Source organism: Hirundo rustica, chromosome 16, assembly GCF_015227805.2.
Source record: "Hirundo rustica isolate bHirRus1 chromosome 16, bHirRus1.pri.v3, whole genome shotgun sequence".
NCBI lineage: Eukaryota > Metazoa > Chordata > Aves > Passeriformes > Hirundinidae > Hirundo > Hirundo rustica.
The window spans coordinates 726,537-796,779 of NC_053465.1; the positions used below are offsets into that span (position 1 = coordinate 726,537).

At 50.9% G+C, this 70,243-nt stretch overlaps 3 protein-coding genes across 3 annotated transcripts; 1 reads left to right on the forward strand and 2 right to left on the reverse strand.

Annotated features, from left to right (window-relative positions):
• Nucleotides 1-4,554: 4,554 nt before the first annotated feature.
• Nucleotides 4,555-17,050, reverse strand: UBE2V1 (ubiquitin conjugating enzyme E2 V1). Its single transcript, XM_040079728.1, has 4 exons — nt 16,981-17,050; nt 8,823-8,971; nt 6,682-6,807; nt 4,555-6,390 (listed from the first exon to the last, which is right to left on the reverse strand). The coding sequence occupies exons 1-4, from the start codon at nt 17,000-17,002 to the stop codon at nt 6,244-6,246; spliced, it is 444 nt and encodes a 147-aa protein (XP_039935662.1). The 5' UTR covers nt 17,003-17,050; the 3' UTR covers nt 4,555-6,243.
• A 2,558-nt stretch (nt 17,051-19,608) lies between these two features.
• On the reverse strand, nt 19,609-34,453 carry PEDS1 (plasmanylethanolamine desaturase 1). Its single transcript, XM_040079727.1, has 6 exons — nt 34,228-34,453; nt 31,040-31,159; nt 23,994-24,085; nt 22,405-22,549; nt 21,539-21,751; nt 19,609-20,777 (listed from the first exon to the last, which is right to left on the reverse strand). The coding sequence occupies exons 1-6, from the start codon at nt 34,352-34,354 to the stop codon at nt 20,656-20,658; spliced, it is 819 nt and encodes a 272-aa protein (XP_039935661.1). The 5' UTR covers nt 34,355-34,453; the 3' UTR covers nt 19,609-20,655.
• A 6,626-nt stretch (nt 34,454-41,079) lies between these two features.
• On the forward strand, nt 41,080-42,876 carry CEBPB (CCAAT enhancer binding protein beta). The gene has a single exon (XM_040080378.1). It carries the CDS (start codon nt 41,331-41,333, stop codon nt 42,306-42,308), a length of 978 nt encoding a protein of 325 aa, XP_039936312.1. The 5' UTR covers nt 41,080-41,330; the 3' UTR covers nt 42,309-42,876.
• Nucleotides 42,877-70,243: the final 27,367 nt, after the last annotated feature.

Below are 70,243 nucleotides of genomic sequence, written 5' to 3' on the forward strand. Positions count from 1 at the left end.
ATCAAAAACCAACTCTTTTTTTAATGCACGTAATAATTTAAAACATGGCTCTGCACGGTGGAGTTAATTAAATCCTCTCCTTCTGTCGGCCTGCACAGACCAAAACCAAGCTTAAAACGAGTGGACAGTGACCCTGCACAAGAAGAGACATTGAAAGGGTTTTTGTTGTACTTTTGGGGCACGGGGTGGGCAAGGGACACAGGACCCGGGACTGTGTTTTGCTGGGAAGCATGACGACATCCAGGGAAGGAAGGGAACGCTCTCAGCCTTCTGGCCTAAATTATCTGCTAACACAAATAATCAAATTCCAGGGACCACACTGCTCTGGCGCCACTGAAGCGAGGGGGAGGCGCGGCCCCAGCTCTGAGTGAGCAGGTGGCAGCCGAGCCTGACCCGCTCGGGACGCTCGAGCGCGAGATACAAAATTCTGGTGCTCTCCAAGGAAGCAGCACCGCTCACAGGATCGTGGGAAGTTTTTAATGGCTCGCTCAAGGCAAGGCCTCTAAAATGTTTATATTAATACGTACTTGTTGGACAGCCACTCATTTGGTCTCAGCTGGAAACCAGTCCAAACAGCTGAGAAACATCTGGCCGCTAACCTTGGACAGCATCTAATCTGGTAGCCCAGGGATTTGAGAGGTCTCCTCGGAGGGACAGAAGTTTGGCAGATCCTCGCTGAGATCTCCGTCCTGCTGCGGCTGCTCCTCACTCCCGCTCCCTGCTCCAGGCTGACACCTACAGACCCCGCCGAGGGCATCCAGAGCGTCTGCACACAGCTGCGGCGGGGCACCAGCCCCGGCGGCCAGCAGCACTCCCCAGGGGTGCGACTGCGTCCCCCTGGCTCGCTGCCCTCCCACCGAGCCCCGCACTGCTCCACCTCTGTGCCCCAGCCCGAGTGCCCAGGGCAGCCCTGCAGCCTGCATTGCCTTCCCCCCGCCTCGCTTTCAGCAGATCAGCCCCAGAAAGCCTCCAGCAGCAGGCAAACAAAAATCCTCCTCTCTACAGATCTGCAGACCACGGTGGAGGCAATCACAGCAAGGTTCTGAAGCACAGCAAGGAGGAAGGGAAACAGCCCCGTTGATCCTGATGAAAACGGCTCAAAATTTGCATCGCTTTTCTTTTGAAAACTCCTGCTTGGTTGGTTTTCCCTCCCAAAGAATCTTCAGCTTTGGCTATCCTGAAACATCCTTTGGCCAAGTGAAAAGGTAAAAAGTAAGACAAAATAAAAGAGCAGATGCTGAGCAATAGAGAAGGGGAAGAGACTTTTAGACCGTCTGACATTCACTCTCCCCTCCTATCACCCCAAGGTTCTGCAGGGCTTTCCAGACGTGTCAGGGCAAAGCCACCAGAACAAGGCTCAAGAGGCAGAAAAACAGGACAGGACCCACATTTCTGAAAACCCTTTGAAGGCTTTCTTTAAAAGGAGATAAGGATGAAAAAAGGTGAGAAGGTGCTTGACAGATACAAAATGATGAGCACCCAGCTTATCTCCCTATCCTCAACATCGTCTTCTGCTCTTTACTTTTCTGCGACAACAAACGTGGGAGACATCAGGGAAAATGTGAAGGCACAAGCACCAGGGATGTAGCACCAAGAAGGGAGGACAAGGAAGAAGATGCTCAACAAGGGCTAAAAAAGCCTCTTTCCTCGCAGAGGCTGAGCATGCTGGCTCTGGTCCAACAAAGCACTTAAGCATGTGCCTAAATTAAATTTGCCTTTACTGGGGCTCTTCGCAGGCTTCGGCACATTCTCCAGCAATCTGCTACAGCACGAGCAGGGAAAACGAGGAGCTATTAAGGGAGCTGAATCTCCGTCAGCAGCCAGGTTAGTGAGCTTTGGGAGAGCACATCAGCCAAGATTAATGCAACATGGCAAGTCACTGACAGGAAAACCCTTAGCCATCAGAAAAACTTCTTAAACAGAAAATATTAAGTAAAAAAGTTTAGATATTATCAGCATCAATTTCTCTTCAGCTTCTTTCAGCTCAAGGTAGGTAGGGCCTGATGCAGACATATTTACGGGTACCTGCAGAACTGGAACTCCCTTACTGCAGAGCAGGTCGGTGCCAGCTTGAAAAAACACAATGAGCCCCCCGTGCTGTTCCTTGGCGCAGCAAACACTGACCTGTGGGCAAAGCACCGACCTCAGAGCCCGAATGGCCAATTCCCACAAACACCAACAGCTCCCACAGCCCCGGCAATGCTCTGCAAAGCACCTGGCCAAGGAGCAGGAGCACATCCTGCACATCCTGCACACATCCCTGCACATCCTGCACACCCTGCACATCCTGCACATAACCTTGCACATCCCTGCACATATCCCTGCACATCCTGCACATATCCCTGCACATATCCCTGCACATCCTGCACATCCCTGCACACCCTGCACATCCCTGCGGGGTTTGGTTCACAGCTCAGCGCTTTCCTCTGCTCACACGCAGCCTGCAGGGCCAGGGGGGTCAGGGCTCTGGGCTCTGGGTCTGCCTAGGGCTGACGGGCACAGACAGTGTTCCAGCTCCGTGTCCTTGTCCCTCCTGCTCTGTGTCCCTGTCCCACGCCGGGATGAGCCACAGATAACACGGGTGTCTCACGGCGTGGCTGACGACATGCCCCGGCTTCAAAATTATGACCATAATGATAGCGGGAGGAACTCAAATTTTAAATATAAAGCACTGCATGGGGTTGTAAGAGAGCAGAAAGGGCACACACTTTATTAACCGTGAAGGTCTCCCTGTGGTGCTGGTGTTCCCCCAGCACGTTAATGCCTGTACAGCGGGACAGGCACGGTACACAGGCTTCTCGAACCGAGAGCGATCCCGGGTGAACACGAAAAGCCGTTCCCACACGAGCACGGAGCGTTTCCCCGAGCAGCGGCGGCGGCCTTGGGAAGCTTTCGGGCTCCCTCTGCCGACACCGCGGCCGATGCTGCCGCAGCCCCGGGCAGCACGGGCAGAGCGGGCACAGGGACCCTCAGAGGGCACAGGGATCCTCTGTGGGCTCAGGGACCCTCAGAGGGCACAGGGACCCTCTATGGGCACAGGGACCTTCTGAGGGCACAGGGACCCTCCGTGGGCACAGGGACCCTCTATGGGCACAGGGACCCTCCGTGGGCACAGGGACCCTCTGCAGGTTCAGGGCAGGGGGGGTCCAGCTCGCAGCAGCCTCCTCCGAGCGCTGCTCAGCCACCTCTGGCAGCACCTGCTCCAAGAACATTATTTCTCTCATGGCCACTGCCCTTATTTCATTTATTATCCCCTGACAGCTTTCTCTGGAGGCTGGCTCGGGACAGACTGAAGGCTGGCAGGGATCACCTGAACACTGTGCTGGGCGCTGCCAGAGCCTGGATAAGCACGGCTGTGACACGGCTTTGTTTCCACTCCTCATTTCTGAAGCAGCACCAAGCACCAGCCCGGGGGTGATCGGTCCCTGCCCCTGCACGGTGACACTGACAGAGCCACCATGCAGCTCCAACGGCAGCTGACTCCCAAGGAGCTCCTTTTTCCTTTTCCACGCTGCCCTCGGCTGTGGGAACAGCGGCGGAGCCCTGAGGTGTCCAGAGAGTTCAACTCCAGGGGGAGAACAGTCACAGCGAACCCTTCTTTTAAAGCAGCACCCAACTTTGTCTGGCAGATGCTGCGAGGCGGCGGCTCCTGCCAGCACAGCTCCCAGCCAGGCTGGGACGCTCTCACCTGAACAACTCGCAAAGCAAACCGGACGCTTTCACGGCTTTAAAGGCATTACTTGAAGCAGGAAGGTTCAGAGAGGTCCCAAACATTCACCAACCAAAACCTCCCGAAGAGGGCAAGGGCACTCTGAAAAAGAGACAATCAAGCAGCCCACTATAATTATCACGCTGTTCCAATGCCCGTTTACCACCTGTGACACTGAGCTATTTTAAATAAACACACACACACGGTATTAGTCCCATTGTCTCCACAGACACCCTCGGGGCTGCCCCAGTTTCCATTCCAGCCCAGAGACCAGCAGCAGGTGTCACAAAGCCTCACAAGGTCATTCCCTGTTCCATTCCCAGCACAGGAAGAACCTTGTTTCACTGCAGTGAATGCACCAGGACCTTCCAGGAATCCTCTGCACTGGAGACGCTTTACACCGGGAAAAGGCCAACATTTCGCAGCCTTGTTTTCACCCAGACTGGGAGGAAAGCTCAGCAGGGCCTGCTGTAGGCAGATACTCTTCACAATCTGAGGAAAACACGTAAAACTTCAGGTTGTGAAACACTCCTTGACCTTGACAGTGTAACACGCAGCTGCACAGGGATTCCATTTCTTGGGACTCCAGCACAGGGATCCAGGAATCCCTTGGCAGCTCCTGGGCCTCACCTGATGCTACCAAGGGCCAAGCCTGGCACAGCCTGAGGCTCAGACCAAAACTACAGATGCTCCTTGGCACAGCAGCAGCAGCTGGATAGAGACAATTGCCTTTCGCCACCACTGATTAGTTGTCAGCTAAATGTGATCTGTAGGAAGATACTTCCAACAAATCAGGAATTCCACAAGGGATCAAAATTCTAAACATAAATACAATTAAAGCCTTCTAATATTAATGCACACTTTTTATTATATTAAAATCAGGCAATGGTCTGATACAATAAAAAGGCTGCTTATGGAATACTGTTATGTTAAACTTTCAGTACAGAGGACGTTAAATCCTTACAACTAATATTTTCCTCAGAAGTTAATGGAAACATCAATTGTTCATTGACTTGACAGCTGCTGCTTTAAAATGTGTTTATTTTTACTCTTTTCCTTTTTTCCTTATTTTTTTCTTTTTTTTTTTTTTTTACACAAACACTGAATTTTTCATAAAACTTAGGACACGCTAGGTTGGTTTCCTGTAAGCTCGCATCCACATTGCAGCAGTTAGTGGTCCGGAACAGTAAACCAGAAAAGGCAGTGATTTGCCAGGATGCAAAGCCAATCAAGGTCCTTAATCTGCCGTGCCACCGCTTCCCCAAAATCTTCACTGAAGAGATTTCTAAGGCTTACAGAACCCCATTAAAATCTACCACCCGGATTTGATTTGTCTGCGGTTGTCGCATCTTTAGAAGGGGCAAACGCGAGCGCAACGTTTTGTTAATGAACATTCTTGGGTCAGTCCAAAGCACCAAAACACAGCCATCTGAGGGTACCTGGAGCAACGTGTTCAGAACCTCTACGTGCAGAGCCTCCCCCACTGAAGTCTGGCAGCGGAAGGTTTGGGCAATCCTGGTAAATTACTGCTCTTTTCCCCACGTCAAAGCCTATCTAAGAGCACGGCCGTGGCCAGCTCGGCGGTGTGGCAGCAGCGCCGGAGGGAAGGGAAAACCCACGTTCGCCAGCAGAACAGATACTCTTGTTTCCCAGGCTGGTGAAGACTACATTTGTTGCAAAACCGAAAAGCGGGAGGGAACAGGTCAAGTCATTGCCCCGACGCTCACCCCAGGGCCAGGGGTGAGAAGAGTCACCAGGAGGGGCAAAAAGAAAGCAGCACCCCCACTAAAAAGAGGGGAAGAGGGAAGAGATTAAAAGAACCCTGAATCCCTCACCCAAAGCTCACATCACCGGTGAGGGGGACCAGGAAGAGAAATACAATCTATGCCTTGGCCAAAGGAAAGAAGGAAAGCTTGCCCCAGATTATCAGGGCATAAAAAAAAATTAATAAAAACCCCAAAACGACCACAGTCACATTCAGCCTTTACTAGAGCGAGCACAAAGGGAGGGATGACTGAGGTTAGCACACATCCCCAGTAGTAGTCCATACAGCCCAGTGTAGTACTGGAAGCAAAAACCTTTGTGTCTACTCTAATAAATAGCCCTGAGCTTCGACTCTATTGCAAAAGACAGAGAAAGAAAAAAAAAAAAAATAAACCCAGGCCAGACACACAGCAAGGTGATTGTGGGATGGATCCTTTCACAGTTAAGTTGGATGTGCCACACTGGTCTTGACAGTAATAAATTTAAATAGACTTTTCCTGATACCAGAAGTTCAGCTATGTGGACAGTGGTTACACGACAGGATTATTTGTTATAGCACAACTTATATTTCAAATGAAAAAAAAAAAAAATTAGTATCATTTACAGTATCTCAAGAAAAACTTCCTTTGAATGGGAACTTCCTTTCCAGTATTTCGAGGTCTACAAGATGCATCTAGAAAATTTACTACTGTGGAAAATGAAGACAGCTTAAATTGAATAAGGGGGGCATGTTGGTTTGTTTTTGTTTTTTTTTTTTCTTTTTTTTTTAATTAATTGCTGTAACATTGTCCTTCAGGTGGCTGAGGAAGTTTCATATTTTCTTTAGACATCATTAGACGCCGAAGCTCTTGCAGAACAACTTTGATACTATAAGAATTCTGCCATTTTGCTAGGACTGATATGGCTCTGGGGTCCACCTAAAACAGACAAAAAGACCATTCCTGTCAGAACTGGTGCACTGGTTACACTTAACTCCCCTCCACCCCCAGCTAAAGACCCCACACGAAATCTGAGTGGGAGAAATCAAAAACAAGTGTTTTCCTAAAAGCATAATAAATCTCCACTTGTCCACTTCCCTCCTACCCCCTTTCCTCCTCCAACAAACAGCACCACAAGCAATGAGTAGCCAAGCAAGCTACAACTATAAACTAAGCATTGAAGCTGCACAAAAAATACAACATTAAAATGAATAAAAGCAAAAAACTTACCACTCCATTAGAACTATTTACTCCATTCATATTAATTTTTGTTACAAATCTTACAAATGGAGGTGCTTCTGGATACTTAGGCCCACATTCTATTTTAAGGCTGTATATTCTGTTTTCATAAATTGTCTGAGGGGAAGAGAAAGGGGGAAAACAATTACATCAGGCAGTTCATTAAGCATTTGGTTAAAGCAGTGGCTACTTCAGGAACACGGGAACTCCCAAAAGTGAGGGCAGCCACGTAGACACTATGCTGGCTGCGTGTTTTCAGTCCCTTTTATAACAGCCAGAGTATCCAGCATTTCTCCAGGGTAAGAAACTCAGCTGGTCTTTGTGCCTGGAGCAGGGAGCAGCTCCAAGCAGGCTCCGGGGTCTCTGGAGCAGCTGCCCCCCACGGGGCAGGCAGTGGGGAGCCCTGGCAGCGCACAGAACACGTGCACATCACGCCAGAGCTCCGACAGCGCCTCTGGTTTTGAACAGCCTGTGCCAGTGGGGTGATTGCTGTGTGGGACAGCACACACCCCTGTGCGGGACAGCTCAGGGCAGCTGCACACAGAGCTCCAGCTCTGCACAGCTGCTCGTTTTTCCCACTGGAATCCAGCAGAACATCCTCCCACCTGCTACAAGCGTGGCTGCTTTCCACCCAGAGGGAAACAGGACCGAGCTTTTGTCCCCAGCCAGTGTTTCCACATCCCACCAAGAACCAAAGTGGTAATGACTGAAGGTGAGCAGTGTCGAAAGGAGGACAGCAAACAAGAATGGCTGCAAGCCCCCAGGATCTCTCTCAATACAGCTGCTGCCTTCGAGCAAGAAGCTCAAAAGAAGTCACAACGCTTTTGGCAAGAAGATCTATATTCCTAAGTGTGAGAAAGCAGGAGAGGCAGAGCTGACTCCTCGGCTGTGGTGGCCCTGTAGCCTTGGTTTGCAGCACAAGAACTGCAAACTTCCGTCACTGCTGGCAAGGCTGCACGCTCCTGTTTGCACATTTCAATTCCTATTTAATTTTCTAAATTAGATTTCAAGGTTGTTTAAATTTTCCATAAAGCCCATGCACACGGTGAGCTTTCTTCACAGCCTTAATGCAGGCTCATTAGCACTCCCCTAATGTTCTAAAAGTGAACGCTGCTCTAGAAAACAATTTGGGTACATCATAAACAAATGAAATGCTCGTGACTGGGGAGAGATTAGCAAAGGCAGACAACAAGTAAACAACACTTCTGGGTGAGACAGAAAACACTGCATTTATAATGCCTTCATGATGCACGTTCTGGTACAACCTCACTGCACGTCAAAAAAGGCAACTGACAGAATGGGAGCAGAGACCTGCAACATGATTAAAGGTCTGTAAAGATTTTCGTATAATGACCCCTGGAATTACTGAGAGATGATACTGAGGCCAGAGGCAGAAGACATCTACTACTGCAGGAAGGAGCATTGCCTACTTGCACTCCACCAAAGGATATTAAGGGAACAGAACAGTGAAACTGGAGGCAGCAGACAAGTTCTGGTTTTAGAACACATGCACACATTCAACACACAATTAAGTCCTCAAGTTCACTACTAGAGTGCAAACGCACAGTTTGGTAGGGCTGGGGGGAAAAGAGAGCACAACAGTACCCCCACAAAGACCAGCTGCATTGTAAGATGCTGCTTTGGGAGAGGACATTCAGAGGAGAGAGTGGAATCACTAAAATTTGAGTTTCCTCAGTCAGCTGAAATTCTACGAGAGCTCGCCAGTACTGCTGCAATAAACAGCACCCCAGAAACCGAGCAGGAAGAGCAGAAAATCCAGCACAGAGCATCCCCAGGCACCTGCAGCAGCTCCAGCTGTGACCTCACCACCTGAGGGGTTTAAACCTTGCTGGATTCAAGGGTACAGGACGCTGGAATTCTGAGTTCTCAAAAGTTGCCTTATTGAATTTGCAAATATAAAGCAGACAAGTAACACCAAAAATGTTTCAAATTATAAGCAAAAAGCCATATAGATACATGGAACCCATTATTATGAAGAACTTCAACATAAATCACTTCCTAAAGTGTTTCCTCACTTATGTGGCTTTGTTTGTTTCCTGTTTCAATGGTTAGGTTAGGAGAAAGGGGAAAAAATGTAACAGTACTGTTTCAGTATTTAAGTGGATACTTACTCTTGGAGGCCCAATAATCATTCCTGTCCATCTTGTAAGTGTCATATCTTCATCGTCTTCAAGGCCCCAGCTAACTGTTCCATCCCCTACTCCCTTCTGACCTTCTTCAAGTTCTTCCAAAAGACGAAAATTACGAGGAACTTTTACTCCTGAAACAATCAAAAAACATTTTCAGTTGAGAAATCTAGTAAAGAAAAAAAGCTGGAGTAATTTCCCTGATACTTTTGGTTATTCTACAGATGACATTTTGGGCAAAAAACATGAAAATACCACTTTCTGAATGACAATTATTTCAACATTACAGAAAAGCTATCCCCATATTTAGCTTGGATTTTACAATCAAAATCAAGGTATCCCCAAATAAACATTCTAGAAGGCTGACAAGCCACATGCTACAGCAGGCAATAAAATGAAAGGAAATCTCTGTTCCCTCAAAGGTACACCCAGTATTATGGAGCTCTAATTAGCACTTGTCTATATGATTTATAGTATAAAAATTTAGAAGTTTCTACAAAATGACACCATGGGAGGCTTGACAGCAGTCAACTCAGAGCTTTAAAAATACCTTTCAAAGCAAATAAAACTCTTTCATAACATTAGTAGGTTAATCTGAAGTTAATTGAAGTGGGCTTTGTCGGCAGCAATAGCATCCTTTGTACTTGTGACCTCCACCACCAAGGAATTTCAGCACTTTGTAATTGCTGGCACGTTTCTCCTCAAAACAAGACGGCAAAACCAGGGAGATTTCCTTCTCCCTGTTACATTAATGGGAAACAATGGCACAGAGAGCCCAGCAGACACAGCCAAGGTCACACACCGAGCCCGTGGTGAAGGAGGATCGTGAACTCAGGCCACAGAGGGTTTCACTGCAGGACTGCTCTGGAGCCCACTGCTGCTCCCCTGCCCGGGGTCTGCGGGCCAGGTTTCGGTGGTGGGGGGCTACAGGGCTGGTTCCTGTCAGGGGCTGCTGGCAGCTCCCCCCTTGTGTGTCAGAGCCAATCCTGGGCAGCTCCAGGACAGACCCGCTGCCAGCCACGGCCCAGCCCATCAGCACTGCTGGGATCAAGTGCTTGGAAGGGACAAAGCTACTGCACAGCAGCAGCTGGATGGAGGAGTGACAACATGCCAGAGGAAGAGCTGTGCAGACACCAAGGTCAGTGATGGAGGGGCAGAGATGTCCCTGCAGGTCCCTGGGGCAGCAGAGATCCACCTGCAGCCCACGGAGCACTCCCTGGCCATGGGCAAAATACAGAGGATCTGGTAGTATTCAACTCTCGTTTAAATATATTTATGATGTAAGGAAACTAAAGGGCAGAGATGATTTTGCTGCACAGTCAGAGGTGTCCAAATTCCATTCACTACAAAGCACGCATCAAAGAAACCAAACCAGCAAACGGCTAAAGAAAGTATTCTGCTGACCAGCTGGACACACGTGTAACGTGACCATGCGTAGGAACATCCTGGGCAGCAGATTCAGTCACAGCTGCAGCAGCAGCACAGAACTCAGACCCAGCAGAGCGGTGCCAGCAGACAGCAGCACTGTGCTGGCAGAACCACACCTCCCACACGGGGGCTGCTGAGCACAGCTCCCTGCCAAATCCCCTCCCAGCCACACCGTGCCGCTTCCAGGGCTGCTGAGCAACACAAACCTTCGGCTCTGAAGGGAAATGAGTCAGCTGGGGCTGGCAAAGCCATTGCCACGAGACTGCCCGAGCCCCAGACCCTGGGTGGCCACAGCACCTCCTGGGCCCTCCGTCACATCCCCTGCACGACGAACTCCAGCACTTACTCTCCCACAAAATCTTTAAATGATGAAGTGTGTATCCTGTGTGCCTCAGACACGTGAGGGTTCAAGTCTGCTGACACCTGAGCCGTGACAGACGAGCCACCCCGTTTTTAATGCTATTCCCAGAGCTCTCCATGCCGTAGTTCGGGGAGACAGAGCAGCGCAGCTCCAGCACCCGGGATAAGAGAGCTGAGGAACACGAGACACAGTTGAAGGACAAGGTGCAACCTTTGCCTGCACACACCCCACCTATTTCCCTGTTTGCTGCAGTGGATGCAGGGCACAGCTGCTGATGGGAATGACTCAAATGACTCATGGCTAAGCTGCTGTCTGGGCTCCAGCCCTGCCTGCTGGTGCCCTGGGAAAATAAGGGCCAAGGGAGAAGGGCAAACAGAATGTCCTTCTGGAGGGGGCCAGCAGCTCTTCCCCAGGCCAGGGGATGCCCCAGAGGAAACCCTGTGGCTGTGAACAGAACCCCAGCCCGAGTCAGTGGAAGACCTGCCTGGAATGAGGCACATGAATGCCCAAAAATGCTCTCACTTCCACACCACAACATCACAATGCTCAACAAGCACCATCTCTGTGTCTGTGCCTCGCTCCTTAATAACATCACTCCATAGTTACCAGTGGTGCAAAGACAATGTACTGGTATTTACTTAGACCAAACTAAATAACCCAGGAGGAATGAGCTTTATGGCAGGCACGGACCACACACCAAAGAAGAAAACCCAAAATATTGCCAGTCCACCCTTTGTCTGAGCATCAGCTCTGAGTGATCCCTCTGAGCATCACACCCCGTTCACTGAGCCGAGCAGGAATCTAAGTGAGCATGTAATTAAAAATGACATCATCACGTAGGTATTCGAGCAGGCCACAACCAAGACTGAAAGGCAGCCTTAGATCTGACATTTGCTACCCAGAGCTGGGCTTGGCTTTACAACCTTACGGGAAGAGAAGGCAACTTAATTGCTGAGCTCTCCCCAGATACAGCTGCTCTGATTCAGCAGGAATCCAGCATGAATCAGAGCCATAAAAGAGTCACACAGGATTTCAGAGTTCTTTGGCAAGTGTGAGGTCTCCAGAGAGCTGGCGAGTCATTCTGAGCACTGACTCCTGTCACACGGAAATCCTTAACAGGAACGAGAGCTCATTCCACAGGAACTGCTCCCTGTGAGCTCTGCAGGGGCATTGGGCAAGGGGGTGCCCAAAGGAAAGGACACAGATTTGAGTTTATGCACATCACAGGAAATAAAATGATCATGGGAGATAACTGGTGATTTTACAAGAGATCACCCTGTCCAAGATCATTGCTGCTTTCTAAACATGTTTTACCCCTATTCTAAAACTCAGGGTGTAACATGAAGGACCATCACCTCAGCTACCACACATTCAGCTCCCACCCTGACACCTTCTCAGGAAACTCATTCAATACAAAGAGAATCACACATATTAATCTAAAAGATTATGCCTACATGACCATAAATGATTTATATAAATAAACTTCCCTTAAGCAAGGCAGAATAAAACCCAGATTTGTCCTTCTGGTCAGTCTGGAAAGATGCACAAGGCCATTAAGCCACCCATCTCCTCATGTGAAAGGGCCTGGAGCACTCACGGTCTGCCACCACATCCTGCTGGGACCCAAACCTCAGAAGCCACATGGAAATTTATCACTTTTGATCATACACAAGCACATCACCATCGTGTTTGCTGTCCACCAAGATTCCTAGAAAGCGGCCAGATGTGTCCTAGGCATACATGGGATTTGCCAAATAATGTCCACGCCGCAGCATGACAGCTGCAGAGTCAGGAGATGTCCCCTGAGAGCACCAGGAGTCCCTGGTGTTTCCTGCTCCCACCCCCAATAAATACCCTGCACAACCCTCTCAGTGGAGTGATGGAGACTTCCATGGCAGTAACCAAACCAACCTGTTTTTTTTAAGAGCCCTCCATTTAACACAAGAAAGCCTAAATAAAGTGAGAGGCAATTAAAAAGCAATCAGCTTGTCTAAAGTACTTTCAGTTATGCATTTTAATTTAGCCTTCACTATGGCTCAAGATGACTCTCAAGTAGCAGCTTCATTTGAAACATAAATAATATCTCAGTAACTGTTTCACTTACAGCCTGCCTCACCTCGCAGAAATACTCCCAGAAATGGAACTGAAAATGTATTTCAGAGCAAAAGGAGATATTCACTAATAATCACAATGCAAACTGCTGAAAGCTAAATCCTAACTGTGTTGACTAGGTGAGATCTCCAGTGACAGACTGGAACAATCCTTCTCAAAGAACACCTTTCAGCAATGCGTATTTGTGAAGCCTTGACCCCACACACGAGTTCACAAGCTACAAAATGTTAAGGAAAGAACTTTATGGCAAACAGAGAGGAGAACTGAACCACAGACTGTACTTCATGGAGCTCAGAGTCACAGTTAAGAAGCTGGATGAAGAGCCAGCACACTGAATGGGGACAAAAGGAGTCTGACCTGGTCAGAATCTTTCTAAAGGAGGGACAGAATCATCCTGACAGTTAAATGTCAGCTTGGACTTCTAAAGATCTTACTTAAAGCACTCTCAGATTTACCTTTTAACGCAGCACTACTAAAGATACAGATACACAACGGAATGTGTCCTGCAGGAACTTTAAGAGTGATCTTATCAGGCTGAGATTTTTCTCATCTTACTCAGACTACACTTTCCCATCTCCATCCTCCTCAGTTATGGAGCCAAAGCAACTTCACATCCAGACCCCTTGTGAAGCTGACAACACCCTGTGCAACCAGGCAGGCCATGTGCCTTTGGGGGCAGATCCTCTCCTCCAGTCCTTCTGATCAGTGGCAGCAGAACAAAAAATACACCTCTCAACAACACGTTTCTCTCTCCTCTCTAAAGTGAGATCGAATTAAAGCGTTTCTCTTCAGGACTAAAGCACAGGCACTGGGAAAAACACACCTCAGCAAAGCACCCAGAAAATGGGGCTCCGAGGAGAGGAACTGCCTCCTGCTGAAGGCTTTTCCACATCTTCACTGGTAACAAGCAACTTATCACACTGGCCTCTCTGGACAATTTAAACTCTGCTTTCTGTACTAGTTTCTGATTTATAGTAACTCAAGAGAGCTGAAATCCAACAGCTTTAAACACCTCTGTTGCTCAATACATTCAAATGCTTTCTGTTGCTTGTTTCTGTGTATTTGATATTCAGCCTTAATTACATCCTTTCCAGTCTGTGTTTCATGTCTTTGCACTGACTGCAGATAATGAATTGGACAGCTTATCCTTGCAGCACTGGGACTGTAAAAAATACACAAGCCACTCCTTGTCACAAAGTTGCTGAAGTGATGGACTACTCAAAACCAAACAAAAGGCTCTCAGCAATTGTCTGTCACAAAAGCTTTCACGAGACACTAACTTTGGATTTCTGGCATCGTCTTTACAGTCACAGTTTCCACTCTGATGATGCAGACAGGTACTGAGATATTTTGCAGACACAAAAATAACTTCCTGTGCACTTCAACAATCTGAAGTGTTTTCTGTTCTGTGGAACCTTCAGCACCGGTTCTGCCTTTCAATGCTTTAGGCAGGTTCCTTGGAAAGAGGTCACTAAAACATCAGTCTGAGGCACCAGGTGAAGGCAGAGCCAGGGTCACACAGCCCCAGGTGAAGGCACAGGTGTCACACACACACAGAGCCCCAGGTGAAGGCACAGGTAAGGACACACACACACACACACACAGCCCCAGGTGAAGGCACAGGTAAGGACACACACACACACACACAGAGCTCCAGGTGAAGGCACAGGTGTCACACACACACACACACACACACACACAGCCCCAGGTGAAGGCACAGGTGTCACACACACACACACAGAGCCCCAGGTGAAGGCACAGGTAAGGACACACACACACACACACACAGCCCCAGGTGAAGGCACAGGTGTCACACACACACACAGAGCCCCAGGTGAAGGCACAGGTAAGGACACAAACACACACACACAGAGCCCCAGGTGAAGGCACAGGTAAGGACACACACACACAGAGCCCCAGGTGAAGGCACAGGCCCAGCTCACACCCAGGGGGATGGGGCACAAACCATCACTAACTGCAGCTCCACTTGCAGGAGCTGGATCAGCACCCTCACAATCTGAAAATCCCAATTTTCATACCCTCACCTTCCTCAGACTTGGAAAAACTTAAATCTGGGCAGACCATTTTACTGCTCAGGACTTCCAGGCTGTTGGTAAACACAGTGCCTCACAGCCCTGAAACAGACCCACTAAACTGAACTGTGAAAGATCATCTCTGGTAGCTGAGCATTCCTGCAGGATGGACACACACAGAGTGGAATCCCCTAGGAACAGCCTTATTCAAATCAGCCCTGTGACTTTTTTAGGTTACAGAGACATTTGTTACCACTTCTTCCTCTGGGTCAGTAGCTGCTTTTGAAGACAGATGAGCATTTTTCACCTTCAGTGTGTGTCTAGGCTCCACTGCTAAACCACCAGGAGCCCAAGACATCACACACATTCCAGTGTTCTACAGACAAATATGAACACACTAAGATTCCATGAAACAAGTTTTAGCAAACTGTGATTCCCAGATGAGTGAAGGCAGCACTGAGGCACTTTCCCAAGCCTCCAGCGAGGGGTCAGCAGGGGAGAGTGAGGAGGTGCCACCTCCAGCCACCCGTGCCAGGCCGTGCCCTCCCTGCAGAGCAGTGCCACTGCCAGCAGCACAGGAAAATCCCCGTCCTTCCCCAGCACTACAGAACTGTGAGGGCAGCCTGGGAGTTACAGCTAAAACTCCCATCCACGGAGCCCCCCAGACTAAATTTTGGGTTGGCTGCAGACATGCAGTGCTCCTGCAGGTTTGTAAGTCACCCCCGGAGCAGCTGGAGAGCCGTGTGCCCACGCTGCACACAGGACACTGCTCCCAGCACCGGGGACACCGGAGAGCTGTCACAGACCCAGGGGACAACGGGGACAGTGCAGCAGACACTACGTGGCCAGCACAAGCCGGGTAACGACAGCCTGTCCCAAAGTGCTGGGGCTGTCACTGCAGCCCAGCCCCTCCACGGGCACCTAACGATTCATTCCCAGAGCTGCACCGGCTGGAGAAGGAAAGGGTTTGCCTTGTTCCTCCAGCCAAGCACAAAACACAAAGTCAGCAGCTTGAAAGGATCACTGCGGATGCAGAGCAGGCAGGAGAATGTGACCTAACAGGGGAAGAAGGCTCCCTTCTCCCAGGTTACAGCTTTTGTGTCTTCAGTCAACACCTCGGCACCCTCAAACACAGACCCATAACACAGCTCTCAGGACAGTGACCACTGCACTTTGAAAGTGTTTTTATTATCTTGATTAATATGAATTATGTGCATTGTGGTGCTTAGCCTTAAAATCTGAGCAGTCTTTGATAGAGAACTATTCATAAAAAAAGAACTCCAAAATAGTTCTGTTATATCCCCAGCAGCCACGCTGCAGTGAGAACACAGGCAAACTTCAGAGGGTGCAATTGGAACACAAGCACTACAGGGGCACATGTGAGACCCTGCATGGACTCAGAAAAACAGGAAAATGAAACTGCCTCGACAGAAGTGACTCTGATTTACTCGATCTCTTGAAGTTCATTAGAGGATGTCAACAGGAAAAACCCCTCACTTCAAATCCAGTTGCAGTATTTTTGTTTCATGTGCAATGATAAATGCAAAGGCAGAGTGTGTGTAACTGCTTAGAGCCGGTGTGGAGCAGGTGTGAAGGAAATAAAAAATTCACCGCCTTCTCGGAGCACACGCGTCCTGACAGGGAGTTACACACTTCCCATGGAGCGGAGAGGGGGTATTACCCAAAAAGGCCTTTAAAGCAGCTGATTTCACTCACGTAGCCACAGCTTGGGGGCTACCGAGAGGAGAGCACCGGGGCCAGCCCTGGCCACGCTGAAAGGGCCAGGAGAGGAGCGGGGCAGGAAAAGCTCCGGGAGCCCCGGGCCCAGCACGGGCTGCGGGCCCGCCCGGCGCCCCGGCCCAGCGCCCGGCCCGGTTCCGGCACCGGGACACGCGTCCCGCAGGGCCCGAGCGGCCCCGCTCGCCTCCGGCCCCGCACTGGGGCCGCTCCCACCGCCAGGCCTCGGCGGCCCCCGGGGAGACGCGGACGGGCCCGCCGGGACCCGCGGACGGCAGCGGGGACGGCTCCGGCTCCACCCCCGCCCCACCGGGCCCCGCTCGAGCCGCGCCGCCGCCCCGTCCCCCCGGCCGCGGCCACCCCTCCGCCGGGCGCCTGCCGCCCCGCCGTGCCGGGCCGCGGCCCCGCGGCTGTCCGGGGCTCGGCGGCCCCGGCGCGGCCCCGCCGCACGGCCCGGCCCGGCCCCGCTCACCCGCGCCCGTGGTCGCCGCCATCTTGCGCCGCCGCCGCCGGCCCCGCCCCCGCCTGACGTCACCGCAACGCGGGAACTGCGGGCGCGGCGCGGCGCGGGCGGGCGCGCTGAGGGGAGTTCTGTGGTGCACGCGCAGCGCTCCGCAGCTCCGCGGCGCGGGCGGGCGTTATCGCCGCTCGGTGCGGCCCCGGACACGGCGACACCGTGACACCGCGACACCGCCGCCATGTCGGGCGTGTATCACTCCTTACGCTCCGGCCCAGCTTCCCTCGGCCCGCTCCGCTTCGTGCATAATACGAAAAAAAGTTGAAAGAAATAGGAAGGAAATGAGTTCTGCCTCACTTCGCTTTGCGACGCGTGCTCCAAAAACTGAGCCCCAAAACATCCTACGGAAATACCCAGAAACAATGACGAAGCAAAACGCTTTGGAGACACAGGGCAGCTTAAGCCCTGTTCTGCAGTGAGCCCTCCCAGACTCAGCTTTCGCTACGGGAGCCGTCACTGTTCTTGGAATCCGCTTTAAAACAGCAGTGCTGGCCTTGCTGGGTGGCTTTTATTTCACCCAGTGACATTTCATTTTAGCCGCGGCTGAACACGGCAGCAGCAAAAAGCAGCAGGAAGGAAAGAGGACCAGGCGGCAGGAGAAGGCAGGAGAAGGCAGCTAGATGGCACAAGAGCCCAGCGTGGGCAGCGCTCCCGTGCCCGGCACGCAGAGCCCGGCCGGAGCAGCAGGACGCTGTCCCGGGCGCTTCGGGTGCGTGGTGGGTGAGCCATTGCACACCCTCCCCACCGGCCTCCCCCTCCACCCTCTAGGGTGCTGAGCCAAGTCCCAGGAGCATCACAGAGACGGGCACCACGCCTGAGCCGAAACCTCCCAGTGGGATTTTGAGGCACTTCGCAGGAACTTTCCCCAGTTTACTTCAGAACACCACTTCCCTGTGCAGCCGTGTCCCCACACAGCTCTGTCTGAGGGGCTCCTGCAGTGCCACGGCTGCACGTAAGGGATCACCCCTGCTCCTGGGATGGACACAAGGGATCACCCCTGCTCCTGGGATGGACACAAGGAATCACCCCTGCTCCTCCAAGGCTCTCCTGACCTCAAGATCCATTTACAGAGGGCAACTGCAGCCCTTGGCAAAAGGTGGAGGCCTGAGAGTCCTTCTGAGGGTCCAGAGAGCAGAAGCCTGACCAGAGCTCTCCATGGAGGTGAGAATGAAATCAGAGAGCTTTTAAAAGCATTTTAAAGCATTGAACTGAAATGCAGGCCATCCACCCCTGAGGAGTTTAACAGGAGTGCCTTATTCTGCTTCAGCTCTAATCTGTTCCTAATCAACTTTAGACGAATTTTCTTAAGCCAGATTTACAGCTGGTAAGAAGGATCCAGGCAGCCTTTTGCTCCAGAATTGCCACGTTGATTTTGTGGGAGCATCCAGGTCTTTGAGCAGGTGGAACAGGGAGCTTGGGAGGCGCAGCCACGTCACGAGTGGGGAGTCACAGAGCCAGGGCTGCCCCTGGAGCCCAGCACAGCGTCCGTGTGGAACATGCATCTGGAGATTAGCTCTGTCCCAGTTTCTCATAATTAAGCAAGATTAACAGATAAACAGTCCCAGCAGCCACCAGTATGAGTAGCTCAGATTTGTTTCCAGTAAGGCGACAGCGGCCAAGAAAGGTTTGGGCGGCAGCAACGCCTTAAACAGCACTTTGGAAGTACAAACTCTGGTGATTTCTGTGTCCCAAATCCATTCGTTCTGTCCACTGCACCACTGCTGCTCACTTGGCATTTAAACCTGCAGTGAAAAGAGCTCTCAGAGGACCCAGTGCTTCAGGCTGATTTACACAGGAGCCCTGAACAAGCACCCAGTTCTGTCCAGAGCTCTCCAGAATCAATTGAAGGCATTTTGGGACTTCTACTGAAGCCGAAGAATTCTTTAATGCCAAAGCTGCACGGAGACCTGGTGTTGACTCTGGCAATGGGAACAAAGTTTCATGTATTGGCATGAAGTTCTCCAAGGGTCTGAATGCTTACATGAAATATTTTGTGACCAAGGTACCAACTGTGATTTTAATCTGCAGAACGCAGCTCGGAGGCATCTGCATTCAGCATTTCCCACTGAAGGAGAGTTGTCAGGTCCCAACTCATTCAGAATCCATCCACCATATCTGAAGAAGTGGAGATCAAGGTCAGTCTAAACCAATGACTCAGAACCATCTTACCCTGCTCTTCAGGAAGAGGCAGTCTGAATTTAACACAATTTGCAGCTAGAGGATGGAACATGCCTTACATCTGATCATCAGTAAGCTTTCACTCAGGCAAGAATTAAACAAGATCCAAATCACATTAACTTGATAAAAGTGCCTGTTGGATGTTTTTGGAGCAACTTCTTCACCCCAATTCAGTTGGGGTTATGCCTCTGCATCCAGAGCAGAATGAATTACTTACACGTCCTGAAAGGTGTAGAAGTCTGGTATAACATAGTGCCAGGCTCCTAAAAGGCTGGGAGGTGATCACTCCAACCCAAACAAGCTGTGCCAGGCTGCCAGGTGTCCCAGGCGTTGCGCAGGCACTGATGCAGCTCTCGCACTAAGTGCTGCCAGTGCAGCAATGAAAAACACCAACAAGACTTGAACGTGATTAGTATTATCCAACTGCTTTGTTATAAATATATTATATACATTCAAACATCACATTAAAATATTATTCCATTACACCAGAAGAGATTAAGGCTTTATATTATTTACAGAAATAAGCAAGCACCTTAAAAAAAATAAAAAGAACAAAACACCAGTCATCGACATTTCCCTTCTAACATTACGAGTTTGATACCTTGAGCTCTTGAATACAGCTATTTGCAGTGTGCCCAACGCTAGAACTATTTCAAACATTTATTGTCAGGGTAGGAAACACTTAATAGAAGACTCAGCAGTGAGCACTCCACACGAACAGACACACGTGTTTGTAGGGTGCCCTCCCTCTCCTCCAGAGGCTCCTGGAGCTGAAGGCTTATGCAGAAACTGCTCAATTCCACGTGGAGAGTAGAAGAATTCTGATTTAAGGGAAACTGAAGACACTTGAGGATTGGTGGCCCCCCGGAGGAGCGGGATTCTCCAAGTCTGTTCCACAGGACACCAACCGGGTTGAACATGATCGCGAAGCCAGAGCTGCACGTCCATGGATCACTGAGTGCATTGAACATGATTTTATAGGCTTCCACTGCTCCCCGCACTGCTCTCATGCAGCGCCCCTGCACTCCAACACCAAGTGACAAACCTGTCACCGCTCTCCCTGTAGGTCTTAGGCAACGAGCTGTTTTGGAAGTGTTCAGTAATGTTGATACAACACACGTTTCCTACGCCCCCACGTCCCCCTGGAGTGCCCGTGCTGCCTCTGGCGTGCCCGGTACCTCACGGATACAGCGACGAAGCAAGTTCTAGGGTGTAAGCAGACATGGCTACACAAAAAGGTGCTCAGTGAGAGTAATCATCTTCATTTCAAGTATTGTTTTAAGAATTAGTTCTTTTCATTGCAGTCTGTGTTTGTTAGCACTTTTTAGTTTGTGCTTTAGAGTCTGTTATTTCTTTGCAGGTCTTGAATTTGGCTGATGGCTTTATTATTTTTTTTTTTCTTTTAAAAACAACATTGGCAACAAGTTAAGGATTGCAGAAGGCTGGCAAAAGTTATTTGATTTTCTGAGCCCATTTCATGTCATCTGCTCTCGGCTTCTCCCCAGTAAGTCCTTGGATGATGTTCTCCAAGCATCTCCAAAATCTTATCTTCTCTAACGGATAATTCAGCCAACCTAAGGGATTGCAAAGGAAAAAGAGGATTACTTTGTCATAGCATCCAAAGTTCAACGTTTTTTTAACAAGAAAAAAAGCAACCAGCCCAATACTGCTAATAATGGCCAGGATTAAACTCTCAGGACATAGTAGGATGTAAAAATAGCTTCTTGGGTGGCAAGATTTTTGCCACCATCTGTCAAGTCAGGCTTCTTAATTGTACCATGTTTCTACATGACATTCTGCTAATGAGAATTAGCTTTTTTCTTGGCAGAGGTTTCGAAACCCACATGAACCGTTTGTCAAAGCAAATGACACAATAAAGAACCAGAGTGATTTATTTCCAGCTGTCTAATTAACTTGATAACTTATTTAGGATCGTGCAACACTGGTGACTGAGCGTTCCCACCTGTACAGATATAAAAGGAAGCTAAAGCTTTCTGCAAAGCTGTCCACTCCTCTGAGACAGGATGAGTGGATGTTGAAAATCCAGGAGCCTGGCTTTTAGAAATGAGCATTCCAGACCAGCTGCAGACATCCTGCTCTTTTGAAGGAACAGCAGCTTTAGTGAACAAGCCCCAGTAGCGGCCTGAGCTCACCAAGGCCCCACGCAATCGGATCTCAGCACCACCCACTGCTCCCTCAGGCTCCGAGCTCCCTGCAGCTCATCACCAGCCCTCCCCACGCTTTTCATGCAAAACCCAAGTGCATTTTCCCAGGAGCTGGCTGCAGGGCCCCGCAGGGGTGTGCGGGGCGGCGTGGCCCTGCAGCGGGGCAGTACCCGTGGTGATGCAGAAGTAGGTCTCGTGTGGGGACACGTGGTGGATCCTGTGGTGCTTCCGGGGCAGGATGATGTGCCAGTCCTGGAGGAACACGACCCAGCGTGGAAGGCCAAAGTAGGTGTGGGACCACTTGTGGATCTGGTTCGTCATGGTTATGAAGATGATGAGGGCAAAGACGTAACACTCCCAGGGACAGGTCTCACACAGCGCCTCTGCAAAACACCACGGGCAGCTGGGAGCACCAGCTCGGGAAAGGCACATTCCTGCAGGACAGCGTCCTGCCCAGCCAGAGCTGCCTGCCGCTGCAGGAACTGACAAAGGGCTCGCCAAAGCTGCTTTGGCACAAGTGTCACAAGAGCCAGCGAGCCATAAGCAATTCCCAAATGTCACAAGACAGGCTGGGAAGTGCCAGAGTCTGTCAACACACCATGAACAGAAAGTCAAACTGAGTTTACGGTAAAATTAGTTTGATTCTTTAGTTCTTGACTTCTGGTTTGCACATAAAGTACTTGTGCACAGAGATGAATCATTGTTTTGTGTTACATACTTTGGAACAATGAGTCCCCAAATGTTCTCAGCTTGGTCCCTCTTATAAAAAGAGTTTTTTAGCATAACTTCTAATCTTTCTTGCACAACTCTCCAGCACCAGATTCTCTGCTGAACCAGAGAACCTCACTGTGCCACCTTCTGCCACCACACCTCAAAGGAAAGAAAGTTTCCCTCCTTCCTGCCAGGAGCACCATGCTTCCAACAGCAGTTTCCTGTCATATCACATCCATGGATTTCTCCAAACTTCACACAGACAAATGTTCATTCAATAGCAACAAGAACACTAAATCCCCAGCAGTCAGAAGTGACAGCTTACCTGGGGAAAAAGAAACAAATTTGTACGCCATGTTTGCCAAGGGGACCAGGGTCATGAAGCAGTTGTCTCCATTGGTCTCTATGAAATCGTGTCTGGTGATTGCTGTGGGGTCAATATGGTGTTCCCTAAAGGGTCTGATGAAAGCCTGGGGAAATAAATGGATAAACACAATACCACACTGAATAATGGTATTGGAAAAGAAAAATATTACAAAAAAATAACCCAACAAACCCAAACCCCCTTTCATACACCCAAATCTGCTGAGGGAGTTGAAGAGAATTCCATAGCACAAAGCACTATGCAGGATTCAAAATTTGTCATGACAACACTTCAGATAATTTGATTTACATTTGCAAAGCAATTCAGTTCCCACACCCAAATCCAGCTTTTCTTTGCTTTTCAGTTTTCTTCTTCTGAATTGTCACTGAGGACCTTTACTGGGTAATCTTAAAAACAAAGCGTCAGCACCCCAATTCCACGGGCAAAATAAGCCTTGAAATTCACTTGCTAAGCAGAATCAACCAAGGGGAAAAAAAAGCCACTAAAAAAATTAGAATTCAGCCTACCATATTTATGGGCTACAGATGCCAGCACTAACAGATTAAATGCAAATTAAGTGACTGTGCAAAGCAGTGGGAGACAAGCAGACCGTACAGAAGTCACCTCTAGGAGCAGAAATCACATCTGAACACACAGAGCAATTGTTTTTCTGTGTGGGACAGTCAAACCAATTACTGATTTGCCTTTAACACTTCCAGCATGTCCAGTCTGTGCAAAGGTGTCCTACGCAGCCTCAGCTCGTGGTTATTTAGTGCAGAATCTCTAGCAGTGGGGTTCTTTAAAATTAATTTAACTGTGGCCCAGAGACACAGGGGTTCGAGACTACCAAATCTGTTGAAGGTAAACAAAACCAAGCCAAACTCAACAGTTTGAATTCTGCTCTTGTAGTTCGTGTTAAGTCTGGATAATGACAAGGAGTAGCCCACTTTATTTATTTTTTAAAAATAATTATCCTTCTAATATTGCACTGTGAGGAGTAATTAATGGAAGCTATTAAGAAATTTAATTAAGAAAACAGATTGTTGCTTACTACAGAAGCCAGCGCACCTTCCCCTAAGCAACTGGCATTTGTAGCTGCAGGTGTAGAATGCATCTCAAATTAAATCTTCAGTCATCACCAGCCTAATATTACTGTGTTACAACAGGGGCCCACAGAAGAGGGAACTGGGAAGTTTTTCCTGGAGCAGCTTCGTGTTTCACACATTTTTAGGAGTGCAGCTGCAGGGACACCTCTCCAAATCTATGTTCCCAACCTTCTGAACATCCACAGTGCCCAGCCACGTTCCAACACTTGTGGTGCCACAGGCTGCTCCCACAGAGCTCTGCAAACACTGGGACTGCAACACTGCCAGCCTCAAGGCAGGTGACAAAATGGAGCAGTGCCACCTTACACGTGTGCCCCAGGCCAGGTGGAACACGGCCCTGCCCCGGCTCTGGGGGTGGCACAGAGCCCAGCCCAGCTGGGAGCGCTGGCACTGCTGCACAAAGGACTTCAGAACTTTCTCAAGTTAAGAATGACAATGTCAAACCTTTCCAACGATGGGGAGCTCCACAGATCCCCAGGTATCTGCTCCCCAGTGGAACAATCCTGAGAGGAAGTCGGCCGTAATAACTCCTGCAACTTGAACGAGACAGAGAGAATCAGACAAACACTGCATTTTCACATTTCTCCTTTTACAAGTTTATTTGTTCATCTGCCTCTAACTTGGATATTTACAACCACATGAGATCTACCCAGCCTGAATAAACACACGGTCAGGCAATCAGGAAAAAGAGGTTAGCAAGACACCATTTGGACAGTAACAATCTTCATTAAATCTTATTTGTGTTTAGCCTGTCTTCTACAGAACAGAAATACCTCCCCTACTGGGTACCTATTGCTTGGCTGACCGCTCACCTCTGCAGTCCTTCCCCTCACCTTTCATTCTCAAAAAGGGAGAAGAAATAAAAAAAACTCTTTTCACATTATAAATCAGCCCCCATTGCTGAATCCGTTATCCAGTTGGCCCGAACTCTTAAATGCAGCAGGAGACACTTCATTCTTTATCTACCCCCTTATTACAGAGGACAGCTCATTTCATAAGCAGTAAATTCTGTCCGTTTGTTGTTGTTTCAGACCACACATGCAGGCTACAGCAAGAGCGGGTGGGACACAATAGCGTTTAGATCTGCTCCTAGCAGCCGAAAGGGCAAGCAGCCTGCTTGGGGGAAGGTATCCAAACAACACTTCTCTTTGCAACAACTCAAATGCCATTCTCACTGAGGTAATGCCCCCATTAGCCTGCCTCGCCTCCAGCTGCTGCATCTTCCCAGCGAGATAACTGCAGGAACAGCAGCACAAATTGAGGCAAAATACTGACAGTTCAATGGATGTTCCTCGTGCTGGTAAAGGAAGAATGGAGGGTGCCTGGAGCAGCGCATGATACCAAAGCAATTGGGAACAAAGCTAAGTACCAGCGATCTTGCTCCAGCTGTACTGCAGCAGGGTGTGCTCGCTCCTCTTGTGGAGGATGAGTTACAGCCGAAGAGCAAGAGCTGTGCTGAGGCTCCCCACAAGCAGCAAGGTGACACCCGCTGTGTGTCCTGTCCCCGGGCTCAGAGGGCACATCCCACTGAGGAACCGGGCTCAGCACCCTCACACACCCAGCTGCCTCCACTGAACTTGCCGGGGAGGCACAGGAGACCAGCTGCTGCTCAGAGGTGCGGAAAGATCTCGATGCTCTGTCATCAAGGCCGGGAGGGCGAGAGGAGTTTGACAGCCCTCAACGTGGGTGAAGTGTTAACCACAGAGGCAGAAAAAGCAAGATAAGCCCAGCTCACGGGGTGGGGGACCCAACAGTGGATTCAACACTCACCAGAAGCCAGCTCGGTGCAGCATTAGGGAAGTCCTGCACCACACACATCAGCTTTCCCCCAGCTCCCTGGGAGAGGGGTGGGGATCAGCCCAGCCAGGGGCTATCCCTGAGGAGGAGGGGATGCTCAGAGCACAGAGGAGGAGGGCAGAAGGACACGAGCTGCAGGAGTTGCTCAGAACACTGGGAGTTTTTTGTCTGCAAGTGGACTGCAGAATAAGGAGGAAGGAAGGCAGCCCAGCATGAAGGCAGCCCAAGGTGCACAAATGGACTCCAACCAGTATCCAAATGAACACTCGGCTGCCACACACATTTGCTGGAAATGCTGCTCTGTCCCATTTCCCCACACTTGTGATGCTCTGTGTGGGCACTTCCCAGGCACAGAGGGGCCCTCGAACTCTCTCCCCAGAGCAGGACATGGGGCTGGGCAAGCAACTGCCCCAAACACACCACGGACACAGGGCAGCTGTCCTGCTTGTGTCCTGCTCAGAAACCAGGGAATGTGTAGGGTTTGTGACCCAGGAAAGGCCCTTGCCCACTGCTTCAGCCAAACTGAGAGAACCTGCAGCCTCTGCTCTTGTGGGTGACTCTCAAACCCATGGCCAGGCTGCTCCCAGGGCCCACGGAAGGAGGAGGCACCACAAGAGCTTTGAGAGACAGAAGTGCTGGGCATATTACCATTAACAGTTGTACTTCACCAAAATTTTATGAGCCATAAGATTGGCTTTGCACAGATAGAATGATCAAATTGTAATCTGGAATTCTTACATGAAAGTATACAAAGTTTCATATTTACTGCAAAAATTCAGTTAGAGTCTCTGGAGAGGAAGGAACCAGGATAAGATGTTATTAAATAACTTGATGCTATTGTGTAACATCTCTGAGAAGTACAGTCATGTTTAATCAGTGACTGTATGAACTGGTTGAACAGCACTAAAGGGTCGGCTTGGCTAACTTCACACAGAAAAAGATCTTTTTGTCTAAATATCAATATGCCAAAGTACCAGTTGTTTGTCACTCATATGCTTACGAAAATAAAATGCCTTTGTCACCTGCAGTCCCCATTCAGTGACTTTCAGTAGAAGGCAGAAGTTTGACATTAGGGCTAAGATAATACCTGGATATTCAATAACTATAAACTGTAGCACCTTGAAAGCAAAAAAAAAAAAAAAAAAAAAAAAAAAGTAGAGTTCATAATTTTGGCTAATAAAGCTGAGACGCTTTCAAGTCAGAACTGGACCTGGGAGTGCCCACAAGCAGGGCTGGGACAGCAAATCACAGTGTTGAGCAGCTCTATCACACTGTAACCAGGGTTTACAAGTGCTGTCTGCAGTGTACTCCGGGCACAGGAGCAGCCCGGGCTGTCACAGCAGCTCCCCTGGCACGTCACTCACGGGGCAGACTCCTCTCCTTGGGGCTGCTCCCTGTCCTCCAGCGCTGCCTCCCGGGCAGGGCACAGCCCAGCCAGCCTCGGGGGAACAGCCAGGGCAGCTCGGGCACTGCAGGAGAGGAGGGCCCCAAGGAATCGGGCTCCTGTCCCCCTCAGGGCTGAACAGCAGCAGATCTTAAAGCAAACACTCATCTACAAAAGCCCGGCTTGGCTCAGAATCACCACCTGATAAACGTAATCCTCCAGCCAAACTCTGCTGTAACTTTAAGAGAGCCCCTGACAACTGGGCAGGCAGACAGAGCTGCCTTTGTCCCCTGTGCACGCCGTGGGGACAGGGATGGGGCCGTGCCACCAGCGTCCCTGCAGTGCCAGGGCAGGAGCCTTGGCACACCCTGCCCCACACAGCTGCCAGCACGCCAGCATTCCATCCCCAGCCCCAGTGACACAACGAACAGACAACGGTGCCAGCATCACCTGCTGAGTGCAAGCCAGCAGGAATTGTACCAGGTCACTTCTCTTCCCAGAGCAACACCCTCCTCCTCCTCCTGGTGCCCCAGCAGGGGAACCCAGCGGGGTCCCGCCCAAGGGATCCACACAGACCCCACGCACCCCCTGCTGCTGCAACACAAAGGTATCTCTGCAAAGGGTAACAGAATCAAAGCTCCCTCTCTTTAGCCACAACTTGCCGAGTTTCTCTCTTTAAGAGATGGAAACACAAAGTTACTCACAGCTACCAAGTAACTGAACGTTACTTCAGGGCGTGAGACAGCAGGTGACAAAGAACCGACTCACTTGGACCAGCACTGAGGTAAAGGATCAATTTCCTTCGCTAGCTGAGGTTTCTGGAGTAATTTCAAGAACCTTTTAAAGCAAAAATTCAAGTGGAAACTCATTCTAGTGCACCTAATAAATCCAAGACAAAGTGACAACCTTGGAGCTGTGAGGCAGCAGGGTGTGGACCCCTGACCCACGCGCCCAGCACTCGCTTCAGTCAGCACTGACCTCTCTGGAGTGTTTCTCCTCCAACGTGTGCCACAGCTTTTGCGTGTTACACACTCAGGGTCTGGCTCTGCAATGCAGCTGGCCAAGGGCAGCCCTGCAGAGCTGCTGGAGCTTGAAACAAAGTGGTTCTGGGCCTTGAAATAGAGTTTCTATTCTGGAACTGCACTAAGTGATTTCTTCCTGCTTGCTCTCTCCGGCCAACCCACAACCTCTGCAATAGTGAAACATGTATCTCAAATGGGTTAAAAAAATCAGTTGCCCATCTTTCAAGAGAGCAGTAATTATTTGTAACTTGTATCATGTCACAAGATGTTCCTAAAGATATCTGCCCTATGTAGGGCAGTTCTTAGGAATATAAACAAGTTACAACACATAGTGAACTTTTCTTTTTTTTTGTAAAAATGCAATGGACAGTCCCTGTCATGAACAAATGTGGCTGCAGACAGCAAATGTCTGAAACAAGTCAAGCAACTTGGAAAGAAGGGGTTTAAAACCCAATACAAAAATAGGAGAGGAAAATGAAAACAAAGACTCATGCTGTATCTTGCCAAACATTTTATCTAGAAGTTATTAATACATGAACTATATACTCAGCTCATGTATATTGAACATGCTGGACACCACAAGCTCACCTGAGGTATGAGGGCTTTCAAGCCTGATATTACACATCTTGGTGAGCCTTTTCTGCTTACCACACAACAATCCCTTTGCCAGCTCCGTCCCTGGCACTAGCAACCTTCAATTACAGTGGCAGAGGCCGCTCTGGTTCTGTGGCACTGCTGGGATGTTGTCCTGCTGCAGTGGGAAAAACGGGGGTGTCAACCCTGCTCACAGCCCCAGCCCGGGCTGCCTGAGTTAATTGGGGCTTGTGTGCACGCAAATCAAACACCAGATTCAGACCTGCACAACACAGCCCGCAGAAAGAGGAACAGTTCCACGGCTGCACAGCAGCTGAGGATACCCAGAACAGGGCATGGAGTTAGCACAAAGCACAACAGAAATCCGCCCTCTGCCCACTCTTTTCCTTTTTCATGGTGAGGAGGGGAAGAAAAGTGTCTCATCTTTGCTAAACCATCCTGGAGAATCCCGTGGCTCTTCCTGTCCAGCAAGCTCATCTGTAGTCAGCAGGATGTGACACAGCCCAAGGGCTGCTCTGAACCAAGGCCATGGAGGTGACCCCTCAGTGCTGCGCTCCCCTGCAGGCTCTGAGTGACTCAGCACAGCTGGCACCTGCCTCCCCCACTGCCACGGCACACAGCGAGGGCTAACACAGCTGAGGAACACTGCCTGAGCACAGCCACGGAGACACAGATCCTTCCTGTCTCCAGAGAGATTCTCCAGGGATCCCCCACACTGCCACGGCACACAGCTGAGGAGCACTGCCTGAGCACAGCCACGGAGACACAGATCCTTCCTGTCTCCAGAGAGATTCTCCAGGGATCCCCCACACTGCCACGGCCCACAGCTGAGGAGCACTGCCTGAGCACAGCCACGGAGACACAGATCCTTCCTGTCTCCAGACAGGAGATTCTCCAAGGATCCTGGGTTAAGGTATTTACAGTGTTACTCGTGTGCCTTTAAAGGCACAACGGAAGAAGCGGTGACACAGCCTTTAATTACAGACACAGGGTTTAGGCTCAGTGAAATGATGCAGAATGTTCAAACTGCTTCACTTCCTAAAAGAAAATAGGTATTTATATAGGAGCACACAGAGGGTTCCCATGCAGTGAACAGCCCACTGGAACAGGGACCCCTTTCAGATTCCCAAAGACCCGTCAGGAACTTGATCTACAGCTCTGCCTTTATTAGCAGAATGTTTATTTTGTGACTTCAGCTCAAAGGTCAATATTCCAAACCGAGCCTGAGGCAAGCCGGCAATGGAACACACCTCATCCTGTGGGTGACTCAGGACTCCCAACAGAAAATCCTGAGCCCATGGAACTGCTCACATATTTAGGAATCAGGATGGATATGGATTTTATGGATAAGACTTTCACAATATGCAATAAAACCTAATAATCACTGTCTGAACTATAGACATCGTTCACACTTCACCTGGAGAAATAATGTACTGAAGGTAGCAAAACAAGATAGCCTGAAGCACTTACTATTTTATGGCACTCATTTTTGTATACACTATCAGTTATTTCCACACCACTTTATTTACTCAGAATCCAGATTCTGCTACTTTAATCATTCACTACTGCTTAAATAACACTATCAGTGAATTGGCTGCTTTATCAGTCCAACTGGTAACCAGGATATCAGAGGACTCCAGCTTTTATCAATATTAACGCTGAGATGAAAGCCAGCTGCAGACAGATTGCACCACAGGTTAACCATCATTGCTGATTCTCTTGTCTGGGTTTGCCCTCCTCCCTAAGGAGCAGCTCCCATGCCACGTTCTCTCCATGCCTCCCAACACCTCCACCTCTTCAGCTGAGAGCAGGGAACACTGAATTAGGCCAAGAGAGCTGGTGTGACTCACGGGGGGGGACCCTGCACCTCCAGCCCCAACAAGGAGAATAACCTCTACACAGACCTCAGGAATCACCACGTCCCAGCTCTGGCAGAAATTCAGAGCTTCTCTTATGTACTACTGCTTGAAGCTGGTGCAGTGTTCGGGTTTTCTTTGTTTTCTTCGAACTCATTAGCAATGCACAAGATTATGAACAAGACCCATTCTCTTGTAAAACACACCCCACACACAATTTATAGGGAAGCTGTTCTTTTCTAAAGCACAGGAGCTGAACATTCTATCAGAATCCTTCACTGGTTCTTACTCTCCTCCACAGAAGGGGTGGAATCAACTTTTCTTATACTCCTGGAAGAAGTCATCATTCAGGATAAAGGCCAAACATCACATCCTGACACGAAAGCACAATTGTCCAAAATTCTTGTGTTCAAACAGCAGTCCCCAGAAATGAAGCCAGTTTGATGCCTGAAGCACCTTCTATAACATTTCCCTTGAGCTTTTGCTTTCTGAAATTCTCATGAATATTTTTGTCAGCCAACAAAATTGTATTTTGTTTCCAACTCTGACCATTTTGACAGCTCTTTTCCTTCTCAGTAGTCCTTACACTTGCAGTGACTACCCAAGAACACCAAACTTACACAGCTACATCCAAACCTCCCCTCTGAGATACTGAGAAGCCACTGAAATGTAAAGACAAAGCAGTAACACATTTTGCAGATGGTCTCAGTTTCAGAGGCTCAGACACAAATGTCCCTCTCCCTTTCCAATAGCAAGTGAAGCCTAAAGGATCCCACGTTTGCTTCCCACATCACCACAGTCTTGCTGTGAGCAGGGCAGCAAACAGTTCCTACTTACATATCCCAACGAGAACCGAGGGCGTGTGTTCCAGTCGCAAGTAGAAGAGGAGATTGTAAAAATTGAAGCAGATCAGAGAGAAGCATAAGATGACAGAGATCCATTCTTGTATTCTCTTTCCTGTTGGAAAACAAAAAGGGATAAAGCATGTTTTACTTTTATCTGAGAGGATATTTTGAAGCCTGAAATAACAGAGATCATTCTGCTGCCTGCATGACTTGCTCCATTTGTCTGACAGGGAACCGAAACAGAAACTTAATCCATGAGAGGTGCACACATTTTATTAAATGACATTGCTCTTCCCCTAGCCACTACTAACCTCTTCCTTCTGCCCTTGTCCAATTAACAGGGCCAAGTCAGACATCATCTCACACTGTCCTAGTTTTCCTCTCCCTCAGATTGCTGGCTTAAAGTTCCTCCACGTCGCATCTTTTCTTAATTTACATTTCATCCAATATTCAGTGCTGCTGGAAGGGCTGAATCTGGGAACAAATTTCTGGCCTTGCACAAATTCAAATCACCTTGTGGTCTGTAATATTTACAAGCTCTGAGATTTTAAATAAATCTGTTGTACTCACAGGAAAAAGCACTGTTCTCACCATTCAGTATTTTGGTGGCCCTGGAATGGCTCTTCTAACGTCACAAGTATTCCCCTGAAGCTTCTCCCTGAACTGCTGTCTTGTCTGTGCCTTCCTGCTCCCAGGCAAAGGCTGGGAACTCTCAGCCACTCCGAGATGTCAAGGGACAGAACAAGAAAAGAGAAAGAACTGGCACAGATTCTCTCCTGCACCTTGCTGTACCACTTTGTACCTCTATAAAAAAAACATTTACTGCCTATAAAAAGGGAACAGGCACATCAGAGTACAGGGACACTTGGAGTATCAGATTAGCACAGAAAGCTGCTCCCTGTTCTTCACTGCTGGATCTCCACCAGCCACTGAGGCAGAGCACAGGGAGCACTCAGGGTGAGACCTGCAGGATCAGGGCACAGAAAGAGGCCTTTAATACCCAAGGCCAGGAAAATCTGAACGGCCACCAGACGGGCCGGGGCTGCAGGCAGCTCTTAACACCCTCAGGAGCTGCCAGGCCAGTCCCTGCCTGTTTTAGGGGTCAGCCAGCACAGCCTCCTCTTGTCCAGGAGCAGTTATCCCACAGCCCCTTCCCCACTCCCCCTGGCAAAGCAGAGCACAGGGAAGGCTCAGGGAGGGCTCCAGAGAGCTGCACGTGCTCTCCCAGGAGCAGAGGCACACTCAGGCCTGGCACGTGTTCAGCTTCTGTCCTACTCCTCCTCTCTGCTGACCTAATGCCTGATCAAATTTCTCCTCCTAAATGCTAAATCAAGTCCTCCTTCTCAGCTGTACCACGCAATGAGCAGGGAAAGTGGGAACATAAATGGAGGTCAATCTTATCTCCAATGTGCCTACAAGGCAATATTTGAAAGTGTGAACAAAGCCTTTGACAGGTCGGTTTTAGAAAGGCCACAGGTATATAAATTACCACCCTCTGCAGCAGCAGAGGAGAGAATAGTAAAATTAAATTAAGACACAAGACCAGCCATATTTGACAGCAGCATCAGGTCACAACGTGGGTGATTCTATAAAGAGATCCCTGGAGTAATGAAAGTAAGAGTTAATTAACACTTGCTTCCTGCATAAGAAAACCACACCCTGATTAGAGGAGCTAAGTGGGTAGATCCTCATGGAACAATTAGCTGAGTGCTGGAAAGGAGGATGGCTGTTCTCCTGAGTTCAGTGTGTGCAAACACCTCTGAACACAGGGATCCAGGATGGCTGCTGAGACATCCAGGTTCAAAAATGCAGCCTCAGTTCGGCACTGGGAATGCAAATCAGTCAAGGAACTGAGTCAGCGCTGATAACTTGTGTTTAAAGGGCACTCAAATCCCAAAGTGTGTCCTGTGAGAAGGAAGTGTCAAAGCTACGAAGTACGTGCTTAAAGAAATCAGGGAAATATTCCAGTCGTGTTCACCCTGCACAATTCAGCGTAATCCCCGTTCTTATGAATTCAGAATTTGAACATGATACCCTTCCACCATAATACATATTCTGGCACTGCTTATGTAAATTATTTATGTAATGCCAGAAGAAACCTGCATATCTAATACACCCTCAGCTCTCTGACATATCACTGTACATGTGCTACAGCCAGAGAGAAGGGCAGCAAGCTCTTCGGGGAGGAAAATCTTTTCCCTATGAGCCAGGGCAGTGGTAAAGTCAGTGACTGTTTTAGTATAAAGCTCAGGAATCAGTCCCAGTTGCAAGGTGTCACACAGGACCTCCTCAAGGCCAGCGGGAGGTGAAAAGAAACTGAAACAGGCAGACTTGCCCCAGTCACACAGACCAACAAAGGCCTTGGATTTCTTATCATCACATGGCTCTGTGCGAGTCAGGGCACCTACTTGTGCAGGAATTGCCTTGGATGTGCAAGCTGGGCTCAGCTGATCTGCTGGAAAACCACAAGATACTGAAAACACATCTTCCCTTCCCTAATTCTTCACTAAAGAATGGATTGACTAGGAATGGCAGCAGTACCCAGCACTGCTCACACTGTGAACTAAAAACAAATGTGGTTTGGTGTTTTTTTTTTAGAAGGAGTTTGCAATCATTTCCACAGCACAGTCAAACAGTCATTTACTGAGCACTTAAATGACAAAGTGAAGCTTGTTTGAAGAGTTCCGAGCTTCAGGAAGAGCGAGGAACAGGATCTCAGGCATCCCTCTGGCCCTTTCTGAGGTGCCAGGCCCGGAGATCTCAGGGTAGCTCACCGACGTTCCGAAGGCAAAGCCGCTGCTGTTACCTTGTGCTGCGACCACATCTGCCCACCCGCGTCTAGGGGGAAAGGTTCGCTTTTTGCCTGCCGGCTTTAGGGAGCAGAAGGCCCATTCTGGGCAGTTTCTGGCTGCAAACGCTCCCGGAGCCCGGCCCGTGCCGCAGCCCCGCTCGGAGCCCCGCGCTGCCCGGGCCGGGCCGAGGGCCGGCAGCCCCGGGCCGCCCGCACGGCCCCTTCCCTTCCCGCTCTTCCGGGGCCCCGGAGCCGCGCGGGAGCCGGGCCGGGGACAACCGGGCCCGAGGGGAGCCGGCCACGGGAGAACCGGGCTCGAGGGGAACGGGTCCCGGGAGAGCCACCGCGAGCACCCGGCCCGAGGGCCCCGCCCGTCCGCGCCGCCTCACCTGGCGAGTAGAGCTCGGCCAGCTCGCGGGCCCCGGCGTGCTGAGCGCCCCAGCGCCGCCCGCCGCCCTCGGGCTCCTCCGCGGCCTCGTCCCGCGGCGCGGCCGCCCCGGGGCCGCTCTCGGCCATGTCCGGCCGGGGATGGGCGCGCAGGGCCCGCGGACCCGCCCGGCAGCGACGGGAACGGGCCGCGCTGCGGCGGGGGGGGCGGGCCAGCCGGGCCCCGCCCGCGCCGCCTCCCGCCAATGGCCGGCGCCGCCGCGCGACATCCGGACCAATGGGCAGCGCCACCTCGAGAGCAGCAACCAATGGCGCGGCGGCACGGCCGGCGGCGCTGCGAGGGCAGGGGCGGGGCCGGGGCGGGGCCGGGGCGGGGCCGGGGCGGGGCCGGGCGGGCAGCGCCGGGCAGGGCAGGGCAGGGCAGGGTGCGGCGGCGGGCGCGGTCCCGGATGGGAGCGGAAGCGGGGCCGGGGCGGTCCCGGGCCGGGCAGGGTGCGGCGGCGGGCGCGGTCCGGGGTGTGAGCGGAAGCGGGGCCGGGGCGGGGCCGGGCGGTCCCGGGTGTTCCAGTTCGCACCGCCCACTCCGCCCGGTGCCTCGCGCGCCCCCTGCCGGCGCGGGGCGCTGTTCCCTCGCCCCGCCGCAACGGCGACAGTGGAGGCGCTGCCGGTGCCTCTGGTGACCCAGCCCGCGCCCCTGGCCCGCGAAGGCACCGCGGTGCTCCCGGTGCTGGAAAGGAAAAATGACAACAGCTCGCTGCTCGCACTGCCGCTGTTATCCGGGGCTGCCGGGACGCTCCCCGTGGGTCTGCGACAGGCGGCCGCACGTGCCCGGTACGAATGTGTAATTTAGAGGAAGATGTGACCGGTTCTGGTGGAGGCACGTTCCCGGGAGCGGTTCCCAAGTCACCTCCAGGGTGTGTTGGTGATCTTGGTTTATCAAGGCCGAAGGGCTGTAAGGAGGAACAAACCCCCGCGCGCTGCAGCCAAAGTTTGCCTGTGCGTGAGCTGGCTATCAAACTTCCCTGGAAAATGGCTCAGGTTCGGCGGCACCAGAGCCGCACCTGTCTGTAAAGTGGCACGGCCAGACCGGCGGCACGGGCACGGCACGGCATGGCCCCGGTAACGCCCGGCACGGCACGGCACAAGACGGGCACCAGCACGGCACAAGAGGGGCACCGGCACGGCACAAGACGGGCACCAGCACGGCCCGGCCCGGCACGGCCCCGCCCGCTGGGGGGCGCTCCAAGCCTGCTGCCGGGCCGGGCGCGCGGCGGGGACCGGGATCGGGATCGGGATCGGGATCGGGATCGGGACCGGGATCGGGACCGGGATCGGGATCGGGATCGGGATCGCGATCGCGATCGGGATCGGGATCGCCATCGGGATGGGGTCCGGGACCGGAGGGACCCGGACGGGACCCGGGGAAACGTCCCCTGGGTGCGGAGCCCGTTTGCCCGGAGCCATCCCCGAAGAGCGTTGCTTAGCGCGTTCCACGCTGAATTCCTCCCCCGACCCAGCAAGGGAGAGGAGGGAGCCGGCACTGGTGCCACTGGTGCCACTGGTGCTACTGGTGCCACCTGGCCCCGTCCCGGCTCCTGTCGCACCCCCCGGGGGAGCGCAGCCCCCGCTCGGGGCACGGGGGCAGCAGGAAGAGGCTGCGGTTCCTCGCCGGACTCTCTCTGGCATGGGAAAGTGTCAGTGGGTGGCAGAGCTGGAACTGCCACTCCCCCGGCTCCCGTCCAAAGCCGTGAACGCAGAGGTGGGGAGATGGCAGGGACCGAGGAGCGCGGCATGTGGAGGACACGGCTCCGTGGTTGCCCCCAGCTGGCAGCCCGTCCACACAGCCAGGTGACACAGACCAGCCCCGGGGCTGGATTCACAAACAACAAGTCGGAACCGATTCCCTGGCAGCCCCGCTTTCCCTGCGGTGCTCGACACAGGAGGAGAGCAGATGGAAAACAAGTATTTGTACAGTCTAGAGCACAGACCTTTAATGCTTTTAATAAAGAAAATTTTTCTATTTCTTCTAAGCCCATTCTCCTGTCACACCCTCAGATTCCCCTCGTTTTATGTTGCCCTGGCCGTACACCCCATGCAGTTCAAGCTATCTGTCCCACAGCCTCAGGACCTCGGAAGTGTTCTCCTCTTTTAGAAATTTCCCAAATGAATTCCCAGGTTCTGTTACTAGGAGCCTGGCACTTTGCAGGGTACCCTGGAAGGACAGAATTCATCTTCCCCTGATGGATCTTTTAAAATCTTGGATACACTAGAGGTCATAAATACATGACCTGTAACAAATTCATCAAGGCAGGAGGCTGCAATTATGCAGGAAATGTCAGGAAACTACAGAGAACCTTTGACAATTAGTGGACAGCAACTTTTAGAGGACAAGGAAATTGGCTACTCGTACAATACAAAGTCACCTCTCAGTCCCTGCTCAGATTGTCAGCCCACATCCTTCCATCCAGACCGCTCCAGCAGGGACTTTCTCTGCCTGGCAGGATGGAGATTGTGGCTTATTCTTTGTCACCGTTCCCTTCCATGGGCCTTTGTGTGCGCTGACTCTTCCTCCTTTGTTTCTCAGAGCCACAGAGAGGGTGCTCTGACCTCAAATTCGCTCTGGAAATTTTTCCGTCTGGCCCGGGAGGGTGTTTGGCAGCTGTTGTCCCACCGGTGTCAGTCTCCAGGTGTCGTCTCCGCCAGCCCGGTAGGGCAAAGAGCAGCGAGGAGATAAAGGGGGATTGAGCAACGCAGCGCTGCAAAGGCCAAGCCTGCTGGGTCAGAGGTGAGCACAGAATCAGCAGAAGACCAACAAAAACCATGCCACAGCCCATCACCGTGTCACACGGGAACGGGGTGAGGGAGCGCCCTGGGGGGAGGACTCCAGTCTGTAACAAAAGCAGCGATGGAGGCCAGGAGACACAGCCTGAGACCGCCCGGGGAGCTCCCTGCCCCCGGGACCACCGGCACGGCAGCCAGCTGCGGGGCAGGACGGGGAAAGCGTGTGGCAATCCCCTTTGTGCTAAAATGGAGCAAAGCCTCCAGCCTGGCCTAGGAGTTGGGGCAGACACAAGGAGAATCGACCTCTCTCTGAGTTGAGACATTGTCCCTGTCTGACATTTCGTAAGGGCTGTTGTTTTACGGCAGGGAACAGCAAGTGGAGAGCAAGAGTTTCAAACCTGTGCCCTGCCAGGTACAGCTGGTGAGTTGTTGTTGGTACATGGTGTGTGGCTGAATAAAGAGAGACCCGGGGCTAGGGAGAAGGGAAAGAAAGCACTCAATGTGCTCAGAAATAAATTTCAATGTTACTTCTCTATTTTACAGCCTTTATTGCAACATTGCTCTACTTAAGTCAATCTTTTAGGCAAGGTCCCCTCCTACCCCCTGGAGACCTTCCCACACCACCTCTGCTGGCTTGCAGGGACACTGCTCTGGGATCCCTGGTGTTCTCCTCCAGCTCACCTCCAACACAGCTCCCACAGCATCTCAGGCTCTGCTGCAGCTGTCAGCTGTTGGCATCGCTGTCTTCCCCCTGCTCTGCCCCTCTGCTGCTCCACACCGCAGCTCTGGGGGTGGGCCAGCAGCTCCGGCGTGATGCACTCTGATCTTACCGACCTGCTAAGAGCTGCTGCCAGGGAAATCACAAATGGGACAAAACCGAGCAAGAAACATCAGAAATGTCAGCCAGGATCTTTCTAGGGTATGACCCTCGGTCCAGAGACCTTCTGATAAACACTTCATTGTTTGAGCCATCACCACTAAACTAACAGCATCCCCCCAAAGCTGGTGCCATTCCAGAGACAGCTGCTGTAGACCTGGAGTGCGTGAACTGGAAAGCTTGCAAGAAATCCTGGAAAAGAAGACAACTTCCAGGAAGAAAATTCCTCTGCAATGCTCTGCTGTAGGCCTGAGCCCAGAGCTGCGAAGCTGAGGCCTCTACTGTACAAAGAGAGAGGAGTTTAATTCATGACAGAGATGAGCAGTGAGGATGAGGTCCTTCCCTCCACATTTTCACCACACAGGTCTCCTCCTGTTCCCCTCCCCATGTCTGGATTGTTCCACACACAAATGTAGAAGAATCTGGATGCTATTGCATCAGAATTTTTTCCCAAAAATGTTATGTTCTTACTAAGTAATTTGGGACTTTTGCTGTCTCCTCCCTCAGCTGAATAATTCTGAAGAAAAGAAATCATGAAATCACTAGAAGGAAGGTGCTTTTCACAGAAGTGCTGCTTTTCTAATGAAAATTGCTCTGCTGGGAGATGAGCTGAAGAAGGGCTGCTGCCAGTGCCCGGGTCCCTTTTGCAGGAATGTCTGCATGTCCCTGCCTAAAGCACCCCTGAGGAGTTTTTCCAGGACAATTATTAGCAGCCTCTGCGCATCTGGCAGGGCCAAGGCAGGCACTCGCAGGGACAGAGCTCTGTGTGCCCAGACCTCGGCGCAATCCTGTGGTGTGAGCCTCGTCCTGCACCTGCTCCCATTTCAAAACCCCCACTTCTGGCCACGCATTTGTTGTGACAAGTGCAGAAATAACTTAAAAGAGACCAGAGTTAGCCCAAAACCTGCTCGCCGAATGCTGGGGTTTTGGATAAGTGGTTAGTCCCGCCAACAAGGTTCCCATGAGAAGCTGAGAACGGACGTTGGCTCCGTGAGAGTGGATGTTGGGATTTGAGGTGAGCTGGAGGAAGTTGAAAGAGGTCCAGGTAGAGCAGGGAGGTGAGGGGGAGAGAAGGGAAGGAGGGGACGAGCCCTGCATCCAACCTGAATTACCACCCCAGCTGACGTGATCGGGGTGACTGCGGCATTACTCAGCACTGGCCGGGAGAGCAGGTGTGGGCCATGCCAGCCCTGATAGAATCTGGTTCACATGACAGTTGCACAGACATTTTATTTTGCTAGGGAAGGTTAACCCCAGGCAGGAATACGACTTTCTGCTGCAGAGCAGTAGAGAATAGGGCAGAAATTTGAAGAGAGCAGACTCGGATATCCAGAAACATCTTGAAAATCTGTTCAGGAATTTTACCAAGCAGCTTTAGCGTTTGACTTTAGCCAGGGAGCGTGGCAAAGCTGGGGATCTGCTGGGGCAATGCCGAGGCAGAGCAGCTGTGCCTGTAGCAGGTCACCAGCCAGGAGAGCTCCCAGGGCCCTGGGACGGTTCGGAGGGAGGAAACACACGAGGCTGATTTTTAAGGGTTCGGTTGGAAGGGCCAGTTAGGGCAGCCGCTGGATGTAACTGCCAGATCAGAATGCAGGATAAAGGCACAGCGTGAGGGAGTAAACAGCCAGAAGAACAAGCCCTGGCTCACTGCAACTTGCCAGTATTTGCACCCAATACAGATAGTTGTATTTATGAAGGTATGGGCTCCAACTACAATCTCCAGACCCAGCTCTCTGGTCAGGCCCAGCTCCAATTTAATCTCTGGTGCATTCACCGAAGATTAACTTGGTAGATAAAGATGGAACTAGAAATATTTGAAGCCTGAAAACCTGATAGGGAGCTTTTGTTATGGAAACAAACAAATAAACAAAAAATCCCATTAAAACATGTAAAGAAAAATAATATTTAAAAAAAAAAACCTAAGAAAAAGTCTGATGATCCACTGACTGATTCTCGAATTCTTCCTCTTTTCAGAGTTCTGAGGTTTGAACATTAAGAACAGTTGACTGTTTGAATCATATAATGCAATACCTGTTCCTCTGGCTTAACGTTACAATATTTCCCACACCGCAGGATTGCTTCACATTATTCTAAGAGGCAGTGTCATTTTCCCTGCAGTGCTAGGTCTTCTTTACTGAGGGAGGACACTCCTACTTCCTTTAATTATATGTTTTGTTTTAAATTAATGTCCTTTATTCTGGGCATGAATCATCGGCTTGTAGACAGGTAAATGTGGGAGTAAGAGAGTGAAAATATAAGTTTGATTCCCAAGGTGGGTGTCTTTAATTAAAACGGACATCAGGATTCAGTCTTCCTTCCCAAACTTGTCCCGCAAATCTAAAAACTTTCGGATTCCGCGTTCTGATGCACGAATCTCACTCTGCTCTGATCCCCATTCCGTTTCCTTCGGCCCCGGCGCCCATTCCCCATCCCGTGTGTGCCCGCACAGTCGCACCATTTCACGCAAAGCAGATGTGCCGAGAGGAGCTTTAGGGCTCCCAGGGGCGCTGGAAGCGCTGGGGAGGCCGCGCTGCTCCGGCCGGGGGAGGCCGGGGCAGCGCCCGTGGCTCGGCCCTGCGCCCGCGGCTGGAAATGGGCTCTGGGCACGTCCCTGGGGACGCTTCTGCTGGCCGCCGGGATTCACCAAAGCCAGCCCGGGACGGAGAGTAACGGGACCCGTCTTTGGTTCGCAGCTTTCCCCCCGCTTTGCCAAAGAACTCGGAAAAATCTCTCCCGCCCCGATTTCCCCTGGGGAGAGACGGGACCCGGAGCGATCCGTGCCCAGCCCCGAGCGGCGCTGCCTGCCCCGGGCGCTGCCTCTCGCTGCGGTGCCCCGGCAGAGCCCGGGCGGGCCCGGGGCAGCCGCGGCAGCATTGCCCGGCGCTCTCGCGTCCCCGCGGCCCCGGGCCCGAGCGCTGCCCGCCGCCTCCCCGCGGGCCCCGGCCGTTGCGGGCCCCGGCTCCCGCACCTGCGGGCCCGCAGCCCGGCCCCCCGCTCCGGCCCGGCCCTGCCCGGGTTTGTTGTGGGCGGCCCGGCGGGCACGGCCGCGCACCCGCCCCGGGAGCCTCCTCCGGGGCCGGGACCGGCAGCGCCGAGCGTGCCGAGTGGCAGGCGGCCAGGCGGTGACGCGCCTGTTGCTATGGGATCCACCGCCCCTATAAATAACTGAGCGAAGGAACTTTCCTAAGTCAGAGACTTTAGGACACGGGACCCAGAACCAGATGGTCGGGAGGAGACGCGCCAGCCCCCGCCGCAGCTGCCGGAGCGGTGAAGCCCCGGCGCGCCGCAGGGACTGATCCAGCCCGGCTGGGCAGCGCCGCGGGGCCGCGCCCGGGCCAGACACCGCGGCAGGGTCTGGAGCCCCCCACCCCGACGGCGGCAGCTTGACCCTCTGCCGGGGGGGGCCCCCTGCGTCGTTTCCTCCTCCCCGCATCCCCCTTTGCTTTCATGCAACGCCTGGTGGCCTGGGACGCAGCATGCCTCCCCATCCAGCCGCCTGCCTTTAAATCCATGGAAGTGGCTAATTTCTATTACGAGGCGGACTGTCTGGCTGCTTTCAACAAGGTGCACCCGCGGGCGGCCGGGGGCCGCTCCATGACCGAGCTCACCGTCGGGGACCACGAGCGGGCCATCGACTTCAGCCCGTACCTGGAGCCTCTGGCGTCGCAGCCGCCGCCTCCCGCGGCAGCAGCAGGGGGCAACTTTGAGCCTCCGTGCAGCAGCGGCGCCGGCCAAGATTTCCTTTCCGATCTCTTCGCCGAGGACTATAAAGGCAGCGGCGGCAGCAAGAAGCCCGACTACACCTACGTCAGCCTCGCCCGGCACGGCCACCCCTGCGCCAGCCAGAGCCACAAGCCGGGGGGGCTGCCGGGCTGCTTCCCTCCCCAGATCGTGGAGACCAAAGTGGAGCCGGTCTTCGAGACCCTGGACTCTTGCAAAGGGCCCCGGAAGGAAGAAGGGGGCGCGGGGCCGGGACCGGGGGGCATGTCCTCGCCCTACGGCAGCACCGTGCGCTCCTACCTGGGTTACCAGTCGGTGCCGAGCGGCAGCAGCGGGAACCTGTCCACATCATCCTCCTCCAGCCCCCCCGGCACCCCCAACCCCTCCGAGTCCTCCAAGTCCGCCGCCGCCGCCGGCGGGGGCTACTCCGCCGCCCCGGCGGGCAAGAACAAGCCCAAGAAGTGCGTGGACAAGCACAGCGACGAGTACAAGCTGCGCCGGGAGAGGAACAACATCGCGGTGCGCAAGAGCCGCGACAAAGCCAAAATGCGCAACCTGGAGACGCAGCACAAAGTCTTGGAACTGACGGCCGAGAACGAGCGGCTGCAGAAGAAGGTGGAGCAGCTCTCCCGGGAGCTGAGCACCCTCAGGAACTTGTTCAAACAGCTGCCCGAGCCGCTGCTCGCCTCCTCGCCGCGCTGCTGACCCCCGGGCGGGCGGGCGGGCCGAGGGGAGAGCGGAGCCGCCGGCTCCCGGCCCCGCTCCGCGATCCCGGGGCCGGGCCGAGGCGGGAGAGAGCCCTCGGCGGGCGGGCGGGTTCGGTTTCAATTCGTGCTGTTGTTGTTGTTGTTGGATTTTTTTTTTTTTTTTTTTCTTTACCGACATGTTGGCGGAAGGCTCCGCCGCCGCGCGGGGCTGCGCGGAGCCGGGGCCGCGGAGGGGCGCGGAGGGGGCGCGGAGGGACCCCGGCCCCGGCCCGGGCGGGCTCTGCTGGGCGCTGGGTTTATTTAAAAGAGCGAGAGGAGAGCGAGGGCAAAGTGATGCAATCCTTTAAGCATGGCTGGGAATGCTGTGTACATGATGCAATCTCGTGTAACTGTCAGTCATGGATTGAGTAATCTGTTAAAGATGTTCCTACAGTTTTTTTTATTATAAAGAATAATCTATTTCTATAAGAAAATACATATGTATATTTTGGGATCTATGCATTCTTGCTACATTTGAAGCATTAATGAACAATTTTAATAAACTTTATGACTAGGTTAAAAAAAAAGTAGCTTGTTTTATTTTGAAGGCATGTTTAAAGTTAGGTTAAACACAGGGCTGAAATTCCAGCTGATTCTGGCTCGATGCTGTGATTATGGATAGGGATTTTTGTTGGTCTTTTAGCTTTCTCTGAGTGAAAGGAAAAAAAGAAAAAAGAAAAAACAAACAAACAAAAAAACCCCACAAACAAACCCAGTAACAAAAACCAAACCCAAAACCCCCAAAAGAAACTCAGCAAAGAGCAGAACTGGAAGCTTTAGCCAGTTCTTGTTGCCTCGTTTTATTTCCTCTAATCACCTGCTTTAGCTGCTGCTTGGGTGTTGTTTGGGGAGGAGGTGTTTGTGTTGGGTTTTTTTCTGCACTTCATGCTGTTTTGAACGTGTAGAGCAAGATGTGCTATCCAAACCATGACCAATCCTTGGCAAATAACGCCGAGCCTGAAGTGGGAGGGAGGAAGAAAAAGTGAGGGAGGAAGCCTGAAATGAGGTTTTGTTTGTTTGTTTTGGTGGTGTTTTTTTTTTTTTTTTTCTTTACAGAGTTTCTATTCTCTATGATTCAGCATTTCTTATGTTTGTAGTTTACAGGAATAAACATGAGAAAGTAGCATTTCTGTTGGATCTCGGTAATTTCGGGCGTTGCTCAGGAAGCTCCCATGAGACCCAAGCAGGTGAGAGGCTCCTGAACCACCCCCTTCCCTTCGCTCCTAAAACCTGCAGGCGGATCCTCTGCGGAGAGGCGTTTGCTGGGGGCAAGAGACAGACAACTGGGGCATGGCAGAGGAGGAGGGGGAGGTTTGTAGCAGGCCAGGACTTTGTTTTGGGGTGATCCAAGCTCTGGCTGCTGCTGGCACAGCCGGAGCTCCCGGCTGGGTTATTCCCTGCTGGAAGGTCTGGGAGGAATGAACAGTCTCAGGCTGCTTCTGTGGAGGGAGTTGGGCAAAAGATCACGTCTTAGTCAGCATTTTCCATTTTCCTGTTAGGCCAAATTTAAGTGTGAAGTTTTTAGATCCAGATTCCCAGTGCCCGAGGAAAGAAACTCCTTTACTGCCTGTGCTCTGACAGCTGAGCACTAAAGGGGGTTTCAGTACAAAGACAGTGGCCTTGAATTTGCTCCTGTACGTTCCACACAAGCAGCCGTGGGCTGCAGGGCAAATCCCAAATTCGTTGCTTATTTCTAGTGCCTCTTTAAGCAAAACATGTTTTCTACTGAAGGAGCTGCTCTGCTTTTTCTGACTCTCATGATCAGAGCCTCCTGCAGGTCCATCCCTGACATTCACTGCACACTCCCTGCTGGCCCCAGTGCCGTGCAGCCGTGCGCAGGGCACCGTTAGCCCCACACAGATCTCCCCCATTTGCTTTTTCATTTGTACACTGCAGTTCAGTTGTTTTTTACAAGCCCCTAAAATAGATTTTTTGGGTGAGCTCTCTCCTGCACCAGCATGACTCAAGTTCTTGCAGGCAGGATAGACGTTAGATCTTGTCTTGGCTGTCCCTCGTGACCATGATTACTCCAGCCTCCTGTGGCTGTTTATTCTACTATTTGTATCATTACGAAACCTATCCTCATCGTTAGATCCTATTTTCTTCTTGTGCTGGAGGCCACACAATGTCACCCAAACTCCCAAGCAGCGATCCCAGCCAGAGCCGAGCGCTGCCCAAGGTGGAACTGCTGCAGGACTGGAGATGTCCTCAGATACATTTCTTTTTCTTTCTTTCTTTCTTTCTTTCTTTCTTTCTTTCTTTCTTTCTTTCTTTCTTTCTTTCTTTCTTTCTTTCTTTCTTTCTTTCTTTCTTTCTTTCTTTCTTTCTTTCTTTCTTACGAAGTTTCCAATGAGAGTTCAGTTTGTGGGGGCTGGAAGGCAGGGTAGATTGAAAGATAAGATGTACTGAAGGTATTTATATCTGTTTAAATAATAGTCCAGTTTTGGAGATTGAGCTCTACCAGGCATGAGGGAGCTAATCCCCGTCCTTAAACCCTGCCTGCCCCAGCGCAGGAGAGCCAGGGCTGCAATTTAAAGAATGATGTTGAAATTACTGCTGTATTCCAAGGTATCTCCTAATTAGGATGACAGATTTCTAGTTCAGGAGGAACCTTGTCCAGCAACGATTTTTTGTACAGACAGGAAAATTAGGGCCATAAAAGCACCAATTTTGCAGTAGTCCCAGAAGGAATCCGTGAAAGACTTGAAAAGAGAATTCCTCAATCCTTCATTTATAATCTTGTATTACCCTCATAGCTTACATTGTAGGAGCTTTTTAGTGCCATCAAATGCATGGAGGTCACAAAATACTCTGCCCTCTAAAACAGTATATGAAAAAGCCCGGGTAATTAAAACATTTCCTAGAAAATAATAGTCTGGAAAAAATAGCTTGTAAATGAATCTGAGAAAATTCCAAGCACTTAAGTAGACAAAAGATTCCAAATACCTTTTCTAATTGCAGTGAGGGGATTGGAAAATCCCTGTCCAAACAGTGTCTCAGCTCCAAATATTGATTTAGTTTCCCATGACAAATAAGATTCTGCTGGCTGAGAGCAGGACTTGGAATGTCTCAGTTGGCCTGGGACAGGGCTTCCCGAGCTTCTCTTCCCAAAGCCACTCAGGACAGCTTGTGGGAAGCAAACCATGCAGAGAACTCCAGGCACCGGAGAGCTGTTCTCAGTTCTACAGAAATTTATGAGTAGCATTTCATTCGGGCCTCTTATTTTTGTCTTTCTTTTCAAACGATGTATTCCATTGGCTAATTTCTACATCTCTTTCTTATTGCTACTAAAATAACAGAGCTTTTTCCTCTGCAGAAGTCAGTCTGTAAATCTCTGGCACTGACACCCCCTTTCCAAAGCACTGGTTTATAAGGTGTTTGAATTCAGTAGTGCTTAGTTCTGTAAAACGAATCATATTTAGCAAAAAAAAAAGCAAAAACAAAACAAAACACAGCAACAACAACAACAACAAAACAATTATAGTTTTGAAAGCAGTTATTCAATTATCACTCTGCTATCTGCCCAAAGCATGTGTAACCCAGCGCAGTTCTGGCACTGTGGTGCTGCTTTTCCACTTTTCCCACTGCCTTCTGTGGGTGACTCTTGGAAGATGCAGGAAAATTCACGCATCTTTCTATACTAATTGTTGCTCCTCTGTCAAATAAAAATCATCCTGCTCCCCTGTCAAATAAAAATCCTGCTGCTGGGGCACAGCAGCTCCCAGGGCTGGCAGGGCCCTCATTCCCTAAATATGCTGCATGTGATCTACTGGAAATGGGAAATTCTACTGGAAACCAACTTGTCTTCTGTGATCATTTCCCCTCCTGCTCAGTGGTTCAAATGTTTTATTTTGAATAAAAGGCTTTTCTCCCCTCCTAGATGTGCTGGTGGATAGATGTGCCTGGATGTGGGAAACTATAGGGCTGGAATTCAAAATGAGGATACGTGGGTTAACGCTGGCCTAAGATAATTGATTTGCATTTACAACAAGGACATATTTAATTCCAAACCTTCCAGCTGGGTGCCACGATTTCACAAATTAGTGCCAAATTTAACCCTCGCTTATTATAAATTCTCCCCAGCAAATATATTTATTATGGGAATTATTCACATAATAATAATTAATAATAATAAAATCCAATAATAATTTCTAGCTAATTAAAAATTAAGAAAGGCTGTGGTCTACCTCTGGTTTTCACCTTGACCTGTCCTGTTGGCCCTTGCTCTCGGGACTCCTGGATCACACATTCCATAGCTACCAAAGCACCTTCCCAGAGTTCAGGGTATTCAATCAGAATATATACTATGTATAGAATAAATACCCTAGTTTTGTACAATTTGCAGAATAAATCCTCTCTGAGCTGAGGCTGGAGAAGCTCTGGCTCCAGGGCAGACACCTCGGAGCAAACGGAGCCGTGGCCGGGAGGCTGCGGGAGGCTGCGGGAGGCTGCGGGAGGCTGCGGGAGGCTGCGGGAGGCTGCGGGAAGCTGCGGGAGGCTGCGGGAGGCTGCGGGAGGCTGCGGGAGGCTGGGAAAGGCTGCGGGAGGCTGCGGGAGGCTGCGGGAGGCTGCGGTGCCCAGCCCCGCACGGACCCAGACTTGTTTGTTTGCTATAAATACCGTGCCTTTGCCAGCGTATTGCAACAGCAGGTCATTAAGGCTGTGCTGAGCGGCTCGCTGGTGGTGCCCAGAAATGACAGTGACAGGAATCCCAGGCTCCAAAGAGCCAAAATCCCCCGAGCCTCACCTGCGGCGCTCCCTCCCCACCTGAGCGCGGGGGCCGCAGGAGCTTTGGGACAGATTTTCTGGAAGTGAACAGAGGAGCTTTGCTTTGAGAATTCAATGCCATGGTGACACGATGGGAAAATATTTCAGAGCAACATGATGAAACAATTACTTGGCTGCAGCAATTCAGGAAGGGAATCACAAGAAGTAGAGAAAGTGCCTGGAGCCGCTCTGCAGAGCGCAAGAGGCGCGGTGGCTCCAGCAGAAACAGAGTCCTGCTCATTTCCCCAGCCACACACCACTCGGGGTGGATGTTTCTGACAGGGGTTCTGAGCCCAGCCAGGTGTCCTGGAACAGGAAAATACAGCTCCTGTCTCTATTGCTTTCTGCAATGCAAAAGACCAGAAAACAAACCAAGAATGTAACTTACTGAGAACTTCAGCGTGTCTAACGCTTCAGTGTACGAGGAGCGGAATACCTGGGGGATAACTTGGCACAATGAGACGAGGAGAATTACAGAAAAAAAAAAAAAAAAAAGGAATAATTATCAAGAAGTTCGGTTGCTTAGAGGAATGCAAGCTGGCCCCCAGCCAGGAACACTTCAGCTAAGCACACAAGCCAGCCTCGGTGCCAGCTCTGTGGAGAAACCCAGCCTCTGCACAGGGCTGCTCTCCTGCTGCTGAGTTATTGATCACCACTCAGGCTGGCACAAAACATTTCTGTGCTTCAAGTTAAGAACAGTGCTGGATGCTGGGCTGAGCCCCTGAATCTGAAGGAGTAGCAGAGGTGGCAGAAGACCTCGATGTCTGAATGCAGCTACAGTGTCCTCAACCCCTCCTAAAGCAAATTTCAGAGCTGCGAGTTAATGAGAGCGGAACACCGACAGAAATTAGGATGCAAGGGATAAATACGGAGCTTTGTAACCAAAGTGACAGTTTGTGGTCCTGCCTTTTCCCCTGATTTTTCATATATTAACCGTTACCCCTAAACAGAGCAGAGGCTCAGCAGCTATGTGCATCTGCAGTTCCAGGTGCAGTTGCCATAGTTGCAGGTGGATTTGCCTGCTCCATATTTAGATCCTGATCTTACACATGTGCTTCATTTTATACACTTAGCTGTAGTGATTTCAGTAGAACTATTATTACTGGCATGAGTAATGATAAATGCGTAAATCCCTATTTACATGGGATGTATTTACATGGATCTGTATATACATGGATCTCAGATCACGGTGGCTCTGGGAAAATTTTTGTGCCTTGCTCAGTTTTGCAGCACATGCCCTGGCAAATTCTGAGCACTTCATTCCGTGTGTTTCCCAGTTTGAGAGAGCTGATTTGGCCGTCGCTTGCTGTGCAAAAGGAGCTGACGGTGGCTTTGGCGTTCCTGCGCTTCCCAGGGAAGAAACCTCAGCCACCAGGAGGTCTGACAAGTGGGACACAGGCTGTGTTCTACCAGCTCCACAGCCCCGCGTGTGCTGTACCCGAGCAGACGCAGCAGAGCTGCACAGGAGCTGCCAGGGGGAGGATGTGTGCGGTGCTGTGCGGGCACAGCCAGCAGCGCCTGCAGCTGCCCGGCCCCAGGCCGGGGGCACGGAAAGCACCACCCCAAACCCGGCTGTCCAGGGAATGAGGTGCTCTCCAACAGGCCCAAAGGAATCCTGCTGCGCTCAGGGAGCCCATCCGGCTTTGGTGCTGGCCAGGCCTGGCAGCCAGGGCTCCGAGCTCGGTGTGATGGTGCCTGGCTGCCGATCAAAGGGCTCTTGAGCAATAAGCCACTGCACATCAGCAGGAGCTGCTGCCAAGAGCAAGGGCTTCTCTGGGCTGGAAGACAACTGATAAAGCAGATGCTGAGAAAAGCACTGCTGCCTGCATTGGGCAATCCGAGTGAGACTAATGGCTACTGGAAAATGTTATTTGGATTTTAGCTCCGCAATTGCAGAAGCCTGATTTGCTAATGGCTCCCAGTTTGGACCGTGCTTGGGTTTAGTTTCTATTTTTGCAAAGCGTTTTATTTAGAGGAACAGATCTCCCACTTTATGGGAAATCCAACACCCTTTGGTAGTTCTTCCTCTGCCAATAACAAACGTGGGTTGATTGTGCCTTCCCCCAGAAGGAGGGGAGCTCTCCTGAGAACTTGGCTTGTGAGGGACAGGGCACTCAATCCTTGAGCAAGGCTGGCAGAGTGCGAAGGGACTGGCAAAAAGGACAGGGAGGCAAATCTGCTGGTGGTGGAGGGGCCTGGGAAGGAGGAAGTGATCCCCAGCAGGGTTCTGGGAAGGCGGCTGCAAGCTGTGCCACTGATGGGAACCATCTCCAACAGCAAGGGACGATTTTCCCACTGACCTCAGGGTAACGTGGAGTGAAAATTTCACTCTGGTGTTTTCTGCCAAGTCTTAAAGGCAGTCCTAGGAAAGGACTAAGGACTCCAGGAGCAGGTGCTCCTCTGCAGGAGCTCTGTGGCCAGAGGGACAGGGACTGTTAATGAGCTGTAGGCTCAGCCTGCTGTTTACTGCAGGACCAGGGAACTCCCTGCTCAGCCCTCCAGGTGGTCCCTCCAGGGCAGGGTTGAGGCACACTGGTGAGAAGGGGTGGGGTTGGGTGGGAGAGGCTTTCATTGCTGCCCTACCTGTTCTGGGCATAAATTGAAATGATCAGTCTCTAAATCCTGCCAATTAGGAATGCTTTACTGGCATGAGAGCCAGTTTACTATGGCAGGTAAAGGAAAAAGGTTTCTCTCTCTATATTTTTTTTTTTTTTTAAAGAGGCAAACCCTTGCTTCAACACGGAGCAGGGGTACAGGGGACAGCAGGGACTCTGTGGGTGCCAGGACGGGCAGGGGCTGGGCAGGATTCTGCAGCACTGGCAGCTCAGGGACAAACCCCTCCTGGCTGCGCTCCTCCAGCAGCGCCTGCTTGCCAGGGAGCCCCAGGGCTGGGCAGGGGGCTGCAGCCCCACAGCACCCTGCCCCCTGCAGCGACTCCCCCATTCCAGCGGCACCAGGGTGCAGAAAGAAACACAGGGTCACCGTTTCCCAGGCTGCAGCTGCCAACAAAGTGCCCCCCGCTTGGGACAGCAAAATGAGGTGCTTTTCTGAAAGCGCCGATCGGGGCGGTGGCTGCGCTCTCAGCGCCTTTCCAATCTTCTGATGCACAGATTCCTGCAAGGAAGAGGCAAATAGAGCTCTTGGGTTGGTTTCTTGTTGGTTTCTGCAGACATTGTTCCATTTTTCCACGCTGCTCTCTCTCTCTCAGGGTAATACTGGTTACTGCAAAGGCCAGAAGCTCAACTGTCCCTCACTCCAAACCCTGCCCAGACAGTAATTTGACCACACAGAGTCTGGCTCATTATGTATGTTAAATAGGCAGATGCTATTAGAAAGTAATTTTTTCCCCAACTGAGCAGCCTGTCCCTCATTAGGAAATCCTCTGCAGGGGCCATAATTTTATCCTGCCCCATAATCTCGAGGAATTCAAGATCACCCTCAGAACTGGATAGCATCTTCCCTTTTCTACCTTGAAAACTCTGCCTTCCCTGGCTGCCCCAAGTGCTCAGCCCTGTCCTGCCAAGGCCTTTCCTGTGCCACTTTGTGTCTCCTGATGCTGCTGGGTGCTGCCACAGCTTCACCCAGCCTGCAGTGCCATGGGCCTCAGGGACAAGGACAGCAAACCTCCCGCGATCACAGCTGGCTCCTGGGGAAGCACTGCGGGGGGTTCTAAAAGCACCTTTAAGAGGCTGATGGAAATGTTCAGGGAAATGAGCAGTGTTCAGTAGTATTTAGGGTCCTGCAGAGCAGAAAATGAAGCAGCACTGGACAGGACTCTGCTGGATGCCCAGGGTGGCCCAGCACATCCCCCTGGGCTGAGCTCATCCTGGCTGAGTGACACCAGAGAGGGGAGTTTCCCTCCAGCAGCGGCCACGGGACCAGTGGAAAAAGCCAGGTAAATATCTGTTCAAGGCCAAAGTTAAAATCAATTTTTTGCATATTATTATTTTTACTTGTTTATTTCTCGCTGTAGGATTTTTATTATTTTAGATAAAACTCTAAAAACGTGTCTCCAGCAGCTCCATCAGAAGCCCGTGTGTGCCCCAGACTGATGATCTGACACATCTGGCACTCACACTCGGGGCCTTCCCGCATGGGAGAAACTGCCCAGGGAGCAGAATGCGCATTTCCAAGCGAAACAGAAATGACAAAACAGTTCCTGGTGCACAAGCCAGGATTTCCAAGGCCAAATCCAGCTCTCTGCAAGTCCAGGGGAAAGGTCATCACGAATCAGGGAGAAAACTGCTGCATTACCAGCACCAGGACGAGCTGTCAGGGAGGGAGCGAGTGACCCGGACAGTGGGATGTCACCCCCGGCTACTGGCAGCGGTGCCCTCGCCATTGCCCTCGCCAAGGTGGTCATCTCCACGCCAAACAAGCGCACACGCCGGCCAGAACCATAAAAGCCATCAATTAGATTTGTATTAGAGCATTGCAAAAGGCTGGGTGATGGACGGTGCCTCCCAAGAGCAGCAGGAGGGGTCCGTGCCCTGCCGGGGTTGCCGGCAGCAGCCCCAGCCGATGCCCGGCTGGTTTTGGGCATTGCACCTCGCCTGGTGGCAGCCCTTGCTCTGCGCCTCGGACGTGGGGCCGGGGGCACAGCCGGCACCCCGCGCCTCGGTCTGGCAGCAAGGCTGAGCCTGGCGCTCACCCGCATGAATCACCGAGATTGAGAAGCGTGCATATGCAAATGCTAATTAACCATTAGCATAGTCAGTTACCCAGGCTGCAGTATCTCCGCCAGGATCCCACACCCCTGCTCCAGGTTTGCATTCGGGAGCGCTGCGTTCCCGGCAGCTGCCGCCGCAAACTGCTCCAAGAGCCGAGTTCCCCCCGCGCAGTTCCAGGAAGGAAAGGGAAGAGGGCGAGTTTGCCAAGCGGCTCCCTGACGAGTCCTGGGGATTGGTACGAGCCAGGAGCTGATGGGGACAGCCGGGGGATGACCAGGGAGGATGGCGAGGCAGGCACCCTCCTCCTTAACCTGCCCATCTCTGGGGTTGTGTCAACCCAAACAACGTGGATTTCCCTCCACTAGCAGATATTCTGACACAGGAAAAGACTGTGTGCCAGATTTTGACTCTATTTACATCGAATTACCTGAGATTAGAATCTGAAACTAGAAACTTTCTTTATACAGCTACAAATAGCTATATTATGCATTTTTAAGGGGTTAAGAAAAGGAGGAAATCATAACCACAGAAGTCATAAAGGCAACTTATCCCAAGCCAAATAGTTTTGTTTCTAATGCAGGGCTTTAATTATAACATGTCATATAATGATGACATAGTGCTATAATAGGCAAATATAATGCATTAATCTGATATTATATTCTGGCTTTAACAATAGGTGCAGCGAAGCAGCCTTAGTGGATAACTCATTCAGAACCTCTCTGCACACTCCACCTAGATACTTATCTGCCTCTTTAATTAAGTGGAGGGAAACTTCTTGAGGCCATACCCATAAAGCCAGTCTCTGATGATAGCAGAGTTACTGGAAGCCTTTGGTAATCGTTTACACCCACGTTTTGTGGTTAGCTTCCAACTTTGGCTCTTTCCTTCTCACTTTGGAACCACCTATTTATCCCCCAGCGTAAATCCCCGGCTGCTTTTGTACCGAGAGGGGCACAAAGGACCCCGGGGTTTGTTTGAGCAACACGTCAGCGGATTGCCATTGGCTCCTCCGGGCTGAGCCAGGCTTCTGAACGGCAGCGCTGGAAAAAAACAGCTCTGGCGCATTTCCACTTACCAGAACCTGCCTGGGGCCGAGCACCAGGGGTGGGCAGTGCCACCTCCCCAGGGTCACCACAGCTTCAGCGGGAGCAGCACTGGGACTCCTGGGACAAAGTCCTCTCTCCTGATTCCGCGGGTCCTGTGTCCTCTGTGTACATTGAAACTCACTTCCATTGGGACGAAAAGAAAATTTAACTGATATGTTCTCTCAGACAAGGCGGTCCCTGGGTTGCAGTGCCCGCTCTCTGCTCGGGGTCTTTGGGAGAAATATCCTGCTCTGAGCTGGGGCACACAGAAGTCTTACAGAGATGAAATCATCATATATGGGATGGCGTCGGGGGCGAGCACAGGGACAGCAGTGCGAGGCCACGCGAGCCAAAACCGGGGTGACAGGAGCGTGCACCGAGGGTGACAGTCCCTGCAGCGGCACAGAGGCCATGGCCACCAGGCCCCAGACTCCAGCACCACCCCAGCACATCCACACCGTGTGAGCACCACCAGAAAGGCTCCAGCAGCTGCTGCCTCCTTTTCCTTTTCCTTTTCCTTTTCCTTTTCCTTTTCCTTTTCCTTTTCCTTTTCCTTTTCCTTTTCCTTTTCCTTTTCCTTTTCCTTTTCCTTTTCCTTTTCCTTTTCCTTTTCCTTTTCCTTTTCCTTTTCCTTTTCCTTTTCCTTTTCCTTTTCCTTTCTGTGGCTCACTTCCGTGCTCTCCTCCGGGCTTTTCCAGTGTGAAAGTCTGTGCTAATGACCTTTGAACAGACCACGTTGAGAATGTCACTGCAAAGCTTCTTAATCTTATGGTGGCGCCCGGATAATGTGGTGATGGGCACTGAAATGCTGAAAAACAGACAGACAGATAGCGAGATAAGATTAGATACAGGAGTAATTTAGTCGCTCATCATACAGAGCAGCTGACATAAGTTCATTTGTAAAGGCAACTGCTAAAATCGCTTTAGAAGTCCTCGCATTTGAATCCTGTTGAAAGGCAGACCTTTGATCTGAATTGTTTTGGTGGCATGTGCATTATTTGAATGGAAGCTCACCTGGCCAGGTAGTACCAGACCGGTCATTCCTGGCATTCCCCTCCACGGGGGAGCAGTGTCCATGCAAATCCATCCCTTGGGGCAGCTCGGGGCAGGCAGATAACTGAGCATGTGGAACAGACACACACCGAAGGCATGAGCTCCACGCTATGCTGATGTACAGAGTGAATCACGGATAATAAAGGGCTCCAACAACCATATATATGGCTACATGTAACCCAAAAACACTCAAATTAGGCATGAGCAGAAAATAAAAGCAGAAAAATTAATAGATAAGTGTTATTCCTTCCCTTTTTCATTAATATTTATTAAATCACAGCGTGGGGGAGATGGAGGAGGAAGGGAAATCAAACAGACCTGTCCAATTCCCTATTGTTCATGCCACTGCTTTATTTCCTGCATTCATTGCAGGGGAAATTATTTACATTAGCATGTTATGTTTTTATAATTTGGCATTTAAAATTTTCAAAGACACTTCCTGGGGCAGTTCATTTTTGAAGTGGGTTATTTGTTTTCACCTTAAATGTGAGGCCACACAGAAGCATTCCCAGCTGTGGAAGGGGCAAGGGAGTTGACACCGAGGAGTCTGGGTTGGTCCCTGTGCTGCTCTGAGGGCCATTCCCAAACACTCCAGTGCCTCTGAAGCAAAAGCTGCCGAGTGCAGGGATGAACCACAGATAAGTCATTGCAGGTCTTAATTAGTGAACTCTCAGAAGATTCTGTGGTTGAATTCGAACAAGCACTCAGAAGGCTCAAAGGTTAAGCAGAGTCTCTTTGGTTATGGCGATGGGAGTCACTCTGGAGCTGGCTCACGCATCCCACCTTTAATATTTCCTGACCAAACCACGGCACAAGCAGAGCTGGCACAGAAAGCAGCTCCCAGCCCGAGGCAGGGGTTGCAGGCGCGAGCAGCAGTCTCCACACAGCCCCTCCCTCAGCCTGGTACCCTCCTGTGACACCGCACCGGCTCTAGGGCGGCAAGGCTCGGGTTAATCCTGCTGAACAACGTCAGAACCCTCATTCCTGACCCTTTGGGAAGCTCAGCCTCCTTCTGAAGGCACTTGCCACAGTGCCACAGGGAGAAGCCAGGCTCCAACCTGAGCACCTCGTTCATGAGCTCATTTCTGCACCTTGGAAGGACCAAGCCCTGTGAGATGCTGATGCTGTGCTGGCCCCACAGCTCCTCCCTCGTGGGATGTGCATCCCTCAGGGGACAGATCCCGTGGGTTTCCTGCACTTGTGCGTCAGAATGGCTGCGACACGGGACAGGGATCCTCTGAACAGGAGTGCCCACGGACAGTGTTCCTGCAGCCCAATCTCCCGGGGCTCACGGCGCGGGCAGGGCGCTGCCACGCACCCCGGGAGCTGCCTGCATCTGTCTGGGGCTTCCAGGCACGGGGATGAGGCCAGGAGCTGGGAGGGCTGTCCCGAAATGCTCAGTGCCTTTGCCCAGGGGCAAACGCTGGCTTTGTCCTGTGTGTATTCAGCGTCTGCAGAGAGTGGTCCAGCCTGAGAATAAATGCAGTAATCGAGTTTTTCCCTGGTGCTCTGTGTGCCAAATATGTGCTAATCAAGCCCTAAAGTGTGCTATTGGCTGAGTAAAGCGTTTAAAAATAGGTACTGAGAAGTGTTACATAGTAAAGTAAAAGAACATAGTTTTAATTTAATTTTCTAAATTGCCAAGCAGCAGGCAGCTCTTGTTTGTTTAGTTTTGGGTTTGGTTTTTTTGGGGTTTTTTTGAGAATCAATCACTCACACATTTCAGCTTAGGTTTTGGAACACGACTTTATATTCCTATTTTTTTTTTTTTTGAGGAACATTGGCCGAATTGCTGGCTGTCAGCTGGGATCTTTATCATGAAATCTCTAACTGAACATTCCAGGCCAAGATGCACAGAAACCAGAACTGGGCAGAAACTTGCATGGTATGGTGGCAGTTACACTGCAGTGTGTGAAGCAGCAACTGGGGTAAAAAAATCCCAGTTCCATTAAAAAGCCAAGTTCAGGAGAGGCAGCAGAAATGTATTTTTGTGAAGCTGGAATGCGTGCTTTTGTGTTTGCAGGGGTGAGAGCCCTCCTCCTCACAACACTGTGACTTCCAAAGCTTGGAATGAATAACTGTAGCTGATGAATAACTGCACCTACAAATAAAATCTTAATTGCAAAAGAAAGGAATAATAAAGAAAAGTTAATACATTCTTTATTTTATTCAAAGCTTGGAAAAGTTTAGGTTGGAGTTTGGTTGAAGATTTGGTTGCTGCCTTCTCCCCTTTTATCTGAACCAGCTCACTCAGACCTAATCTTCATCATCTAAACCACAGGATTAACACACAAAATAACTTTGGAGCAAGCCAGGTCCAAGCAGGAAGCTGCAAGTACCATCATGTCTTCGTGATATTAGCCAGCAGAATAACTGTGGTTTCTTCAGTTTTTTGGTGGTGTGTTTTTCTGCTTGGTTGTTTTTCTGGTTTTGTTTTGGTTTTGTTCTAATTCACTACGTTTATGTTTTCCTTGAAAGGGCCTGGAGTTTTTGTTTCTTCTTTGTGTTGGAAACGTTCAGATTCCCAGCCTCCCTCCTGGAGGGAATCCTCATTCTCCTGGACAGTCCCAGCTGCCCCTCACGCCAAAGAGCCCAGGGCTCTCCCTCTGCTGAGCTGGCAGTGCCAACCAAACCCTCCAGCCCCATCGCAGCTCCCCTGCCTGCTCGGGTCTAAAGGGCAGCAGCTGCTGTCCATCGAGTGAGGGGCTGCTCCTGCTGGTGAGCCTCGGGTCTGGAATGTTCCTGGCCTGGCTGTCCCGAGAAAAGGGATGCTCCTTTCCTCCTCCGAGGATCCCAGTGGGTTTGAGGTGGGAACTCTGCACTAAGCTGCTCAGATCCCAGCAGTTCTGGGCATGTCTGGACAAAAAGCTGCTGGTACTGGAAGAAATGTTATCCTGAGCAGGGAGTAACCTATGGAATTGTAAGTGCTTAAGTCCTCTTTTGCATCTGGCCCAAACTTGCAGGAGAGGAAGAGCCAAATGCTCAGAGGCAGCTTCCATTTTATGGCTCTAAATTGGGCAAAAAAAATTTCTGGGCTCGATCCCTTTGCACCTGCATTTGTGTTGGGGTGAGGGAGAGCACCAGCCAGGCACGGAGGGGCTCTGCCTCTCTCCATGGCCCTGCTCTGTGAATTCAGAGGGGAAGGGAGGACTCCTGCCAGCAGAACCGTCCCCATGTGTGTCCCACACTCGCATGCAGAGCTCCGTGGTTGGTACGCTGGGTGCTGCTTGGGCAATGGCATGGAGCAGCCTGCTTTCCTTGGAACATTTTCTCTTCATTGTGCTGCTCCTTCCCGGCATTTCACAAACCACCACAAAGACAACGACAAAAAAGGGGGAAAAAGCCCTTCTCCAAATGAATAGTGTGTGTCCCTTCCCTCGCTATCCCCACAGCCTTGGCAGGCTCACAGCAGCCAGGCAGAGCTGGTCTCTGCTGGCTGTGACTCTTTGCACAATTTCATGATAATTTGGGGGAGTTTGCACCATGGAATTGTAAAAGCACAAGGAGGGAACTCAGGACTCAGCCTTCATTCCCAGTTCTGCACCAAGACCTGTTTGCTTTGGGATGACACATTTTGGTTATGCCATTGGCACGAACCTTCTTTTATCTATTTGCTGCCTCTCTTATTTCCAGGGCTTTCTGAGGTTCAGATCAAAACATTAGCAAAATAGCCTGATTTATCTACAAATGATAAACCTAGGAGCTGTGACCTCCCTGCTCGGATTCGAAGGCTGCTAAAGACAGTGCAAAGACATCCCCTGACCCCTGTGTGCTTTGGATGGCAGGGCAGTCCTTGATCACATGGAAAAGAGAAGGAGGGCCAGTAGAAACCAAGGCAGAGGTGGAAAGACTTCATGAGATTTTAACGGGAATTCAAAGACCCCCTCAGGGCATGCTGGAAGCAAGGCTTCTGTCTTGAACGCACAAATTTAGGGACTCAGCCCTTGCAGGTTCTTTGCTCATCCCTGGGAGAAAACAGCTTCTTGTCCTAACCTCTTAATGGGAGTTCTGCTTGTCATTCACAACTTTTCATACCTGAAAAAACAACTCAGCTCTGCTTTCGTGGCAGGGTTCTCAGGGATTTCGTTGGGAGCACAGCTCACATTCTCTGCTCTTCAGTCCTTCTCCCATCTTCCCATGCCGTGAGGCTGGACTGGTCCCTCCCCTCTCCTGCTCAATCTTGGTCTCTGTTTCTTTGACACAGGTGCTAACCCCACCTAAAGATCAGATTTGTTTCTTTAGCAGTCAAACATTAAAAAGGGGAAATGAATTTCAAGATTGTCTGGTGCATTCATTCAGGACAACTCCCGCTTGCAGTGAGGTGTGTCCTCTCCTGGCTTTTCCCTCAGCTCTGCAGTCAGGTTCAGCTGCTCCCGGATGGGTGATGGAGAGCAGGGTCCCTGGGCGTTTCCTGCTGCCACACTTCCACAGGCAGGCAGTAAATGGAGGTGTGAACATCCCAAAGCACAGATACAAAACCAGAGAAAAGAATGAACCAGAAGTGCATTGCTGCTCCCGGGACTGCAGACGTCCGTGCTGCTGTTCCAGCAGTGTGGGCTCCAAATCAGCCCTGACTTCGGGGTCCTGCCCTGGGGGCCTGGGGTTGTACCTAGAGCTGCCCTCTCTGCCTCCAACACCCCCCTTTAAATTGCTCCCCAACAAGTGGCAGGCTGTGCAGAAAACCTGGAAAGTTCATCTAAACCCAGATTTTTCTGAAGTTATTCCAAGACTTTTATCAAAACCAGCCCTGCAAAGATCTATAGCCACGATCCCCTAATAACCATGTCATGTCTAACCTCATGTCATCAGTGACCATCTGCTGTCATGGATGATGGGGAGTGGCAGAGTTTCAACACTGATTATATAAGGAGATGCTCTGAGCTGTGATCAGAGATGGCTTTTTCTAGCAAGGTACTAAATTGGATTCACTGGCAGCAGTGACAAAAAAAATTTGTTGGGAACCTCGAGGTGATATAACCAAACCAGTCAGCTGAAACTGCTTATAGTTCCCGAGGCTTTTAAATTTCCCTCAATTCGAACATCTTGGCTCGGATTCTCTGCTGATAGTTGATGGAGGAGGCTGCTGTGGAGAAGCAGAGTGCTGCCAGAGGCAGGGTTTCAGCTCCAGCACGTGCAGGCGATGGGCACCATCCCCTCCCTGCAGCGGCTCCACTCACGCTCTGCTCCCGTGTGTCATCAGCACGGCAGGGACACAGAACCCACAAACTCCGCTGGGCAGCAGAACACTGAACCCACAAACTCCACTGGGCAGCAGAACACCGAACCCACAAACTCCACTGGGCAGCAGAACACCGAACCCACAAACTCTGCTGGGCAGCAGAACACCGAACTCACAAACTCTGCTGGGCAGCAGAACACCGAACCCACAAACTCTGCTGGGCAGCAGAACACCGAACTCACAAACTCCGCTGGGCAGCAGAACACTGAACTCACAAACTCTGCTGGGCAGCAGAACACCGAACCCACAAACTCTGCTGGGCAGCAAAACACCGAACCCACAAACTCTGCTGGGCAGCAGAACACCGAACCCACAAACTCTGCTGGGCAGCAGAACACCGAACTCACAAACTCTGCTGGGCAGCAGAACACCGAACCCACAAACTCCACTGGGCAGCAGAACACCGAACCCACAAACTCTGCTGGGCAGCAGAACACCGAACCCACAAACTCTGCTGGGCAGCAGAACACCAAACCCACAAACTCCACTGGGCAGCAGAACACCGAACCCACAAACTCCGCTGGGCAGCAGAACACCGAACTCACAAACTCTGCTGGGCAGCAGAACACCGAACTCACAAACTCTGCTGGGCAGCAGAACACCGAACCCACAAACTCTGCTGGGCAGCAGAACACTGAACTCACAAACTCTGCTGGGCAGCAGAACACTGAACCCACAAACTCTGCTGGGCAGCAGAACACCGAACCCACAAACTCCGCTGGGCAGCAGAACACCGAACTCACAAACTCTGCTGGGCAGCAGAACACTGAACTCACAAACTCTGCTGGGCAGCAGAACACTGAACTCACAAACTCTGCTGGGCAGCAGAACACCGGGCACCTTCCTGATGCCACAGGGCGAAGGCTCATAGTTACAGCAGCGCTTCCTTTCCCTCAACATTTGCTTTAGGCCCATCCCCGGAACAAATCCCAAGCAGGTGATTTATTGTTCATCCACATGACATTTAAGCAGCATATTTAATACTGTTGCAGTTCATACTTTAAACTCAAACATAGCATCAATTCAACAATTTTTTGGCAATTATAAGGCAGCAATGGAGTGTCAGGAATCCAAGGAGACTCCGACCTAATTTACATGGTGTTGCTCTCAAAAGCTGGCAGCACGGAGCGCATCTTTTGAGAATGTTTCTATTAGAAGCTGATGTTTATGATCACTCTCAGCTTGGCACAAAAACATTCTTCTAAACATTTACATTTCACATTCTTTAGGACAGTTGAAAAATGTTGGCTTGCAGTTATCCACAGAGAAGAGAGGCCGTGAGGAATGTTGTAGTAAAGCATTAATAGCCTTGTACTTTTCTTGTTCTTTGATTTACTGTGTGGTAGTTTTTATCCTAGTTGTGTTCTTGATGTTGACCGTGCTGAATTGAGTTTCACTCAAACAACAGGAGCCTGGGTTTATTTTTTCTAGCTAAAAAACCCAAAGCCAATTAATTTATTAACAGTACTTTATACTCATGTTATAGTCACCATTTGGAGACATTCCCATTAAAATATATTTCCTAGATACTCTTGCAAAACTCCCCAGCCGAGTCAGAAAACGAGAATTTTCCAGGAGCTGCATCCACGAAAGAAGGACTGGTGCCGTTCTCTTTGTCCAGACAACGCTGCCATGCTCCGGTTTGCCTCTGACTCCAATCACAATGTACAGAATCAGCAACAAAATTAATAACAGAGCGCAGAGCCCCTGGTCAGCGCCTGTGGCTCCGAGGTAAGCGCTTCCGTGAGTGAGTGCCACGCTTGGGCAAGGCGTTTGTGCTCCGGCTGCTGTGGCACCGGGAGCTGCCCAGGCAGTGCCACTAACAGCTGGACTGGCTGCTCCTTCCTGCTGCTGCCTCCTGCTCACCCGCTGCCCTGCCCAGCCTGACAGCGCAGCACAAAAACTCTGCTAGAAAAGGAAAAGCAGCCCTGGCTTTGTCCTCTCCCAGGAGAACTGTGTCCAAAGCGATGTTTTTAGGGAGCAGCTCAGTTGCAGATTGGATGTGTGTGACTGTGCTCGGTGTGCTCCCCATTCCACGAATCATTTCAGGATGTGTATGGACACAGCTCAATGGATTAGGACGGTGCTGGGAACACGGTGGAGCCCTGGACGGTGCCAGCTCCTGGGAAGGCCACTGGCAGCTGCTGCACCTGGGGAGTGCAGGACTGAATGAGCACAGGAATGCTCCCACACCGCTCATTCCCTGCCAACCCCTCCCCGGGGCTGCGGTGGCGGTGCCCAGGCTGGCCCGACCTGTGCCAGGGTCACTCCTGGCCGGGGATGTGCAGGGGCAGCCCTGGCGCTGTGTGCTGGACGCCCGGGCGCTGTCACTGCCCTTCGGAGGCCAGGACAAGCCCTGCTGAGGGACACAGAAGCCACGGCGGCTTCCAGTCAGCAGCTTTGGCTCCTTGTGCCGCCGCCCGGAGACGTGAGGCTGAGGAAGAGCTTCGTTCTGTGGCGCTGGGGTAAAGAATAAAATTTGCTGCATGCCTTGTTGGCAGCGGCAGCAGAGAACTCCGGGCAAGGGAATTTTACAAATTGTGAATACAAATTGTAGGTGTGAAGTCTTAATTGCTGTTCGTAATTAGGCAACAATACAAACAAAGCGTACGCATACAATGCCCTTCATCGGAGGGATTCGGGCAGCTCGGAAGGTTCATTAAAGTCTCACCGGGACGTGGGGCGCTGCAGGGAGACCCCCGAAGCAGCTGTAAAGCACCTCTGCAGGGCTGTGGCACCGAGCCTGGCACTGTCAGGTCAGGAATGTGCTCGTTCCAGCAGCTCCCGGAGCTCCCAGCGAGCCCACGGCTCGTGGTGCTCAGGGAGAAGCTTTTATTCGGCAAGATAAAAGCTGGGACATTCTGGCTTACATCAAACTTGTTTGGGAATATTTGCAAACTCATGGAAACAAAAGACAATGTCTCTTGACAACACATTTTAGTGTAATTCTGTGCAAGAACACTCTCATTCCAGAAGGAAAATGACCACACAAAGACTGACTCCAAACTAACTCCCCGCCAGCCTTTAGAAACTGAAAGTCCCATTTTAAAGTTGAAGGCATTTACAAAAAGCCCATGTTTTTATTTAGCTTGTTGTTTGCAGCGCGTTCATCCCTCGGAGCGAGGACCCCGCATCCCAGCACTCAGGGGGATCTCGAGGTACCCAGGGGCTGCCTCGCTTCAAGCAGAGCTCCCAAAATCCAGCACAGCCAACAGAGGAGCTCAGAGACTCCTTTCTGGGCAGGCAGTAATAGTGCAGGAAGAATTTTGAGGGGTTTTCAGAATTTTTAGCCTTAAACCGGGAGAGAGGATGAATGTGAGGAATTACTGCCTCCTGTGAGAAGAACTGCTGTGAGAAGAACTGCTACCAATCAATAATCTATACTCATAGAGAGTAGCATATGCAGGTCTCTGCAGGTCTCTGCAGGAAACTGGCAGCACCACAAGATATAAGTGAGCAGAATCTGTGTGTAAGCAGTGTCTCGAATAGCTCTAACAACTCTGCATAAAGAAACAAAGGGAGCAGCCCAGCGGGGCTGGGAAGGAGGCTGCCCAGGAGGAAGGCAGAAATAATAAAGCACCTGGTTCCCAGGAAGGGCCAGAGGTGTATTTACAGAGGTCACGAAGCTTCTGGTCAATTAGGTCTAAACCCAGAGGAGCCACTGCTAAAATATCCATTGCTGCTGGCTTTGGTCGAAGTCAATTAGAGACCCATTTACATTATAAAACCTAAATTTAGGAAATAAAAGAGCAGATGACTTCAAAGTGTTGTCCAAAGAAGGCTGGAGCACAGGGTGTGTTCAGCCAGGGGCCGGTGGGTGCCAGTCCCTGAGCGTGTGGGCACTCTCTGACATTCCAGGGGAGAGCCTTTAAAAGATTGGCCTCTGGTTGCAAAACTGAAGCCAGAACTGAAATATTTTATGTTTGTTTACTTTACATTTTACTTGTTTACTTCCTCCCAATCTAGTATCTAAATGTTCAATTTTAATTGTTTCTAAATAAACGCTTGCTTTGCCTGGCCTTGGGGGAGAGGTGAGAGGAGCCAAAGCCGTGGAGCTCCCCGGCCGTGGGGATCCCAGACCGAGATGGATGGGTGGAAAACCCTGGAGCTGGATGCTCCACACATGGACAACCCTGAGGAGCTGTGCCCTCAGCAAGGGCACTGGGGTTTGCCAGGCTGCTAAGAACCAGCAGCAGCTGGCAGTGCCAGGTTTGGTGGCGCAGGACCCTTTCTGAGGCACAGGAGATTCCCCAGAGCTTCTCCAAGTGGTGCCGTACACTGAGATCAAAGCCATACCACGGGTTAGTGACAGAGCTGAAAAGAATCCAGATTGCCAGCTCCCTGTCCTAAATACCAAATGTGGTCCTGCCTTCCCTAGGATAAAAGCTTAAGGAAAAATATTCTGAAAGCTTTCAAGAAGCAGTGTGGATTTTGCTGTTAAAAGGAGGAAACATTATCAAAGGATCAGAAAATTCCGCAAAGTAACACAACAGTTACTGTTGCAAAACTCTGGGGGATCTCTTCTGTGGTATGGAGTTATTCAGTGGCTCGGACTCACAGCAGTGTTCCTTCATCCTCCACAGTCATAAATTCTTTTTCCTGTTTTGGATAAGTTCAATGAATTCAACCCTTTTGGCTTCAGTGAGAGCCAGACCTTGCCTAAAATGTGATATTTTTATTGTCCTTTCCATAGAAAATCTACGCTGTGTTTATCAGGTTCATTTCTCTCCTCATTAGAAGTTAATCGCAACGCCATTAGCACAGCTTTAATGTCATGAGAATCACACTCTGTAGGGTGCATCCTATGACTGCCCCAAAAATCCCTCCCTGTGGATATTTTGTCTCTGTGAAATAGTCTGGTTCCAACTATTCATCTTTGCCAAGAAGAACAATGTTACCAATTATTCCTACAGTGAAGAATAATCAGAACAATCATTTGTTTTCTTGCAGTTGGTTGTACACGTCCCTCATCAGAAAAATCAGCTATGAATTAGAAAAATTTCCTTCCACCTTCCCAGGCTCTTCAGCCTGTGCAGGATTCTCGGGATGTCTGTGCATCAGATGAGTTATTTCACCTGGGAGGTAGGAATTGTTCCAAGTTCATAGCTACTCCAGACGTAATTCATTTTTATGGAGGAGACTGGCAGAAGGCCTATCTACAAAAAATCTCCAGTGTTATTATGTAGAGCGTAGAAGAGTTAACAGTGACCCAGTAAAGGAATATAAAGGTGGTTTTGCCGAGAGAAAAGATCTGTCATTACTGAAAAGAAGTGAGATTAAATTACTGAATTACAGAGCATTTCTCATCATGCAACCAAGGAAATGTAGAACAGAACTCGAGAGCAGAGGGGTCTGTGAGTCCTGGCCTGGGAAGAGGGAACTACAGATTTTTCTTCAGAAAAGGGAATCTCAGAATCCAGGGCCTGAGCTTAGAAACCCAAACATTCTTACTAAAAATACAGTCAGACCGTGTCCATGTATTGGCCATGAGCAGCTTTAGGAACTTGGCTCTGGGATTCTGCTTGAACATGCAATTCATACAGATAATTCCGACGTGCCATTCCCTCCCAGCTCCCGGGGTCTGAGCGGATGCACACCCAGGTCACACAACAGCTGCTCTCCGTGCACACACGTGTGAACATTCTGGCCCTACAGACTTTCTGCATTGGTTTTGGCTGTGCCCAGGGGTTGTAGAGGTGTTGTCCGAGGTGCTGAGTCCTCACAGGTCACTGCAAAGCTGGAGCTGGCTGCAGGTGCCACTGAAAAATCACGTCATCGGCTTAATCATCAGCAAAGTCTTATTACCAAGATTTGCAGCTGCTATCCAGTGAAATCTGAGATAGCAGTTAGCTCTCAGTAACTAGTAATACCAGTTTTTCTAGAAAATTAATAAATGCAAACATTAAGTGCTCTAAATTCACTTAATAAACAGGTCAGCTGGAAAGATTTGTGGTTTTCATCTGAACAGAGAATATAAATAGAAGAGGAAATGGAAAGCCTGCTACTTGGTGTCCAATAAACCCCACGATGTGGCTGAGTTTTTGCAGGGCTCACTGGGTATGCAATGAGCTAATTAGCAAAATCTCATTGCAGCCTTCCAATCACTATAAACCAGATTTAAATGCTTTCGAAGCGTGCAGCCCATTAGTGCCTAAGGAAGGCACTGCAGTGCTGCTCTGGGTCCTGCTCTGCCCAGGTCCCACCGCAGGGCCGGTGTCCGGGGCTGAGGAGCTCCCAGGAGCGGTCCTGATCTCAGCTGGACACCCTGGCAGGGGAGGGCACTGCCCCGAGCCTCGCCCCAGCACAGCCTGGATGTCCAGGGCCCACTCCCAGCCCCTGGCCCGGGGGTGAGTGGGCACAGGAACGTGGGGCTCATCCCGCTCTGCTCTGCCGAGTCCTGCTGTCGCTCCCAGCAGCTGGCAGATCAAACCCCATGGAAAAGGCTGGTGTGAGTGCTCAGTGCTGAAAAGCCCCACTGCCTCTCCTGAAACTGCCTCTAGGAGACAAGCACGGATTCCCCTGGAAATCTGCCCAGATCTAAAAGTGCATATGGAAATGGGTGTTATTGCCTGCTCTCTGTGTTTGTCACCAAACTCTCCCTTGCCTGCACTTTCCAGATTTTTCCTAACTAGGCTGAGATTGTAAATTGATAATAATTAGGTGTCATCTTGATAATGCATTATGGATTGAAAATGAATCTCGAAAGTTTGAAAAATGATGCGCTTGCCTCCAAAGAAAAAGGAAAAAGGACACACAAGGAGAACAAACCTTCTGTATCAGAGGCAAAACGTCTCAGCAAAACTAACTCCGAGAGAAGATGGTTTAGTGGATCAGAGCTGCTGCAGTGGCCTGGCCATGTGCCACCCTGGACACTCCTCAGCTGCTGTGTGTCCCCCGTGCCCAGCCAGGAGCCAGTGCCCCCGGGCAGGAACCAGCCCACCCCGGTGGGCAGCAGTGACAATGGCCACAGAGCCCCACAGTTACTGCAGAGGCCCTGCTGGAAGCATCAGGTGTCTCCCTGGAGCTGCGCACTGGCTCTCTGAGTCAGCCTCCCCATCTGCATCTCCCTTTGCATCTCGGCACTAGCAGCCAGCAGCCACCGGAGCCAGCGAGCAAAGCCTCGTGTTTGTGCTCTCCCATGCAAATACCTCTTCTCCCTATATATTAGTTACTGTGTGTGGGTTTTCTCTCTCACTCTGTCTTGCCATATGTGTGGGAGTTGATGGCATCAACTTTATGAAATCTCAACACATGCCAAGAACAGCTGGAGAAGTTGAAACAAGTTCTGGGTGAGGTGAGTTTCATGGGCAGGGACTGAAATTAGCCAAGGTACCGTGGCTGTTTGCCATGCCGGGACTCTCACATGGAGCGTGTGGGCTTTGCTCGCTCCAAAAGCAGATTCCCCATAGAAAAAAAAAAAAAAAAAAAATTTGATTCTATTTAGATGGCGATAACGGCAGAGAGAACTGAGCAGCAAGAATCTGTCCACCGGGAGAGACCATCTCTGCACCTCTTCCGTGCCTGGTTCATTATGTAAATATAAAAATTTCGTCATAAGGCTGAGGTAATTAAGATCTTTAGCCAGCATGTAGCACTCCTCATCTTCAAAACGCTTTACTAACATTAATAATTAATCATCACAACACTCTGGGAAGGCTATCATCTTAATCAATGGGTAAACTGAGGCACAAAGGTCTGAAGGATCACACCAGGTTTGTGTTCCAGAGCCTGCCCAAGCCACCTGACAGCTTTCGATAAGGGACAAATCAAGGAGGCGTTCCAGGATGGGTGAAATAAAACTCCCTTCAGACTGCACAGAACCTGGTAATCCCTGCCTGCTCCCACAGTCTCTGTGTTCTCAAACCCAGGACCTCTGTCCTGCCCTTGGAACACCCCTTGGTTCTCTAGATCCCTGCAGCAGTCCATCAGCAAGAATTCCTGATCTGATAGACACAGTTACACCTCAGGAACTCACATGTTCTCTTTTTGTATAATTTTAGATTATAAAGAACCAATAATCTATCTGATGAATTTTAGCGTTATATATAATTTAATAACTAGCCTGTGTTTCTGAAGCACTTTACACATCTGTCTCAGAAGAATGTCCAGTTTTGCCTCAATCTCATATAGAAACATTTGACTGTGGTTTAATGTTTGGTCTTAAGTTGTTAATTTTCAGTCACCAAGGGTAGTTTGGGCCAGGAAATTCAGCTTTTCCCTTACCAGTTCCTGCCATTAGTCCCACCTGGACATATACCCCAGGGAACACGTTATTGTTTAGGTCTGGTGGTCCCAGAGAAACCTGAGGACAACTGTGAAAGAAGTGACCTCCCTGCCCAAACCAGAAAATGAAACTTCAGCTGAGCTTACAGAACACAGGCACACACAGAGCGCATCTGAGAGAAAAGATTGCTTTTCCTGAGGCTTCACAAGAGGGATCTGTCAAATGTGGCAGGTTGTCATTAAAAACAATTAACATAATCAAAAATCCCTTCTCTCTTTTTTTTTCTGCCCAGTCAGGTGAATATTAAATACCCGATTTTCCAGGGGCACAGAGAAGAGGAAATCAGCGTCTGTGCTTTCAGCCCAACAGGTGCACGAAGCAGCGAGTAGAGATTTGCCTCTGGCTCCCCAAAGCATGCATGCCATTAGCTGAGAGCAGGGCAGCACCGGCAGCACCGGGCCCTGCCTGCCTCGGCGACAGTGACAGTGACATTTACAGTGACAGAGAGAGAGACAGCGACATTTACAGTGACAGAGACAGTGACAGAGAGAGAGACAGTGACAGTGACAGTGACAGTGACAGTGACAGTGACAGAGACAGTGATAGTGATAGTGACAGTGACAGTGACAGAGACAGAGACAGTGACAGAGACAGTGACAGTGACAGTGACAGAGACAGTGACAGTGACAGTGACAGTGACAGTGACAGTGACAGAGACAGTGATAGTGATAGTGACAGTGACAGTGACAGAGACAGAGACAGTGACAGAGACAGTGACAGTGACAGTGACAGAGACAGTGACAGAGACAGTGACAGTGACAGTGACAGAGACAGAGACAGTGACAGTGACAGAGACAGAGACAGTGACAGAGACAGTGACAGAGACAGAGACAGTGACAGTGACAGTGACAGTGACAGTGACAGAGACAGAGACAGTGACAGTGACAGAGACAGAGACAGTGACAGAGACAGTGACAGTGACAGAGACAGTGACAGAGACAGAGACAGAGACAGTGACAGTGACAGTGACAGTGACAGTGACAGTGACAGAGACAGTGACAGAGAGAGAGACAGTGATAGTGACAGAGACAGTGACAGTGACAGTGACAGTGACAGAGACAGAGACAGAGATAGTGACAGTGACAGAGACAGTGACAGTGACAGTGACAGAGACAGAGACAGAGACAGTGATAGTGACAGAGACAGAGACAGTGACAGTGACAGAGACAGTGACAGTGACAGAGACAGAGACAGAGACAGAGACAGAGACAGAGACAGTGACAGTGACAGAGACAGTGACAGAGACAGAGACAGAGACAGAGACAGAGACAGAGATAGTGACAGTGACAGAGACAGTGACAGTGACAGTGACAGAGACAGAGACAGAGACAGTGATAGTGACAGAGACAGAGACAGTGACAGTGACAGAGACAGTGACAGTGACAGAGACAGAGACAGTGAAAGTGACAGAGACACTGACACTGATAGTGACAGAGACAGTGACACTGACAGTGACAGAGACACTGACAGTGACAGTGACAGAGACACTGACAGTGACAGACACAGACAGTGCCAGCTGCCCACCTCACAGTGACTGTGACAGTGACACTGACAGTGACAGAGACCCTGACACTGATAATGACAGTGACAGTGAAACAGACACAGACACAGACAGTGCCAGCTGCCCACCTCACAGTGACTGTGACAGTGCCACCTACCCCACAGTGACAGTGACACTCATAGTGCCACCTGCCCACCTCACTGTGACTGGGACAGTGCCCCTGCCCACCTCAGTGACAGTGGCAGTGCCACCTGCCCAGCTCACAGTGCCCGTGCCCCTGCCCACCCCAGTGCCCGTGTGCCTGGTCCCCGTGGCAGCGCTGGCCGTGCCAGTGGCCCTGGGCACAGCTCTGCTGCCCCAGCCCGGCTCTGCTGGTGCCTCTCACTGCACAGGGATCGCTCTGGGCTCTCTCTGCCGAGCACTCTGCGCCTGCCTGTGATGTCCCAGCTCCCAGCATCACCACCGCCAGTCCAAGTCCAGCTCCCTCCTCAGCACTCCCAAACCTCTCTTGGTTTTCCAGGAGTGGAGGAGGCAAAGAGAAACCCTAGTTCCTTTGAGGTGGGAGCTCAGCCCCAGGGGGAGGAGGGGGAAGCTGACCTCCCTAAAGCATTTACTGACCGTATTTATTTTTAAAGGCACTTAGCCATAAGCCTCAGCCTATGGCTCTGCTTCCTGCAGGCACACCCTGCTTGCGGCTGTGCAGGTACTCACTAAGCACTAGTAACACCCAGCATTTATAGAGGGCTTTTCATCTTCAAAGCACTTCCCGAACATCGTTTAATTAATGAATCCTCACAGCCCTCTGTGAGGTATGCACAGTTATTACCCCCACATTTTACAAGTGAGGAAAACTGAGGCAGCGATTAGCTGAGGCAACGCTGTGGGAATTGGGATTAGTGCTCAGGAGAGCTGGGGGTGCCTGGACCCCCGTCCCGCACTGGGGCTGCCCCACTGGGAAAGGAGTGGGGCCTCAGTGCACTGGAGTACCTTAAACACAACCTCTGCCCACCCTTGGGTGCATCAGCAACATCTGACCTTCCAGGCCCACACAGGTTTTCTGTACGGGGATCTGAAAAAAAAAAGTCTTTTTCATCTTCCAGTATCAGTTCCAGGTCCTGCTGTCACCTGGAGAGCAGATGGAAACCAGGACACTGGGTCTGAGGTTCTGGAAGAGGATGGCTCCAGTTTCCTGTGGCACCACCTCACACTGTCAGCTTCAGCGCCTTCACACAGTTTTTGAGGGGGAGTTTCACCCAGAGACGCCCCAGCTCTCTCTGGACAAAGGGCAGCCTGGC

What these genes read in the sequence shown, in the direction of transcription:
- PEDS1 (XM_040079727.1), bottom strand. Translation starts at nt 34,354, where the DNA reads ATGGCCGAGAGCGGCCCCGGGGCGGCCGCGCCGCGGGACGAGGCCGCG. An exon ending in ATTTGTTTCTTTTTCCCCAG is followed by an intron (nt 21,752 to 22,404) that starts GTAAGCTGTCAC and finishes GGTGTTTTGCAG; the next exon opens with AGGCGCTGTGTGAGACCTGT. An exon ending in CTACTTCTGCATCACCACGG is followed by an intron (nt 20,778 to 21,538) that starts GTACTGCCCCGC and finishes GCAATCCCTTAG; the next exon opens with GTTGGCTGAATTATCCGTTA.
- CEBPB (XM_040080378.1), top strand. Translation starts at nt 41,331, where the DNA reads ATGCAACGCCTGGTGGCCTGGGACGCAGCATGCCTCCCCATCCAGCCG.
- UBE2V1 (XM_040079728.1), bottom strand. Translation starts at nt 17,002, where the DNA reads ATGGCGGCGACCACGGGCGCGG. An exon ending in GGCGGCGACCACGGGCGCGG is followed by an intron (nt 8,972 to 16,980) that starts GTGAGCGGGGCC and finishes TGATTGTTTCAG; the next exon opens with GAGTAAAAGTTCCTCGTAAT. An exon ending in TGATTATTGGGCCTCCAAGA is followed by an intron (nt 6,808 to 8,822) that starts GTAAGTATCCAC and finishes TCTTCCCCTCAG; the next exon opens with ACAATTTATGAAAACAGAAT.